This window comes from Amphibalanus amphitrite, unplaced genomic scaffold (genome assembly GCF_019059575.1).
Source record: "Amphibalanus amphitrite isolate SeventyFive unplaced genomic scaffold, NRLGWU_Aamphi_draft 000950F_arrow, whole genome shotgun sequence".
Classification (NCBI taxonomy): domain Eukaryota; kingdom Metazoa; phylum Arthropoda; class Thecostraca; order Balanomorpha; family Balanidae; genus Amphibalanus; species Amphibalanus amphitrite.
This window is the reverse complement of record NW_024882444.1, coordinates 53,311-125,127: the sequence shown is the minus strand read 5'-3', so window position 1 is coordinate 125,127 and position 71,817 is coordinate 53,311. Positions and strand designations below refer to the sequence as shown.

Genomic DNA, 71,817 nt, shown 5'->3' with positions numbered 1-71,817 from the left:
CACGCGTTCGGCGCAGACCGACGCGGCCAGCGCGCGTTCCGCGGGGACCGACGCGGCCGGCGTGAGTTCGGCGCAGAAAAACGCAGCCGGCGTGCGTTCGGCGCAGACCGACGCGGTCGGTGCGCGTTCCGCGGGGACCGACGCGACAGGCGCCGGTTCAACGCATCCCGCGCCGGTTCGACGCAGCCGGCGCGCGTTTGGCGCGGACCGACGCGGCCAGTGCGCGTTCCGCACGGATGGATGAAGCCGCCTGAAGTTCGGCGGGGACCGACATGTGTAGTTTGTAAAACCAATTGCGTGACAAAATGTGTAATACATGTACCTATGCATGTGACGCTCATGTTTCCTTTTGGGAAGTCGTTTAAGGGACGATTAAGGGTTAAGGGATGCGAGGCACGGGTGAAGTTAGTGGTGGTGCGGCTAGATATCGACCCGGGGAATCACATGGGACCATTATTTTCGCGATCGGAAGAACCCCTGAGGCACTTTTGGCGCGCCCCGTCATTTAAGGGACGATTAAGGGATAAGGGATGTGAGGCACGTGTGAAGTTAGTGGTGGTGCGGCTAGATATCGACCCGGGGAATCAACTGGGACCATTCTTTTCGCGATCGGAACAACCCCTGAGGCACTTTTGGCGCGCCCCGTCATTTAAGGGACGATTAAGGGATGAGGGATGTGAGGCACGTGTGTAGTTAGTGGTGGTGCGGCAAGATATCGACCCGGGGAAGCGGCTGGGACCATTATTTTCGCGATCGGAAGAACCCCTGAGACACTTTTGGCGCGCCCCGTCATTTAAGGGACGATTAAGGGATGAGGGATATGAGGCACGTGTGAAGTTAGTGGTGGTGCGGCTAGATATCGACCCGGGGAATCGCCTGGGACCATTATTTTCGCGATCAGAAGAACCCCTGAGACACTTTTGGCGCGCCCCGTCATTTAAGGGACGATTAAGGGATAAGGGATATGAGGCACGTGTGAAGTTAGTGGTGGTGCGGCTAGATATCGACCCGGGGAATCGCCTGGGACCATTCTTTTCGCGATCGGAAGAACCCCTGAGGCACTTTTGGCGCGCCCCGTCATTTAAGGGACGATTAAGGGATGAGGGATATGAGGCACGTGTGAAGTTAGTGGTGGTGCGGCTAGATATCGACCCGGGGAATCGCCTGGGACCATTATTTTCGCGATCAGAAGAACCCCTGAGACACTTTTGGCGCGCCCCGTCGTTTAAGGGACGATTAAGGGATGAGGGATGTGAGGCACGTGTGAAGTTAGTGGTGGTGCGGCTAGATATCGACCCGGGGAATTGCCTGGGACCATTATTTTCGCGATCGGAAGAACCCCTGAGGCACTTTTGGCGCGCCCCGTCGTTTAAGGGACGATTAAGGGATGAGGGATGTGAGGCACGTGTGAAGTTAGTGGTGGTGCGGCTAGATATCGACCCGGGGAATTGCCTGGGACCATTATTTTCGCGATCGGAAGAACCCCTGAGGCACTTTTGGCGCGCCCCGTCATTTAAGGGACGATTAAGGGATAAGGGATATGAGGCACGTGTGAAGTTAGTGGTGGTGCGGCTAGATATCGACCCGGGGAATCGCCTGGGACCATTCTTTTCGCGATCGGAAGAACCCCTGAGGCACTTTTGGCGCGCCCCGTCGTTTAAGGGACGATTAAGGGATGAGGGATATGAGGCACGTGTGAAGTTAGTGGTGGTGCGGCTAGATATCGACCCGGGGAATCGCCTGGGACCATTATTTTCGCGATCAGAAGAACCCCTGAGGCACTTTTGGCGCGCCCCGTCGTTTAAGGGACGATTAAGGGATGAGGGATGTGAGGCACGTGTGAAGTTAGTGGTGGTGCGGCTAGATATCGACCCGGGGAATCGCCTGGGACCATTATTTTCGCGATCAGAAGAACCCCTGAGGCACTTTTGGCGCGCCCCGTCGTTTAAGGGACGATTAAGGGATGAGGGATGTGAGGCACGTGTGAAGTTAGTGGTGGTGCGGCTAGATATCGACCCGGGGAATTGCCTGGGACCATTATTTTCGCGATCGGAAGAACCCCTGAGGCACTTTTGGCGCGCCCCGTCATTTAAGGGACGATTAAGGGATAAGGGATATGAGGCACGTGTGAAGTTAGTGGTGGTGCGGCTAGATATCGACCCGGGGAATCGCCTGGGACCATTATTTTCGTGATCGGAAGAGCCCCTGAGGCACTTTTGGCGCGCCCCGTCGTTTAAGGGACGATTAAGGGATAAGGGATACCTGCTAGGGCAAAATTAATGTCATATTCGTGCTCCCCGTCCCCGAATTGACCAGATATGACGTTTTCAAGTGATTCGGTACTCGACGCTGAATACGAATCCGAATCCGACGCCAACTTCACGCACATCACGGATCCCCCCAGCCTTATAATATCCCACATTTTGTTTCTAATTTTCCACTCTTATTGGCCTTTAAGGGTTCGAATTTTCCACTCTGACACCCAAATCAAATTGTAATTTTGGGACACTGGGCTTGCAAGGCGGCGTTGGAAAGCGGTCGAGTAGACAAGCCTAATTAGTAATGCAAACTATCATCGGGATACTGGGGGGGGGCGTAGGGGGGATTGCCCCCCTTGCCGATAGCTCGTTCCGGCAAGGGGGCAATCCCTCCCCCCTACGCCCCCCCCAGTATCCCGATGAAAGTTTGCATTACTAATTAGGCTTGTCTACTCGACCGCTTTCCAACGCCGCCTTGCAAGCCTGGCTCCGATCAGCCGTTCCCCAGCTATCGGCAAGGGGGGAAATCCCCCCGTACGCCCCCCCCCCAGTATCCCAATGATAGTTTGCATTACTAATTAGGCTTGTCTACTCGACCGCTTTCCAACGCCGCCTTGCAAGCCTGGCTCCGATCAGCCGTTCCCGAGCTATCGGCAAGGGGGCAATCCCCCCTACGCCCCCCCCCCAGCATCCCGATGATAGTTTGCATTACTGATTAGGCTTGTCTACTCGACCGCTTTCCAACGCCGCCTTGCAAGCCTGGCTCCGATCAGCCGTTCCCGAGCTATCGGCAAGGGGGCAATCCCCCTACGCCCCCCCCCCCCAGTATCCCGATGAAAGTTTGCATTACTAATTAGGCTTGTCTACTCGACCGCTTTCCAACGCCGCCTTGCAAGCCTGGCTCCGATCAGCCGTTCCCGAGCTATGGGCAAGGGGGGCGATCCCCCCCTACGCCCCCCCCCAGTATCCCGATGATAGTTTGCATTACTAATTAGGCTTGTCTACTCGACCGCTTTCCAACGCCGCCTTGCAAGCCTGGCTCCGATCAGCCGTTCCCGAGCTATCGGCAAGGGGGCAATCCCCCCTACGCCCCCCCCCCCAGTATCCCGATGATAGTTTGCATTACTAATTAGGCTTGTCTACTCGACCGCTTTCCAACGCCGCCTTGCAAGCCTGGATCCGATCAGCCGTTCCCGAGCTATCGGCAAGGGGGGGGGGGCAATCCCCCCTACGCCCCCCCAGTATCCCGATGATAGTTTGATTTACTTATTAGGCTTGTCTACTCGACCGCTTTCCAACGCCGCCTTGCAAGCCTGGCTCCGATCAGCCGTTCCCGAGCTATCCGCAAGGGGGGCAATCCCCCCCAAACGCCCCCCCCGCCAGCTCAGAAAAAAACTGACTCCGTTTTTGAAATCACCGCTATGTGATTACCCTATATAGCGACTTGGTAGAAATATCTCTAGACCTGACGAATCTAGCGACTTTTCCCAAACCGGTGGCAGCATGTGAGACGCCTGCTATAACAATACCCTTCACTCAATATACCCTGGGTGCATATATCACGTAACCGGACAAATCTTCGTATGGCAATTCTTCGTCGCGCAATTCCTCGTCCGCATTTCTTCGTCCGCAAATCTTCGTCGGCGCATTTATTCGTGTCGCATAACTTCGTCTCGCATTTCTTCGTAAGCGCAAATATTCGTAGCGCATTTTTTCGTATCCGCATTTCTTCGTACGCGCATTTCTTCGTCAAGCATTTTTTCGTCCACGCATTTCTTCGTCTACGCAAATCTTCGTCCGCATTTCTTCGTCCACGCAAATCTTCTTCTGCGCATATCTTCGTCCGCAAATCTTCGTCCCCGCAAATCTTCGTCCGCAAATCTTCGTCCGCATTTTTTCGTCCACGCATTTCTTCGTCTACGCAAATCTTCGTCCGCATTTCTTCGTCCGCGCAAATCTTCGTCCCGGCAAATCTTCGTCCGCAAATCTTCGTCCGCAAAACTTCGTCCGCAAATCTTCGTCCGCAAATCTTCGTCCGCATTTTTCGTCCATGCATTTCTTCGTCCACGCAAATCCTCGTCCGCAAACCTTTGTCTGCGCATATTTTCGTCCGCAAACCTTTGTCTCCGCTATCTTCGTCTCCGCAAACATTCGTCCACAAATGTGGTTCAATAAAACCATGAAGAAATATCAGACCATCAAGTGATTGACGAATTTAATGCATGGAATGGATGTTCGTCGTTCGAAACTTTTGAAGTCAGGTAGATGAGGTCTGTCAGGTGAAGCTATTGTATTTGGGAGCCGAGAATTGAAACATTCCATATCATTTGTGTCCCGGACATTCTTTTTTCGCGGTCGATGAATGACAATATAATCTCTTGTACCCTCGCCGGCATAGGCGGCGGAATGGGGAGGGCACCGGGGCACCGTTCCCCTCTTTAATTTTGGTAGGGGCGTTCCACGACAAATCGACAAATAAAAAATCAAATTTGCACCCTCATATTTTATTTTTCGTTGAAAACTGGTGTAAGGGGTTGTGATGGGCGGGGAAGCCAGCTGTGGCAAGGATTTTTTTCTTCGAACAACGGTTTCCGAGATATAGCCTCGGGCAATTCCAGCAGGTCGCGCTGCAGCCCTATGTTTGGCGGCCTATAACTCAGAAACTATTGGTTTTCTACGATAAAAACTTTACATGGTTCAACTCACAATCAGCCAACAAACATTTTGGCTATCTCAGATTTTCAATTTTTGAAAATTTTGATCACGTGACCTTTTGACCTATTTTTCGAAGAGTAACCTTGATATTTTCCCCACTGAAAGTTGCAATTTTGTCTGATGACGATTAAAGCCTTATCAATTGTCATTTATATGCGAAAATAAAAAAGTGGATATCACCCTGCGTTGACCTCAGGTCAGGTCATTTTTATGACCTGTCCATTATTACGAGCGGGAGCGACAGCGAGATCTCGAGAATAAAGCAAGATAGCGACAAGCGGTAAACGGTGCAGGGTACAAATAGATAAGGTCTATAATTTTTACTGAGGTCATTTTCAGGTCAGGTCAAAGATGACGTCACAGGAGCAAAAAGGAAGTCAAAATTGCGGCACTACATATATATGAAGTTTTTCTAGAATATCTTTCAAGGTATCCAAGCTAGGAACAAACTAATAGCACCATCGTGATCCTCTCGTCGATCCGCATCGAAATATATGTATGTTGACCTCGAAAAGTCGAAAGGTCAAAAGTTGACCTTAGGTCACGTGACGAGCGGGAGCGACAGCGAGATCTCGAGAATAAAGCAAGATAGCGACAAGCGGTAAACGGTGCAGGGAACACACGGATAAGGTCTATAATTTTTATTGAGGTCATTTTCAGGTCAGGTCAAAGATGACGTCACAGGAGCAAAAAGAAAGTCAAAATTGCGGCATTACATATATGAAGTTTTTCTCGAATAACTTTCAAGGTATCCCAGCTAGGAACAAACTAATAGCACCATCGTGATCCTCTCGTCGATCCGCATCGAAACATATGTATGTTGACCTCGAAAGGTCGAAAGGTCAAAAGTTGATCTTAGGTCACGTGACCTAAGGTCAACTTTTGACCTTTCGACCTTTCGAGGTCAACATACATATGTTTCGATGCGGATCGACGAGAGGATCACGATGGCGATATTAGTTTGTTCCTAGCTGGGATACCTTGAAAGTTATTCGAGAAAAACTTCATATATATGTAGTGCCGCAATTTTGACTTCCTTTTTGCTTCTGTGACGTCATCTTTGACCTGACCTGAAAATGACCTCAGTAAAAATTATAGACCTTATCCATTTGTACCCTGCACCGTTTACCGCTTGTCGCTATCTTGCTTTATTCTCGAGATCTCGCTGTCGCTCCCGCTGGTAATAATGGACAGGTCATAAAAATGACCTGACCTGAGGTCAACGCAGGGCGATATCCACTTTTTTATTTTCGCATATGAATGACAATTGATAAGGCTTTAATCGTCATCAGACAAAATTGCAACTTTCAGTGGGGAAAATATCAAGGTCACTCTTCGAAAAATAGGTCAAAAGGTCACGTGATCAAAATTTTCAAAAATTGAAAATCCGATATAGCCAAAATGTTTGTTGGTTGATTGTGAGTTGAATTAAAGTTTTTATCGTAGAAAACCAATAGTTTTTGAGTTATAGGCCGCCAAACATAGGGCTGCAGCGTGACATCCAGGAATTGCCCGAGGCTATATCTCGGAAACCGTTGTTCGAAGAAAAAAATCCTTGCCACAGCTGGCTTCCCCGCCCATCACAACCCATTAGACCAATTTTAAGCAAAAAATAAAATATGAGGGTGCAGGGCACTTGTCGATTTGTCGTGGAACGCCCCAGTAGCCCTATGGGCGTTGCATGGAAAGAATGGGACTAAAAGTCGGCAGTGCCGTGCCCCCCCTAATTGAAGGTGTTCCGCCGCTACTACTCGCCGGACGCCGGCGATGGGGGGGGGGGGTCGTACCCGCCCCCCCCCCCTCGGCCGGCGTATATGTAGAAAACAAATAGGTCCGGCGAGCAGTAGCGGCGGAACACTTTCAATTGGGGGGGGGGGGGGCACGGCACTGCCGACTTTTAGTCCCATTCTTTCCATGCAACGCCCATAGGGCTACTGTTAAAAGGCCAAAATTAAAGAGGGGAACGGTGCCCCGGTGCCCCTCCCCATTCCGCCGCCTTTGCCGGCGAGGGTACAAGAGATTATATTGTCATTCATCGACCGCGAAAAAAGAATGTCCGGGACACAAATGATATGGAACGTTTCAATTCTCGGCTCCCAAATACAATAGCTTCACCTGACAGACCTCATTAGTGGTGCCAATTTCATGAAATTTCAATTCCAATTCCGATCCAATTCCAAGAAATTGCCAAGTAAATTTCCAATTTTGTCCAAAGCGGGGGCTATTCCAATTTTTAACGATTTTTGCATTTTTTGCGTAAATTTTAAAAGTGTTTAAAAGCTTTTTAAAGGCCTCCGTTTTAAAATTTTAAATTTTAAAGGCCTTGTGTTCCGATTAATTTCCAAAAAATGTTAAGAATTCCGTCCAAATTCCAAATTGGAATTGGACAAAAATTGGAATTCCAAGAAAAGAAATTCCGATTGGCACCAATAGACCTCATCTACCTGACTTCAAAAGTTTCGATCAACCATTCCATGCATTAAATTCGTCAATCACTTGATGGTCTGATATTTCTTCATGGTTTTATTGAACCACATTTGTGGACGAATGTTTGCAGAGACGAAGATAGCGGAGACAAAGGTTTGCGGACGAAAATATGCGCAGACAAAGATTTGCGGACGAAGATTTGCGTGGACGAAGAAATGCGTGGACGAAAAATGCGGACGAAGATTTGCGGACGAAGATTTGCGGACGAAGTTTTGCGGACGAAGATTTGCGGACGAAGATTTGCCGGAACGAAGATTTGCGTGGACGAAGAAATGCGGACGAAGATTTGCGTAGACGAAGAAATGCGTGGACGAAAAAATGCGGACGAAGATTTGCGGACGAAGATTTGCGGAGACGAAGATTTGCGGACGAAGATATGCGCAGACGAAGATTTGCGTGGACGAAGAAATGCGGACGAAGATTTGCGTAGACGAAGAAATGCGTGGACGAAAAAATGCTTGACGAAGAAATGCGCGTACGAAGAAATGCGGATAGGAAAAAATGCGCTACGAATATTTGCGCTTACGAAGAAATGCGAGACGAAGTTATGCGACACGAATAAATGCGCCGACGAAGATTTGCGGACGAAGAAATGCGGACGAAGAATTGCGCGACGAAGAAATGCCATACGAAGATTTGTCCAGGGCCCTGTTCGCTCGCTGTTTTTATATCAGCGTGCTGTCGGTTTTCCCCATATAAGGAAGTTATTGCTGGCGCGGCTTGGCCTCTCATTGGTCTAGCGAATAGACCACTTGAATTCGACCAATGAGGAGCCAAGAAATAGCAGCATGGTCGCAGCCTGCTGATAAATAAACGGGGTGCGAACAGAGCTCTGAGCTCTGTTCGCACCCCGTTTATCTATCAGCCGGCTGCGACCATGCTGCTACTTCTTGGCTCCTCATTGGTCGAATTCAAGTGGTCTATTCGTTAGACCAATGAAAGGCCAAGCCGCGCCAGCAATAACTTCCTTATATGGTGAAAACCGACAGCACGCTGATATAAAAACAGCGAGCGAACAGGGCCCTGGAATCCATATATCAATATACGGCCTTGAGCGTATGTAACGGAAGTTAGCCCACATTCAGCCCACATTCGGCCCAGCCCAGATTGGGGCTACCAAATCTAGGGAAAAAATCTAGAAATCTAGGGAAAAATCTAAAAACCGTTTTACGCCTAAACGGCTGGACGAAACTGAAAAATAAGACCACCATTTGAAAGATCTCTTCACCCCGGACCTAATGATATGGTTAAATACCGGATCAATTTAACCAAAAGCATGATTTAACCAGGATGAAAATTTTCGGTCAATGGGGCGGCCCCTACGATTTTCTTCAAAATCGGCATGGTGATACTACAGGCCGAGATGATCAATCTGGCTGAAGAAACCCCTATGGGCATTGAAATCTATGGGGTAAAAACGCCCTTGGAAAGTTTTACCCACGCATTTCTGGCAAGTGTATCGCACGCATCCCCCCATTATGGGTATCATATGAAAGCCCCTGAAAACCCAAACAAAATGGTGGGGTAAAATTTACCCATTACCCCATCCAGGGTAAAGTTTACCCAAGATGAAAATTTTCGGTCAATGGGGCGGCCCCTACGATTTTCTTCAAAATCGGCATGGTGATACTACAGGCCGAGATGATCAATCTGGCTGAAGAAACCCCTATGGGCATTGAAATCTATGGGGTAAAAACGCCCTTGGAAAGTTTTACCCACGCATTTCTGGCAAGTGTATCGCACGAATCCCCCCATTATGGGTATCATATGAAAGCCCCTGAAAACCCAAACAAAATGGTGGGGTAAAATTTACCCATTACCCCATCCAGGGTAAAGTTTACCCAAGATGAAAATTTTCGGTCAATGGGGCGGCCCCTACGATTTCCTTCAAAATCGGCATGGTGATACTACAGGTCGAGATGATCAATCTGGCTGAAGAAACCCCTATGGGCATTAAAATCTATGGGGTAAAAACGGCCTTGGAAAGTTTTACCCACGCATTTCTGGCAAGTGTATCGCACGCATCCCCCAATATGGGTATCATATGAAAGCCCATGAAAACCCAAACAAAATGGTGGGGTAAAATTTACCCATTACCCCATCCAGGGTAAAGTTTACCCAAGATGAAAATTTTCGGTCAATGGGGCGGCCCCTACGATTTCCTTCAAAATCGGCATGGTGATACTACAGGCCGAGATGATCAATCTGGCTGAAGAAACCCCTATGGGCATTGAAATCTATGGGGTAAAAACGCCCTTGGAAAGTTTTACCCACGCATTTCTGGCAAGTGTATCGCACGCATCCCCCCAATATGGGTATCATATGAAAGCCCATGAAAACCCAAACAAAATGGTGGGGTAAAATTTACCCATTACCCCATTCAGGGTAAAGTTTACCCAAGATGAAAATTTTCGGTCAATGGGGCGGCCCCTACGATTTCCTTCAAAATCGGCATGGTGATACTACAGGCCGAGATGATCAATCTGGCTGAAGAAACCCCTATGGGCATTAAAATCTATGGGGTAAAAACGGCCTTGGAAAGTTTTACCCACGCATTTCTGGCAAGTGTATCGCACGCATCCCCCCAATATGGGTATCATATGAAAGCCCATGAAAACCCAAACAAAATGGTGGGGTAAAATTTACCCATTACCCCATCCAGGGTAAAGTTTACCCAAGATGAAAATTTTCGGTCAATGGGGCGGCCCCTACGATTTTCGTCAAAATCGGCATGGTGATACTACAGGCCGAGATGATCAATCTGGCTGAAGAAACCCCTATGGGCATTGAAATCTATGGGGTAAAAACGCCCTTTGAAAGTTTTACCCACGCATTTCTGGCAAGTGTATCGCACGCATCCCCCCAATATGGGTATCATATGAAAGCCCATGAAAACCCAAACAAAATGGTGGGGTAAAATTTACCAATTAACCCATCCAGGGTAAAGTTTACCCAAGATGAAAATTTTCGGTCAATGGGGCGGCCCCTACGATTTTCTTCAAAATCGGCATGGTGATACTACAGGCCGAGATGATCAATCTGGCTGAAGAAACCCCTATGGGCATTGAAATCTATGGGGTAAAAACGCCCTTGGAAAGTTTTACCCACGCATTTCTGGCAAGTGTATCGCACGCATCCCCAAATATGGGTATCATAAGAAAGCCCATGAAAACCCAAACAAAATGGTGGGATAAAATTTACCCATTACCCCATCCAGGGTAAAGTTTACCCAAGATGAAGATTTTCGGTCAATGGGGCGGCCCCTACGGTTTTCTTCAAAATCGGCATGGTGATACTACAGGCCGAGATGATCAATCTGGCTGAAGAAACCCCTATGGGCATTGAAATGTATGGGGTAAAAACGCCCTTGGAAAGTTTTACCCACGCATTTCTGGCAAGTGTATCGCACGCATCCCCCCAATATGGGTATCATATGAAAGCCCATGAAAACCCAAACAAAATGGTGGGGTAAAATTTACCCATTACCCCATCCAGGGTAAAGTTTACCCAAGATGAAAATTTTCGGTCAATGGGGCGGCCCTACGATTTTCTTCAAAATCGGCATGGTGATACTACAGGCCGAGATGATCAATCTGGCTGAAGAAACCCCTATGGGCATTGAAATCTATGGGGTAAAAACGCCCTTGGAAAGTTTTACCCACGCATTTCTGGCAAGTGTATCGCACGCATCCCCCCCAATATGGGTATCATAAGAAAGCCCATGAAAACCCAAACAAAATGGTGGGGTAAAATTTACCAATTAACCCATCCAGGGTAAAGTTTACCCAAGATGAAAATTTTCGGTCAATGGGGCGGCCCCTACGATTTTCTTCAAAATCGGCATGGTGATACTACAGGCCGAGATGATCAATCTGGCTGAAGAAACCCCTATGGGCATTGAAATCTATGGGGTAAAAACGCCCTTGGAAAGTTTTACCCACGCATTTCTGGCAAGTGTATCGCACGCATCCCCCAAATATGGGTATCATAAGAAAGCCTATGAAAACCCAAACAAAATGGTGGGGTAAAATTTACCCATTACCCCATCCAGGGTAAAGTTTACCCAAGATGAAGATTTTCGGTCAATGGGGCGGCCCCTACGGTTTTCTTCAAAATCGGCATGGTGATACTACAGGCCGAGATGATCAATCTGGCTGAAGAAACCCCTATGGGCATTGAAATCTATGGGGTAAAAACGCCCTTGGAAAGTTTTACCCACGCATTTCTGGCAAGTGTATCGCACGCATCCTCCCAATATGGGTATCATAAGAAAGCCCATGAAAACCCAAACAAAATGGTGGGGTAAAATTTACCAATTAACCCATCCAGGGTAAAGTTTACCCAAGATGAAAATTTTCGGTCAATGGGGCGGCCCCTACGATTTTCTTCAAAATCGGCATGGTGATACTACAGGCCGAGATGATCAATCTGGCTGAAGAAACCCCTATGGGCATTGAAATCTATGGGGTAAAAACGCCCTTGGAAAGTTTTACCCACGCATTTCTGGCAAGTGTATCGCACGCATCCCCCAAATATGGGTATCATAAGAAAGCCCATGAAAACCCAAACAAAATGGTGGGGTAAAATTTACCCATTACCCCATCCAGGGTAAAGTTTACCCAAGATGAAGATTTTCGGTCAATGGGGCGGCCCCTACGGTTTTCTTCAAAATCGGCATGGTGATACTACAGGCCGAGATGATCAATCTGGCTGAAGAAACCCCTATGGGCATTGAAATCTATGGGGTAAAAACGCCCTTGGAAAGTTTTACCCACGCATTTCTGGCAAGTGTATCGCACGTATCGCCCCAATATGGGTATCATATGAAAGCCCATGAAAACCCAAACAAAATGGTAGGGTAAAATTTACCTATTACCCCATCCAGGGTAAAGTTTACCCAAGATGAAAATTTTCGGTCAATGGGGCGGCCCCTACGATTTTCTTCAAAATCGGCATGGTGATACTACAGGCCGAGATGATCAATCTGGCTGAAGAAACCCCTATGGGCATTGAAATCTATGGGGTAAAAACGCCCTTGGAAAGTTTTACCCACGCATTTCTGGCAAGTGTATCGCACGCATCCCCCCAATATGGGTATCATATGAAAGCCCATGAAAACCCAAACTAAATGGTGGGGTAAAATTTACCCATTACCCCATCCAGGGTAAAGTTTACCCAAGATGAATCCCGGCCTGTAGTATCACCATGCCGATTTTGAAGAAAATCGTAGGGGCCGCCCCATTGACCGAAAATTTTCATCTTGGGTAAACTTTACCCTGGATGGGGTAATGGGTAAATTTTACCCCACCATTTTGTTTGGGTTTTCATGGGCTTTCATATGATACCCATATTGGGGGGATGCGTGCGATACACTTGCCAGAAATGCGTGGGTAAAACTTTCCAAGGGCGTTTTTACCCCATAGATTTCAATGCCCATAGGGGTTTCTTCAGCCAGATTGATCATCTCGGCCTGTAGTATCACCATGCCGATTTTGAAGAAAATCGTAGGGGCCGCCCCATTGACCGAAAATTTTCATCTTGGGTAAACTTTACCCTGGATGGGGTAATGGGTAAATTTAACCCAACCATTTTGTTTGGGTTTTCATGGGCTTTCATATGATACCCATATTGGGGGGATGCGTGCGATACACTTGCCAGAAATGCGTGGGTAAAACTTTCCAAGGGCGTTTTTACCCCATAGATTTCAATGCCCATAGGGGTTTCTTCAGCCAGATTGATCATCTCGGCCTGTAGTATCACCATGCCGATTTTGAAGAAAATCGTAGGGGCCGCCCCATTGACCGAAAATTTTCAACTTGGGTAAACTTTACCCTGGATGGGGTAATGGGTAAATTTTACCCCACCATTTTGTTTGGGTTTTCATGGGCTTTCATATGATACCCATATTTGGGGGATGCGTGCGATACACTTGCCAGAAATGCGTGGGTAAAACTTTCCAAGGGCGTTTTTACCCCATAGATTTCAATGCCCATAGGGGTTTCTTCAGCCAGATTGATCATCTCGGCCTGTAGTATCACCATGCCGATTTTGAAGAAAATCGTAGGGGCCGCCCCATTGACCGAAAATTTTCATCCTTGTTAAATCATGCTTTTGGTGAAATTGATCCGGTATTTAACCATATCATTAGGTCCGGGGTGAAGAGATCTTTCAAATGGTGGTCTTATTTTTCAGTTTCGTCCAGCCGTTTAGGCGTAAAACGGTTTTTAGATTTTTCCCTATATTTCTAGATTTTTTCCTAGATTTGGCAGCCCCAATCTGGGCTGGGCCGAATGTGGGCTGAATGTGGGCTAACTTCCGTTACATCTTGAGCGTAACTTTCTTTCGTTCTCAGTCAGGGGCCCTGTTCGCTCGCCGTTTTTATATCAGCGTGCTGTCGGTTTTCCCCATATAAGGAAGTTATTGCTGGCGCGGCTTGGCCTCTCATTGGTCTAACGAATACACCACTTGAATTCGACCAATGAGGAGCCAAGAAGCAGCAGCATGGTCGCAGCCTGCTGATAAATAAACGGGGTGCGAACAGAGCTCTGGTGCCGGTGAGTTGTTGGGTCTGTACCCTCATTTAGCATCTTTTTATTCATGAAAATTATGCAACAAACCTGTAACTGTCTATATGGCGCTCCCTTAAAGGGACTATCCCACCTTTAACATGGGGTTTGAGTTGAGATAGCCAAGTTTGCGGCGAGGTTCAGAAACCACTATCTATCTAGGTTGCAACCCCCGCGGCCTCTTGGTGTTGAAGAAATTTGTTCCCTTCATTTGAAAATGGGCCTTGTACAAGGCCCTATCTTCAACATGGAGCGACCGTTAGTGTGACGTCACCTCGTTTAGTCATTCTGATTTAAATGGGTTTGTTTGTTGAAAAATCTCTTAAAACTTGGTCTGAACTTTGTTGTGGTGCCTACAGAGTAAAAAGAATCAGCTTTATGACAGTAATGTGGCCTGGGGAAGGAGGTAATTTTGGGCTGTGACGTCACATATTTGAAAGTTTGTGTGCTTACCAAGTAGATGCTTACCAAGTAGATCTGTAAGAGGCAAAGGGAGCAGGATGCTCATAGGATGCTGCCTCTCCGTAGTCTTCTTGATGTGTTTGTCGTACTTGTTCTTGAAAATGTTAACATTCTTGCTCGTTACAACTTCTTCAGGCAACTTATTCCACCGTTCAATAATTCTTGATGAAAAGAACATATTACGTTTAAATGTGCGATGCCTCGGCTTCCGGAGTTTCAGAGTGTGCCCTCGTGTCCTTTCCCTGTGGCCGTCTGTTTCAAGTTTCAGGAAATCTTCTCCTGCACTGACCATATCAAATCCATGTATCAATTTAAATACTTCTATCATGTCTCCTCTTTGTCTCCTCTCTTCCAGAGTTGTCATGTTCAGTTCCGCCAGACGGACTTTGTATGGTTTGGCAGCTAGTCCAGGTATAAGTTTTGTGGCTCTCCTTTTTGAACTTTCTCCAACTTGTTAATATCCTTCTGGAGGTAAGGTGACCACGCCTGAATGGCATGCTCCATTCGAGGTCATACAAGGGCCTTGTAGATGGGCAGGAACATTTCCTTGTCCATACATGTAAAGGTTTTTCTTATCCTTCCCAGCGTGAAGTTTGCTGCTGCCGCGGCCCTGGACACTTGCTCGGATGCTTTGAGATCAGGAGTAACAATCACCCCCAGATCCTTTTCTTTGTCAGTCTCCATTAAAGTCATTCCTCTCAGAGAGTAGTTATAGCCAGGATTCTTGGGACCAAAATGCATCACCTTGCATTTGTCCTTGTTGAAATCCAGTAACCATATTTGACTCTACACTTCCAGTTTGCAAATGTCCTCTTGCAGAATGACTCCATCTCTGGGGCCTCCAATCCTTCTGCAGATTTTTGCGTCATCTGCAAAGAGTTTCCCTGGAGAGTCCAAATTCTTCATGAGGTCATCTATATATATCAGAAAGAGGGTCGGTCCTAAAACACTACCCTGGGGTACTCCGCTTCTGACAGCTCTCCACCCCGAGGCCCGAGCAGCAGCCCTTCACCACAACCCTCTGCTCACGTCCTCTCAGAAAGCCGGTGATCCATTTTGCTACCAGACCATCTATGCCCATTCCTTGTATCTTGACAATTAGATGCTCATGAGGAACCGTATCAAAGGCCTTGCGGCAGTCCAGGTAAAGGGCATCTACACTCTCTCCTTCATCCAGAGCATTTTCAAGGTCAAAGAAGTACTCCAATAGCTGTGTGAGGCAAGACATTTTTGAACGGAAGCCATGCTGATACTTGCTCAATAAATTGTTTGTCTCCAAGTGTTCAACCACCCTCTTTCTTATCAGTTTCTCAAGAGTCTTGCAATGCATGCGACAGATGTCAAACTGACTGGGCGGTAGTTCAAGGGATCAGTCCGCTTTCCTTTCTTGAAAATGGGCGTTACGTTTGCTTGTTTCCAGTCTCTTGGCAGCTCCCCAGACTCTAATAACTTGGTAAAGATGTAGTGTAGAGGCTTTGAAAGGCTGAGTGCACACTCTTTGAGCATGATGGGATGTACACCATCTGGTCCTGGTGCTGATGGTGTCTTAAGTCCTTGTAACACAGCAGCTACCTCTTCCAAGTCTATATCACATGTCTCGAGTTTGGGTCCAGTAAAATGAGTCACTGTTGGTGGCGCTATTCCCTCTGTATCGGTAAACACTTCCTGGAACTTCTGGTTCATTACATCACACGTGTCTTCTAATGATGTTGTTAAACTCCCATCTTCCTTGGTCACCGCCAGAACTTCTTCCTTGAGCGATGTCTTGCTCCTGGCGTATGCAAAGAAAGCTCTGGGATCAGACTTGATCTCATGAGCTAGTTTGTGCTCAAAGTTGTGTTTGGCCTCCCTCACCATCTTGGTGGTTTCATTGCGTATTTTGGTGTATATTTCCCTCAACCGTTTTGACTTACGGTTTTTCCTGAACCTGGTCCAAGCTTCTTCTTTTTTGTGTATTTGCTCTATTAACCTTCGCCCCAGTGGGGGGGGGGGGGCATATGTTACCACCCTGTCGCGTTTTTTTCGTATAAATAAAAAACCGCGGCGCGTATTGCCGCGCCGCTTGGGGTAGCTTTAGGTACATCAATTTTGGACAATGTGTGAAATTTTCGACCCCAGGTCATGTTAGGTCAGGTCACTAGGTCAAGTTACTGACCAAGCCTAAAAAAAGTTTGCAATCATGTCCAGCCTGCAGTGTTTGTCATAGAGGTTATCAAACTTGGTGGATTACATGATGTTATGGGTGCCTACAATTTGTATATCTCGGATTTTTTATATGCGTGACCTAAGGTCAGGTCAGTGGCGTGACCTTTCCATTATAAGTCAATGGGAGAAAAACGAAAATGCCTCTAGATCCGTGTGTACGCATAGGAACAGTCCAAATATTTCAGGATAACAATGATTTGGAACCACCCGTGACGACCAAGGTGTCTTTTTTGCTGATAGCCTCTTGAAAGGTCATCCGAGGTCATTTGAGGCTACAAACAGTTTTTTGCCAATAACTCTCGATTGGAAAAGATAGAACGCTGGGGTTGGCCTCATTGTGTTTGTCTTGCCGAGACGCATCGACTGATATGCAACATGACCTTTTCCGGTCAGGTCATGACCTTGACCTGAGGTCAAATTTTGAAGTTGACCTTTCAAGGTCAAATTATAGTTCATTCGACGCGTCTCGGCGAGAGGAACACGATTCTGGCATTAGAAATGACCTAGCGTTTTTTAGTCAAAAGTTATTGTCGAAAAACACTTTTCTTAAAAACAGCTATTTTTGGAGTTTTTGCCCTCTGGAGGCTAAACAGTTGACCTGAGGTCATTTTTGATGATGACCTTATCAAAAGAAGAGTTCAAAAGCTATCGATTGCTTTTCCCAGCGCTTTTCTAGCTATCATAGTTCCTGAGATAATGGCACGTTTTCCTGAAAAATAGTAATGACAATTCGCAAATTTTGACCTTTGATGACCTCTGGTGACCCAATATTGCTCTTAAGATGAAAAATGACCGAAATACTTTCAAACGTACGCATCAAGAGCTATCGACTGCTTTTTACCGCGTCTTTATAGCCCTCTTAGTTTTTGAGTTAGAGGTGGGTGGTAACATATGCCCCCCCCCCCCCCCACTAGGGCGAAGTTGGCGGAGACCGCCACTGGGGCGCGGGTTAAAGGTTTGTTGGTCCACTTCTTGTGATTACTCTTTGTTTTCTGGGGATGTAATGGTATTGTCTTATTCATAACACAGTTAAAGTGCTCCATAAAAGTACTCCATGCCTCTTCCACACCCTTATCTTGAAGCTCCTCCTCCCAGTTGATGGCATCAAACATTCTAATTGCTTCATTGTATGAGCCCTTATGATAGTTTCTCTTATGGTGGTTGTTTTCACTGTGAGCAATCCTCTCAGAACATTCAACATGAAAACTATGTTAGCACACAATGGTCACTAGAGCCAACTGGGGACTTGTACGGTCTGTTCCCGTCGCTCCTCCCAAAAAATCTCGGATGAGGTTGGATGAGCTTGGAGGAGAGCCGTTTCAGAGGAGCCACGGGAACATTTTCGCGAGGAAATCAGCTGTTTGCGGGCTGTAACGGTCGGCGATTTATGGCGCGCAAACATAAATCAAGAGATAATAATCGGTTTCTAATAAAATAACCTCAGATTAATATCAAACATTACTATTTAAAGATATCCAATCGTCATCAATCACTAAAATCATTTCCACTTCCCTCAAATCTCATTTATACCGGGGTTACATGAGCAAGTAAATACGTATCAGGAACGGATTTTCCTATTCGCTCACCATTGTAGTCCGTTTGTAATGCGTATTAACTCTGCTCATGTAACCCCGAGCTTATAAACAACTCACATTTGTATTACGTGCGCCAAATATGTCTACGCAAGAGCCTCCTCCAAAAAACCAACTTTCGTTTGGGATGAGGGAGGAGGCAAATAGTGGTGGTGAGATGTGAAATCAAGATGAGCTTGGAGGAGCTTGGAGGAGCGACGCCTTGGGAGCGACGGGAACGATTTTTTGAAACGAGAGGAGGTTAGAGGAGCTTGGAGGAGGTTAGAGGAGCGACGGGAACAAACCCGCACATCTTCAACTTCCATTACATCTTTTGTCAGCACCAGATCCAGTGTTGATGGTTCATCATCACCTCTTGATCTAGTGAAGTTTTTCACGTGTTGTGTTAGGTAGCAGCTTTCACACATGTCAAAAAATTTAGCTTGTTCGCTGTTCTCACCTCCAGTTACTTCTGCTCTTATCCAGTCTATTTAATATCAAACATTACTATTTAAAGATATCCAATCGTCATCAATCACTGAAATCATTTCCACTTCCCTCAAATCTCATTTATAAACAATTCACATTTGTATTACGTGCGCCAAATATGGCTACGCAAGAGCCTCCTCCAAAAAAAACAACTTTCGTTTGGGATGAGGGAGGAGGCAAATAGTGGTGGTGAGATGTGAAATCAAGATGAGCTTGGAGGAGCTTGGAGGAGCGACGGGAACGATTTTTTGAAACGAGAGGAGGTTAGAGGAGCTTGGAGGAGGTTAGAGGAGCGACGGGAACAAACCCTATTTCTCTGAAGTTGAAGTCCCCACATGTAATTGTTTGTTCATGTCTCTTGGCACTGATTATTTCTATTGTCTCCCGTACCATTGTATTATAGGCGCATGGGCTACCAGGCGGTCTGTATATGCATACAGCATTGACCAGCTTCTTTCCAACCCTGAGCTGGCAAACCACAGCCTCAATCTTGCTCCAGGACTCAGCAAACAATTCAGTAGCGGGCCAACCATTCTTAACCCGCGCCCCAGTGGCGGTCTCAGCCAACTTCGCCCTAGTGAGGGGGGGGGGGCATATGTTACCACCTACCTCTAACTCAAAAACTAAGAGGGCTAGAAAGACGCGGTAAAAAGCAGTCGATAGCTCTCAATACGTACGTTTGAAAGTATTTAAGTCATTTTTCACCTTAGAGCAATATTGGGGTCACCAGAGGTCATCAAAGGTCAAAATTTGCCAATTGTCATTATATTTTTCAGAAAACATGCCGCTATCTCAGGAACTATGGTAGCTAGAATAACGCAGGAAAGAGCAATCGATAGCTTTTGAACTCTTCTTTTGAAAAGGTCATTATCAATATTGACCTCGGGTCAACGGTTTGGCCTCCAGAGGGCAAAAAGTCCAAAAATAGCTGTTTTTACGAAAAGTGTTTTTCGACAATAACTTTCGACTACAAAAAGCCACGACATTTCTATTGCCAGAATCGTGTTCCTCTCGCCGAGACGCGTCGAATGAACTATAATTCGACCTTGAAAGGTCAAGTTGAAAACTTGACCTCAGGTCAAGGTCATGACCTTACCGGAAAAGGTCATGTTGCATATCAGTCGATGCGTCTCAACAAGGCAAACACAATGAGACCAACCCCAGCGTTCTATCTCTTTCCAATCGCGAGTTATTGGCAAAAAACTGTTTGTAGCCTCAAGTGACCTCGGATGAGCTGTCTAGAGGCTATCAGCAAAAATGACACCTTGGTCATCACGAGTGGACTAAATCATTGTGATTCAGAAATATTTGGACTGTTCCGATGCGCACACACGGATCTAGAGGCATTTTCATTTTTCTCCATTGACTTGTAATGGAAAGGTTTCGCCACTGACCTGACCTTAGGTCACGGATATAAAAAATCCGAGATATACAAATTGTAGGCGCCCATAACAGCATGCAATCCACCAAGTTTGAAACCTTTCTGACAAACACTGCAGGCTGGACATGATTGCAAACTTTTTTAGGCTTGGTCAGTTAACTTGACCTGGTGACCTGACCTGACATGACCTGGGGTCAAAAATTTCACACATTGTCCAAAATCGATGTACCAAAAGCTACCCCAAGCGGCGCGGCGCTACGCGCCGCGGTTTTTTATTCACACGCAAAAAACGCGACAGGGTGGTAACATATGCCCCCCCCACTGGGGCGAAGGTTAACCATGATCAATACACCGCCTCCCGGACCTGAGACTCTGTCTTTCCTGAATAGGTTGTAAGCAGTACAGTCAACATACTGGGAAACAACATAATCAGGTGTTAATTTTGTTTCAGTAATGAACTTTACATCTGGGTCTTGCTGCTGTAAAACTACATTCAGTTCTGCTCCTTTCACAGCATTCAGTCCATCAATGTTTGTATACATACATTTTAGTTTGTTGTTGCCCATGCCCCCTCCTAAACTTTGGTTTAGGAAGGTTTTGGAATATGGGAATTTTCCAAAACTTTGGTTTAGGAAGGTGTTTGGAATATGGGAAGCCTAAGATGTTTAATGAAAAATAAATGCCAGAACCGTGTTCCTGGTCATCCAATCTATAAAGTCGGACACAATTTAACTGGTTTTAACAACATTTTAGAAGGTGGGATAGTCCCTTTAAAGCTTTTGTGCTAGGCCATGTGCAGACAAGCATGTGTTTTTACTTTTTTGTGTTCATGGCCGTTTTTGACTGAATTTGTATTGTATTGTATTGTATTGTATTAAAAATAAGCCACACAGGCAACACCCATTTAAGGTGGTCCTCATTCACCCCTACTCACACATGTTGATGTGTCTATGTAAACAATACATGACAATAGCCTATAGGGGAGAGTGCCCAATCTGCGCTCGGTCTCGTAATTCAGTAGGTGGAACTATGGTCATGAGTACCCAAATATAGGAACGTTCCCATTTTTGGGAACGGAGTTCCCAAATATGGGAACGGGCGTTCCCATTTATGAGAACGGAAGGTAATTTTTCGGCCGTTCGCCCACTAAAATTCATTAGTGCATCACGTCTCAAAAAAGTGCACGCTAATTTAAGTATGTACTAAAACGCAGTTCACACTTGCCCGTAAGGTCTGCCGGTGACGGGCCCGACACCGTCAAAACGGCCGAAACCGACGGAGCGACGGCCGTCAGGTCGACGGGCATGTGTGAACCGGCAGCGTTTGACGGCCGGCAACAGCTGACTGCGCCGGCGCCGGACCTGACGGTCGTCGCTTTGGAAAGTTCAGCAATGTTCAACTTTTGACGGTGACGGGCCCGTCGGTTTGAATGTCTGCGTGTTGGATTACATACATACATACATACATACATTGGAGGAAGAGGAAAAGGAACGTAATCATGCAGCATGAAGCTTAAATGCATTTTAAAGATATTTTATATCATTTTCTATCCATTTGTTTAGATTGAAGTGTTTATTACGGCACGATATCTTGAGATTCGCTCTCTGATTTAAGTTAGCGAACCGATGTGTCTTTCATTAAAATAAAATTGCAGCATTATTTGACATAAAAATGTAAAAGCGTGGTATTTTATTTCTGTAATTCAAAGAATATTTTTAACTTCTCGGCCTCTACCCTCCCCCATCCCCTTCCCCCATCTGCGTCCATCTCGAAAATGGTGCGCCATTTCTGTCACAATATATCGCAGCCAATGGGAGCTACCAAATCCCAACTCTCGTTTGACGGGCTGCAGGCCGTCAGGTCGACGGTGACGGGCCCGACACCGACAGACTGACGGTCATGTGTGAACTGCGTTTTAGTCTCTATAAAATTATCTTTAATCTGACCGTTGAACAAGGAAATTGACCGTCGAATGATATTTTAATGATTTTTTGAAATGACGGAATGGTGAAAACATGGGTTATACTACATTTAACATGCAATTTTAAGGAAAATGAAGCGTTTTTTACATTTTGAGGTCAAGTATAATAATTGCCTAAGATGTTTAATGAAAAATAAATGCCAGAACCGTGTTCCTGGTCATCCAATCTATAAAGTCGGGCACAATTTAACTGGTTTTAACAACATTTTAGAAGGTGGGATAGCCCTTTAAGAAGGAAAAAACTAGATTGTCATTGGGACTAGGTATTTTATTTATTTATTTATTCAAGTGATCACCAACAGGGCGGACCCCCACTGACAGGCGAAGTCAAACTAACACTATACATGATAAACAATGACATACGGGCAAACAATGCAGAGTAAACAGTAGGTAAATATTACGATAAATATAGCTATAATAAAAAAATAAAAATATATTTTGAGGGTGTAACATATTCAGCGTTCCCATTTTGGGTAGGGGGTTCCTTCCTTGTGCTTGTGCTTCCTACTTCCTTGTGCTCGTCAACTATCGGTGATAAACAGACAGGTGCTTGACATGTCTCCACCCTCGGCGCGGACGGTGGATATAGGTATGGAAGACCAGGGGGCGTCGAAGTCTAGTAGGAAAAATCTGGAAATCCCCGGCGTGACGTCACGTCGGGGATGACCGACGGCACCTTGCACTGAAAGATACGGCAGAACGGCTATTTTTGAAAAATGATTAAAAATACTTTGTGCTGTTATGACACACAAAACGCTTATCAGCATGTTCCTCATCATGTGATAAAGGCATATCCGTGGTCGAAAATAGCCGAGACCCTCCCAATTTCCAACCATCGACCTGATAAGCAAAGGATGTAAGCGTAATCCTTAAGGGCGACTTTCCGTTACATATCCGTACATATGCATCCTTATGGAAATCGGTAGTTTGGCGATTGGCGACGCGCGCGACATCTGTGCTGCGACTGTAGCGACACCTGGTGGCTGCTTTTCTGCTGTATGTAGGTATTGGGGTTTTGCCAGATGTGGTTCCTACTGCTACACCACTATGTTGACCCAATACTAGAAAAGGTATTTTGCTAGTAAAAGGCAAGCAAATTGAATGTTCATTTATAAAATTGCTTACAAATGATAACGAGAATAATAAAGAAACTTTGATTGAATAATTATTTAAATAATCAACCGTGAAACTATGTTCTGATAGGTTTAGTAGAAATAAGTCCGTGCAACCTTGTATTTAGGGCCTTGTGGAAGACCTTGTTGAGCATCGCTGAGCGTTGTGAATTACATAATCCTGCAGAGGGGGGCGTACCCGCTGCGAGATCGACGGGAATAAAAGCGCAGAAGACCGGGCGAAACATGCGACGGTCTTGCCGGAAAGGTCATCTGATAATTGTTGCGTTAACAATAATTTGCGGCGTTGGACGTGATGTTTGTTAATGAAAAGAATGTCCGTGAACTAGCGACGTATACGTATACGTATTCAGCGACGAATTCCAAATCACTTCAGATTCATGGCATGGTTAAGTTGACCATGCTGAACACGAATATGACATTTATTTTAACTTTTGAGCTGATCTTCATGGTTAAAATCCGGTTTAAATGACGGGGAACCGCATAACGTCGCGAAAATAAAACCCACGAATTCCAAAGATTGTGCAAAATGTAGAGCTCATCGAGATCTAACGTCCGTGAAAGAATCCAAGCTCGTGGCTCTTTAACTTCATGGTTAAAATCCGGTTTAAATGACGGGGAACCGCATAACGTCACGAAAATAAAAACCCACGAATTCCAAAGTATGTGCAAAATGTAGAGCTCATCCAGATCTAACGTCCGTGGCAGAATCCAAGCTCGTGGCTCTTTAACTTCATGGTTAAAATCCGGTTTAAATGACGGGGAACCGCATAACGTCGCGAAAATAAAACCCACGAATTCCAAAGTATGTGCAAAATGTAGAGCTCATCCAGATCTAACGTCCGTGGAAGAATTCAAGTTCGTGGCTCTTTAACTTCATGGTTAATATCTGGTTTAAATGACGGGGAACCGCATAACGTCGCGAAAATAAAAACCCACGAATTCCAAAGTATGTGCAAAATGTAGAGCTCATCCAGATCTAACGTCCGTGGAAGAAACCAAGTTCGTGGCTCTTTAACTTCATGGTTAATATCTGGTTTAAATGACGGGGAACCGCATAACGTCGCGAAAATAAAAACCCACGAATTCCAAAGTATATGCAAAATGTAGAGCTCATCCAGATCTAACGTCCGTGGAAGAATCCAAGCTCGTGGCTCATCGCCTTCATGGTTAAAATCCGGTTTAAATGACGGGAACCGCATAACGTCGCGAAAATAAAAACCCACGAATTCCAAAGTATGTGCAAATGTAGAGCTCATCCAGATCTAACGTCCGTGGCAGAATCCAAGCTCGTGGCTCTTTAACTTCATGGTTAAAATCCGGCTTAAATGACGGGAACCGCATAACGTCGCGAAAATAAAAACCCACGAATTCCAAAGTATGTGCAAAATGTAGAGCTCATCCAGATCTAACGTCCGTGAAAGAATCCAAGTTCGTGGCTCTTTAACTTCATGGTTAATATCTGGTTTAAATGACGGGGAAACGCATAACGTCGCGAAAATAAAAACCCACGAATTCCAAAGTATGTGCAAAATGTAGAGCTCATCCAGTTCTAACGTCCGTGGAAGAAACCAAGTTCGTGGCTCTTTAACTTCATGGTAAATATCTGGTTTAAATGACGGGGAACCGCATAACGTCGCGAAAATAAAAACCCACGAATTCCAAAGTATGTGCAAAATGTAGAGCTCATCCAGATCTAACGTCCGTGGCAGAATCCAAGCTCTTGGCTCTTTAACTTCATGGTTAAAATCCGATTTAAATGACGGGGAACCGCATAACGTCGCGAAAATAAAAACCCACGAATTCCAAAGTATGTGCAAAATGTAGAGCTCATCCAGATCTAACGTCCGTGGCAGAATCCAAGCTCGTGGCTCTTTAACTTCATGGTTAAAATCCGGTTTAAATGACGGGGAACCGCATAACGTCGCGAAAATAAAACCCACGAATTCCAAAGTATGTGCAAAATGTAGAGCTCATCCAGATCTAACGTCCGTGGCAGAATCCAAGCTCGTGGCTCTTTAACTTCATGGTTAAAATCCGGCTTAAATGATGGGGAACCGCATAACGTCGCGAAAATAAAAACCAACGAATTCCAAAGTATGTGCAAAATGTAGAGCTCATTGAGATCTAACGTCCGTGGAAGAATCCAAGTTCGTGGCTCTTTAACTTCATGGTTAATACTGGTTTGAATGACGGGGAACCGCATAACGTCGCGAAAATAAAAACCCACGAATTCCCAAGTATGTGCAAAATGTAGAGCTCATCCAGATCTAACGTCCGTGGAAGAAACCAAGTTCGTGGCTGTTTAACTTCATGGTTAATATCTGGTTTAAATGACGGGAACCGCATAACGTCGCGAAAATAAAAACCCACGATTCCCAAGTATATGCAACATGTAGAGCTCATCCAGATCTAACGTCCGTGGAAGAATCCAAGCTCGTGGCTCATCGCCTTCATAGTTAAAATCCGTTTTAAATGACGGGGAACCGCATAACGTCGCGAAAATAAAAACCCACGAATTCCAAAGTATGTGAAAAATGTAGAGCTCATCCAGATCTAACGTCCGTGGCAGAATCCAAGCTCTTGGCTCTTTAACTTCATGGTTAAAATCCGATTTAAATGACGGGGAACCGCATAACGTCGCGAAAATAAAAACCCACGAATTCCAAAGTATGTGCAAAATGTAGAGCTCATCCAGATCTAACGTCCGTGGCAGAATCCAAGCTCGTGGCTCTTTAACTTCATGGTTAAAATCCGGTTTAAATTACGGGGAACCGCATAACGTCGCGAAAATAAAAACCCACGAATTCCAAAGTATGTGCAAAATGTAGAGCTCATCCAGATCTAACGTCCGTGGCAGAATCCAAGCTCGTGGCTCTTTAACTTCATGGTTAAAATCCGGCTTAATGATGGGGAACCGCATAACGTCGCGAAAATAAAAACCAACGAATTCCAAAGTATGTGCAAATGTAGAGCTCATTGAGATCTAACGTCCGTGGAAGAATCCAAGTTCGTGGCTCTTTAACTTCATGGTTAATATCTGGTTTGAATGACGGGGAACCGCATAACGTCGCGAAAATAAAAACCCACGAATTTCCAAAGTATGTGCAATGTAGCTCATCCAGATCTAACGTCCGTGGAAGAAACCAAGTTCGGGCTCTTAACTTCATGGTTAATATCTGGTTTAAATGACGGGGAACGCATAACGTCGCGAAAATAAGAACCCACGAATTCCCAAGTATATGCAACATGTAGAGCTCATCCGATCTAACGTCCGTGGAGAATCCAAGCTCTGTGGCTCATCGCCTTCATAGTTAAAATCCGGTTTAAATGACGGGGAACCGCATAACGTCGCGAAAATAAAACCCACGAATTCCAAAGTATGTGCAAAATGTAGAGCTTCCAGATCTAACGCGTGGCAGAATCCATCTTGGTTCTTTAATGTCATTTAAACCAGATATTAACCATGAAGTTAAATAGCCACGAACTTGGATTATTCCACGGACGTTAGATCTGGATGAGCTGGGTGAGACTAAATGCTACTTCAAAATAAGCGGTGTTGCGGGCTGCGGCATTGGGCGGTTATGTGCGGCGTGTATGCCTCATGATTAGTAAGCGGCGACCACTAAATTAAAAACTTAAACGCTCAACCTGTTTTCAAGAATAACACTGCATACCAAAATGCCAATCGCTCTCGTCATAAGATATTTAGATTTAATGATAAGTTATCTGCATCATCATTTTGAACCAAATTAATGCTTAAACTTAGTAGGTACTCACTCATTCCTTCCTTCGTTGGCTCCAAACAGTCTTTCAATTGTCTGGAAATCGTATGCCAAATCCCGCCTGTATACGACTCATGCATATAAAGGCCGATGTAAGAATTTCAATAGGCTCTCACATGCGATTTCCTGGCTACCCAAAAAGTCTGTTTCAGTCATGCTATCAAAACTGGTATGTCAGCCCTGTCACCAGCTTATGACTGCTCTGCTTGTAGTGCCCCTGACCGTCACCGACTCCCTTCCCTCCTTAAAAGCCTAGTTTTCCCTCCACCTCATACTCCACTAGATTTAGGTGATGCTCCGACAAATCACAAACAAGACCGAACTTGTCCGGAGTTCGGACTGTGAGTTAACCCTCGCCCTTTAGGGGGGGGGGGGGGGGGGTCGAACGGACTCCCTTCGGTTTTTCGCGAATAACTCGCGTAAAAGCGGCCGATCACGACGTAACTTTTAGTACCCTCGCGTTGATCAATTTTACACTACCCTGAAAATTTCATGACCCTGACGCAAATAACCTTTGACATGTGACCTACTTTTCGAGACCATGTTTGGCCGGATCCGCGATTCAGCGTATGTCGGCTCGCATTAGCAGCGCGTTTGCAGTCTTTCGTGGTTTCAAGCGTTCAAACATGTGATATGATGTTGCCCCCATGCATTAGGGGTGTCAAGGTCACCCTGAAGGTCAGGTCATGACCTTTGGTGACCTCGGTTCACTTTTTCGAGTTTGACATGTTTCTAGGCCAGTTTTTCGAGCTGAATTCGAATTAAGCAACATGAACGTTTAAAAAGTAGTTTTGGTGCCCGTAACATGTTACGAGGCTGTCAGAGGCGGGTTGACACCTAGGACTACATACCGGCAGGACCTCTACTGGTTGACCTGACTGACCTAACCCGACCTGGCCTAAATGAATGAATACATCATCTGTCATCAAAACTAGCATGATATTCGTGATCAGCACCCCGAAAACCCCCATAAGAGCCACACTACGACGTTCTAACAGGTCCCAACTTTCCCGCCTTTTGGGTCATTGACCTGACCTGGAAGGTCACCGATGACCTAGGACCTTAAAATTAGATATCATCGGCTTCCTCTCGTCACTGGCACACGCTCGTTTTTTCCGCGAAGCTCTAGCTTGATCAGGAGCGAAACGGCAAACGGCGAAACCTTATGCGTTACTGGCTGGAAAAACACCAATACGGGCGAGGGTCAAGTTGAAGTATTAATTTGGTTCAAAACAATGATATAGATAAGTTAGTTATTTAAATCTAATATCCCAGGACGAGAGCGATGGACACTTTTCGTATGCAGTGTTATCCATTGAAAACAGGTTAAAGCTTGAGCTTTTAATTTAGTGGTCGCCGCTTACTAATCATGCGGCATACACGCCGCACAGAACAGCCAATGCCGCAACGCAGCTTAGATTTCGAAGTAAGCATTTAGTCTCACCGATGAGCTCTACATTTTGCACATACTTGGAATTCGGGGTTTTTATTTTCGCGACGTTAGCGGTTCCCCGTATTTAAACCGGATTTTAACCATGAAGTTAAAGAGCCACGAGCTTGGATTCTGACACGGACGTTAGATCTGGATGAGCTCTACATTTTGCAAATACTTGGAATTCGTGGGTTTTTATTTTCGCGACGTTATGCGGTTCCCCGTCATTTAAACCGGATTTTAACCATGAAGGCGATGAGCCACGAGCTTGGATTCTTCCACGGACGTTAGATCTGGATGAGCTCTACATTTTGCATATACTTTGGAATTCGTGGGTTTTTATTTTCGCGACGTTATGCGGTTCCCCGTCATTTAAACCAGATATTAACCATGAAGTTAAAGAGCCACGAACTTGGTTTCTTCCACGGACGTTAGATCTGGATGAGCTCTACATTTTGCACATACTTTGGAATTCGTGGGTTTTATTTTCGCGACGTTATGCGGTTCCCCGTCATTCAAACCAGATATTAACCATGAAGTTAAAGAGCCACGAACTTGGATTCTTCCACGGACGTTAGATCTCGATGAGCTCTACATTTTGCACATACTTTGGAATTCGTGGGTTTTTATTTTCGCGACGTCATGCGGTTCCCCGTCATTTAAGCCGGATTTTAACCATGAAGTTAAAGAGCCACGAGCTTGGATTCTGCCACGGACGTTAGATCTGGATGAGTTCTACATTTTGCACATACTTTGGAATTCGTGGGTTTTTATTTTCGCGACGTTATGCGGTTCCCCGTCATTTAAACCGGATTTTAACCATAAAGTTAAAGAGCCACGAGCTTGGATTCTTCCACGGACGTTAGATCTCGATGAGCTCTACATTTTGCACATACTTTGGAATTCGTGGGTTTTTATTTTCGCGACGTTATGCGGTTCCCCGTCATTTAAACCGGATTTTAACCATGAAGGCGTTGAGCCACGAGCTTGGATTCTTCCACGGACGTTAGATCTGGATGAGCTCTACATTATGGATATACTTTGGAATTCGTGGGTTTTTATTTTCGCGACGTTATGCGGTTCCCCGTCATTTAAACCAGATATTAACCATGAAGTTAAAGAGCCACGAACTTGGTTTCTTCCACGGACGTTAGATCTGGATGAGCTCTACATTTTGCACATACTTGGGAATTCGTGGGTTTTTATTTTCGCGACGTTATGCGGTTCCCCGTCATTCAAACCAGATATTAACCATGAAGTTAAAGAGCCACGAACTTGGATTCTTCCACGGACGTTAGATCTCGATGAGCTCTACATTTTGCACATATTTTGGAATTCGTGGGTTTTTATTTTCGCGACGTTATGCGGTTCCCCATCATTTAAGCCGGATTTTAACCATGAAGTTAAAGAGCCACGAGCTTGGATTCTGCCACGGACGTTAGATCTGGATGAGCTCTACATTTTGCACATACTTTGGAATTCGTGGGTTTTTATTTTCGCGACGTTATGCGGTTCCCCGTCATTTAAACCGGATTTTAACCATGAAGTTAAAGAGCCACGAGCTTGGATTCTTCCACGGACGTTAGATCTCGATGAGCTCTACATTTTGCACATACTTTGGAATTCGTGGGTTTTTATTTTCGCGACGTTTTGCGGTTCCCCGTCATTTAAACCGGATTTTAACCATGAAGGCGTTGAGCCACTAGCTTGGATTCTTCCACGGACGTTAGATCTAGATGAGCTCTACATTTTGCACATAATTTGGAATTCGTGGGTTTTTATTTTCGCGACGTTATGCGGTTCCCCGTTATTTAAACCAGATATTAACCATGAAGTTAAAGAGCCACGAACTTGAATTCTTCCACGGAAGTTAGATCTCGATGAGCTCTACATTTTGCACATACTTTGGAATTCGTGGGTTTTTATTTTCGCGACGTTATGCGGTTCCCCGTCATTTAAGCCGGATTTTAACCATGAAGTTAAAGAGCCACGAGCTTGGATTCTGCCACGGACGTTAGATCTGGATGAGCTCTACATTTTGCACATACTTTGGAATTCGTGGGTTTTTATTTTCGCGACGTTATGCGGTTCCCCGTCATTTAAACCGGATTTTAACCATGAAGTTAAAGAGCCACGAGCTTGGATTCTTCCACGGACGTTAGATCTCGATGAGCTCTACATTTTGCACATACTTTGGAATTCGTGGGTTTTTATTTTCGCGACGTTATGCGGTTCCCCGTCATTTAAACCGGATTTTAACCATGAAGGCGTTGAGCCACGAGCTTGGATTCTTCCACGGACGTTAGATCTGGATGAGCTCTACATTTTGGATATACTTTGGAATTCGTGGGTTTTTATTTTCGCGACGTTATGCGGTTCCCCGTCATTTAAACCAGATATTAACCATGAAGTTAAAGAGCCACGAACTTGGTTTCTTCCACGGACGTTAGAACTGGATGAGCTCTACATTTTGCACATACTTTGGAATTCGTGGGTTTTTATTTTCGCGACGTTATGCGGTTCCCCGTCATTTAAACCAGATATTAACCATGAAGTTAAAGAGCCACGAACTTGGATTCTTCCACGGACGTTAGATCTGGATGAGCTCTACATTTTGCACATACTTTGGAATTCGTGGGTTTTTATTTTCGCGACGTTATGCGGTTCCCCGTCATTTAAACCGGATTTTAACCATGAAGTTAAAGAGCCACGAACTTGGTTTCTTCCACGGACGTTAGATATCGATGAGCTCTACATTTTGCACATACTTTGGAATTCGTGGGTTTTTATTTTCGCGACGTTATGCGGTTCCCCGTCATTTAAATCGGATTTTAACCATGAAGTTAAAGCGCCAAGAGCTTGGATTCTGCCACGGACGTTAGATCTGGATGAGCTCTACATTTTGCACATACTTTGGAATTCGTGGGTTTTTATTTTCGCGACGTTATGCGGTTCCCCGTCATTTAAACCGGATTTTAACCATGAAGTTAAAGAGCCACGAGCTTGGATTCTTCCACGGACGTTAGATCTGGATTAGCTCTACATTTTGGATATACTTTAGAATTCGTGGGTTTTTATTTTCGCGACGTTATGCGGTTCCCCGTCATTTAAACCAGATATTAACCATGAAGTTAAAGAGCCACGAACTTGGTTTCTTCCACGGACGTTAGAACTGGATGAGCTCTACATTTTGCACATACTTTGGAATTTTTGGGTTTTTATTTTCGCGACGTTATGCGGTTCCCCGTCATTTAAACCAGATATTAACCATGAAGTTAAAGAGCCACGAACTTGGATTCTTCCACGGACGTTAGATCTGGATGAGCTCTACATTTTGCACATACTTTGGAATTCGTGGGTTTTTATTTTCGCGACGTTATGCGGTTCCCCGTTATTTAAACCAGATATTAACCATGAAGTTAAAGAGCCACGAACTTGAATTCTTCCACGGACGTTAGATCTCGATGAGCTCTACATTTTGCACATACTTTGGAATTCGTGGGTTTTTATTTTCGCGACGTTATGCGGTTCCCCGTCATTTAAGCCGGATTTTAACCATGAAGTTAAAGAGCCACGAGCTTGGATTCTGCCACGGACGTTAGATCTGGATGAGCTCTACATTTTGCACATACTTTGGAATTCGTGGGTTTTTATTTTCGCGACGTTATGCGGTTCCCCGTCATTTAAACCGGATTTTAACCATGAAGTTAAAGAGCCACGAGCTTGGATTCTTCCACGGACGTTAGATCTGGATGAGCTCTACATTTTGCACATACTTTGGAATTCGTGGGTTTTTATTTTCGCGACGTTATGCGGTTCCCCGTCATTTAAACCGGATTTTAACCATGAAGGCGATGAGCCACGAGCTTGGATTCTTCCACGGACGTTAGATCTGGATGAGCTCTACATTTTGCATATACTTTGGAATTCGTGGGTTTTTATGTTCGCGACGTTATGCGGTTCCCCGTCATTTAAACCAGATATTAACCATGAAGTTAAAGAGCCACGAACTTGGTTTCTTCCACGGACGTTAGATCTAGATGAGCTCTACATTTTGCACATACTTTGGAATTCGTGGGTTTTTATTTTCGCGGCGTTATGCGGTTCCCCGTCATTCAAACCAGATATTAACCATGAAGTTAAAGAGCCACGAACTTGAATTCTTCCACGGACGTTAGATCTCGATGAGCTCTACATTTTGCACATACTTTGGAATTCGTGGGTTTTTATTTTCGCGACGTTATGCGGTTCCCCGTCATTTAAACCGGATTTTAACCATGAAGTTAAAGAGCCACGAGCTTGGATTCTACCACGGACGTTAGATCTGGATGATCTCTACATTTTGCACATACTTTGGAATTCGTGGGTTTTTATTTTCGCGACGTTATGCGGTTCCCCGTCATTTAAACCGGATTTTAACCATGAAGTTAAAGAGCCACGAGCTTGGATTCTTCCACGGACGTTAGATCTCGATGAGCTCTACATTTTGCACATACTTTGGAATTCGTGGGTTTTTATTTTCGCGACGTTATGCGGTTCCCCGTCATTTAAACCGGATTTTAACCATGAAGTTAAAGAGCCACGAGCTTGGATTCTTCCACGGACGTTAGATCTGGATGAGCTCTACATTTTGCATACACTTTGGAATTCGTGGGTTTTTATTTTCGCGACGTTATGCGGTTCCCCGTCATTTAAACCGGATTTTAACCATGAAGATCAGCTCAAAAGTTAAAATAAATGTCATATTCGTGTTCAGCATGGTCAACTTAACCCATGCCATGAATCTGAAGTGATTTGGAATTCGTCGCTGAATACGTATACGTATACGTCGCTAAGTTCACGGACATGTTTGCCCAACTGTTTTGTGCTAGGCCATGTGCAGACAAGCAAGCATGTGTTTTTACTTTTTTGTGTTCATGGCCGTTTTTGACTGGAATTTGTATTGTATTGTATTGTATTGTATTAAAAATAGGCCACACAGGCAACACCCATTTAAGGTGGTCCTCATTCACCCCCACTCACACATGTTGATGTGTCTATGTAAACAATACATGGCAATAGCCTATAGGGGAGAGTGCCCAATCTGCGCTCGGTCTCGTAATTGCGCCCTCGTCAGTTTCTGTGAACCTAATAGGTAGATTGGTGTTTAGAAAACAATTTATTATAACAATTATCAAAACAATATTTTGCGACCTACCGCTACCAGCGTGAGTTTGCAAGCTGTGTAGGTACTTTGAGTGTTTTTTGTAAAATGTATAGGTAGTGTTTTCTGGTAAAAGTATACATTGAGTCCGCTGTCCGAGTGACTGTTAAAAGATAAAGTTTTCATATTCTTACATTATTTGACATCCTGAATCCAAAAATGAGGCTTATATGTCTTGGAAATAAAAGAAAAAACATAATCAAACCTGACCTAACCTTACCTATTTACCTACAACCTACAACCTACAAACCTACAACCTAACCTAACCTAACCTACAAACCTACAACCTAAAACCTAAAACCTACAAACCTACAACCTAACCTAACCTAAAACCTGATTTTTTTGCTGTTACATATTTGTATCAACAGCGTCACAACTGCTCACTCGGACCTAATATATACTAATACCGTGTTTTTTATCCTGATTCCTGAGCCTGCTTACTTGAACTGTTACTGCTGTTCGTGAGGAAGGGTGGTTAAAAAGTGATTTTAGTAGTATTATGGTATATGTGCTTGGTATGGAGAGACAAAAAACAGGACGGTAAATGCCTGTTGTGCAGCATTATCAATATTTTGCTGCCATATGACACATTCGGAATTCCGCCCATACAAAATGCGCCATGGCATGGGCGCATTTAGGGCTATGTCAAGAGATCGAGGCTTTCAATGTTATCGTATAATGTTATAAAAAGTGGTCTTTCAATAATTGGCGTTAGAAGCCGAAGTTTGACCTCAGAAGGTCTGAGGGGCCCGTACTGACCAATAAGGATATTCAGGGGAACATTATCGCCCTTGCCAGTAAAAGGGCTAACATTGCATGTTTTTTAAATGCATTATATCACATAGCGCAATTAGGGCATGCTGTGCCTAAATGTGCCTTTTGCAGGGGTTAGGAAAACTGTAATTTGTTCCAATAAAATGTACTTTAATTATAAGAGTGGAGGTATATTTAACTAGAAGAATGTTCATCAATCGGTATTAAGCAGAGACCGCATTAACCAGACACATTGCTTAATCACAGGTTGAGTTTCTGCTTAACCCTCGCCCTGGCAGGGGGTCGATGCGACCCCCCCCCCCCCTAAGGTTTTCGAAGATAGCGTAAAAACGGCGGCGCGCAGCGCCGCCAAATTTGGCACAGCCTATGAGGCAACCTTTTTACATATGACCTGGAAATTTCAGGTCCGGGTGACCTTGGGTCAGGTCACCAGGTCAGAAAAACCGGTACAAGGTCATGGTCAAATTTCAATTTTCTTTTTGCACCTGTCCAACTCACAGTTTTGGACTGATTTCCTTCAAACTTTCAGGATACGCTAAGTTCACCGAGTTGTATAACATATAGTTCGGGTTTTTTTGAGGCCACTGACCAGTGACCTGAGGTCAGCTAGAGGTCATTACGTCGTAATGTTAAGTCTATGGGAAAATACTTAATTCGGAAATTACTGGAGATATTCGCTTCGTTCTATCACTTTTGTGCTTTGAAACCACTACCTAATAGCAGGTCACTTGGTGCTTCTTTTTTTGGTGTATTTATCCATGGGTCAGGTCAAATGAGGTCAACTGAGGTCAAATGACGTTTTTGCCAATAACTTGGCAGATAATGACGCTAGAGCTTAAAAATGATATCATTGTGTTCCTGGTGATCAGCCGAATCGAATGATATGCAATATGATGCAATTTGGTTAGCTTGAACTTAATTTATTAATTTAAGTTTACTTAAAATTTAAGAAAAAACTTTTAAGTACACTTAAGCAAGCTAAAAAGTATATCATTCGACGCGTCTTGACGTGCTGAGTTCACTGGTGCTTTTCTTTTTGCTCTATGTTAATTAGATCAAAAGTTATAAGCGAAAAACTTTTGACCTGTTTTAAGCAAAATTTTTACATTAATACCCCCCAAAACCCCCCTAAATATGGACCTAGAGCAACCAATTTTGCACACCTAGAACTCCAGGGGGCCCACCTACCTACCAAATTTGGTGTTTCTAGGTGCCATAGGAGCCAATCGCGAGGGGGAGTCCCATCGACCGGGGGGGCCCCCCCGGCCAGGCCGTGTTATGAAAAATGCCCTGCCAGGACGAGGGTTAAGCGGGCGCGTAATGGTAACGCTCCCTTACTGTCTAAAATAAAGGAAAATCCGGGTATGCCCTAAAATGTGAACAATCAAAAATAGAAACACTAAAGATAAAGGCAGTCTAGGCTAAAAATCATGATAAAAAGACGGAGTAAAGTGGCCTTAGAATCATTAAATATGTCGTAAGAAGAGTGTTTGAGTAAGAGTGCGTTTAAAACACGAGGGAGCTGACAGAATTTGCAATGCTTCAAAAACTAGTATCAGATGTCATAATCTAAGATTGAACTGGGCCCAGTTCCTGAAGTAATCACATGGACTCTGGACAATATTCACTCATTTGTCAATGATGTATTTTATCATTCATAATGGCATGCATCATTACATATTACATATTGATATTGAAACATTGCATGGCAGGTATCAAGTATCCTCTTGCACTTCTCAATACAATGTCACACTTTTCATCATATTCAATCCCTTTTAAAGAACAGTGGCTCATGTGCTCAGTGAAGGATTGATTGATCAGGAATCAGGGTTTCTTGTTAGGATCTTAATCTTGACAGCGGGCCTGTTCCAGCGCCTCCAGAAACCTCCAGAAACCTCCAGAAAGCTCTAGAATCCTCCAGAGAGCGTTCCAGCGCCTCCAGAAAGCTCCAGAAAGCTCTCACCAAAGCTCCAGAAACCTCCAGTAGCAGGGTAACTTTTAAAGGGGGGAACAGGGGAATTTCCCCCCTTCGAAAATTCCGCTCCCCCTTTCAAATTGTGAGTGAACGGCTAGGGAGGGAAGGGGGAATTTCCCCCTTTCAAATTTATTTTTGAGCCCATTTTCAATCAATTCGCTACTACATAGTACTCAGATTCTATAATCATCGTTGATCAGACTCTAGTCATCAATCAACGTTACTGGCGCTTAGATAATTTTCAATTTGAGGTTCCATCCAACCATTTTACGTTCAGTGCAGAGGGAACTCCAGATTTGACCTGATACCGATCGGATGGTCGGTGGGACCGTCTCTTGTCTTGTCTCTTCCGACTGAAAGCTACAGCGGATGCGTCTAAGCGCGTTGAAGAGGTTGCAATGCATGCATCTGCTTCTCCTGGACAGGCTCGCGATCTGGCTGAGCACTCTTCGCACGTGTTGAGTGACAAGACGTATGCCGAAGTCGCTCAAGGTGCAGCCTCTCGCCCTCAGGGGGGTGAATGGACAGTTGTGAATGGACAGGTCAAGGGTACAAAATTCAAGTTTCTACAGTATCGGCCTTGCACCGTAGTTGCCGAAGAATGGACTGAGACTGATTGCCCAAAACGTGTTCTTAGACTACCAAGACAATATTCGTTGCATAGGTACAATGTCATTCAAAGGTCAAGGTCAAGGTCAGGTCAGGTCACCAAAAATAAATTCTAGAAAAGGGCATGTGCGACACATGTTTTATGGGTCATTCACTTATATAATTCTATAGGCACACTCAATAAGTGATATGGACCACCTCTGGATGAATTTCAGGTCGAGGTCAGGTCAAGGTCAGGTCAAGTGAGGTCAAATTTTGAAGTTGGTTGTTAAGGCCTAAAAAGGTGTCTATCTGATGCAGTTTTTCACGGCAAATCGAATGGTGCTATTTTTGTTTCTGTACGAGGTCTAGACCTTCTAAAAAAAATCATTTTTCAAAATTTTGTTGTGTCGTGACGTCATAAAATTTTGAATAGATACCTCCCACATTTTTGAACCGATTATTCTAAAAATTGGTATGTAGGTGCACACTGCACATAGACCACTTCTCTAAAATATATTCCGGTTTTTTCGATACACTCAAAATTTTGGATTTTATAATCATTTTCCCAAAAAAGTCAGTTTTTTAAGAAAAAATTTGGCCCAAAATCCAAATTTAAAAAAACCGAGATAGCCATTTGATAGACAAAGTAGAATCACGTATAACCTTTTTTTGTTACGTCTTGATTCCTTTAAAAATGAAGATGTTAGGGGCGTTTGAAATTTTGCCGTTTTTGAGGCGAAAATGGCGAACATTGACGTCAATAAAACGTCAATTTCTCAAAAAAATTCCGACGGATTTCGCTCAAATTTTCAGGAAACGTGTCAAATTGATGTATGATAAGGTACCGAAAGTTTGACGTCGCTGGCGTAACGCGTTTAGAAGTTATTGGCGAAAAACGGGAGGGGGGCCCAGCGGGGCGCGGGTTAACTCTCGCCCGTATTGGTGTTTTTCCAGCCGCAAACGTATAAGGAGGGGGTCCGTTGGACCGCCCCCCTTGCTGTTTTGCCCCTGATCGAGCTAGAGCTTCGCGGAAAAAAACGAGCGTGTTGGCCGTGACTAGAGGAAGCCGATGATACCCAATTTTAAGATCCTAGGTCATCGGTTGACCTTCCAGGTCAGGTCAATGACCCAAAAGTCGGGAAAATCGGGACGTGTTAGAAAGTCGTAAAGCGTGGCTGCTATGGGGTTTTCGGGGTGCTGATCACGAATATCATGTTAGTTTTGATCACAGATGATGTCTTCATTCATTTAGGCCAGGTCGGGTCAGGTCAGGTCAGGTCAACCAGTAAGGGTATTCGTAGTAGGTGGCAACCGCCTTTGACAGCTTCGCAACATGTTACGAGGGCACCAAAACTACTTCATAAATGTTTATATGGCTGCTAAATTCGAATTCAGCTCCTAAAACTTGCCTAGAAACATGTAAAACTCGAAAAAGTGATCTGAGGTCATCAAAGGTCAATGACCTGACCTGACTTTCCGGTGACCTTGACACCCACCCTAATGCATGGAAGCAACATCATATCCCATTTTTGAACGCTTAAAACGCTTAGAAAAAAATTATCTTAGAAAAAAAAACACGAAAAGACTGCAAACGCGCCGCTAATGCGAGCCGACATACGCCGAATCGCGATTCCGGCCAAACATGGTCTCGAAAAGTAGGTCACAGGTCAAAGGTCATTAAGGTCAGGGTCATGATAATTTCAGGGTGGGTGTAAAATTAATTAACGCGAGGGTACTGAAAGTTTCGTCGCGATCGGCCGCTTTTTACGCGAGTTATTCGCGAAAAACTGAGGGAGGGGGGTCCGTTCGACCCCCCTATACGGGCGAGTGTTAAGTTGATCTCACCCGAAGAAAAAATATACCATTCGACACGCCTGAGCTAGACAAACACGATGCTGCTAAAATCGCGGATCTGCGATCATTTTTAGCGAAGTTATTTACCAAAAACCGAACCTGTGCCTTGGGCCACTTGACCTGACCTCCGAAGTCATCGGCTGACCCTGGTCCTTAAAGCGGAGACCAATCGCTGCGTTTCGTAACGACGCACACGATCGTTTCTTTCGTGAGGCTCTAGCTCAATTAGGGGCGAATCGGCGAAGGGGGTTGTTTCCTCACTTCCAACCCCCAACGTCCCCTCGGTATTCAGAAAACCTGAAGGTCCGGTGAGGGTTAAAACGTTGCTCCTGAACGAGGAAGAAATGTAAGCCAAAACTCTATAGACGTCCTGTAAAAGTGGCCATAATAATAAATTCGTTAGAAATAAGGTGCTTTTTAAACGACTTCCTCATATAAAATCGGGTGCTGGGACCAATCTTATAAACGCTTTATGTAGCATCTGGCCCACCTCTGGCCAGCTCCCACTCCACAAAAATTTCAAATCAGCTTGTCCTTGTTCGCGGCACCGGCGGCGATGTGACTCACCGCTCGGCACCGCTGAACGTAAACAATTTATACAATTGTCACCGAGACACACCCGTTCCGAGAAGTGGCTTATTATGATGGGACTGTTTATCAAATCGTAACATCTGTACAAGGAAGAGCGAGGTCACTACATCTGGTTATTGTCAAACGGTGGCAAGTGTATGGGCGTATCCGAGGATGACTAATGGTGCGCGCTGTGCAACGGCGGGCAAGATCCGCCCCTTGCACGATTTATGACGTTGTGTGTTTATGTTAAGTGGCGGTGCGCGCTGCGCAACGGCCGGCAAGATCCGCCTCTTGCACGATTTATGACGTTGTGTGTTTATGTCAAGTGGCGGTGCGCGCTGCGCAACGGCGGGCAAGACCCGCACCCTTGCACGATTAATGGCGTTGTTTTTGTGTTAAGTAAATACTGTGTTGCATCAGCATTATACGCACAAAGGAGTTACGAGGCCAGCAACGTGACCCGCGCGTATAAAAGCTGACTGTCGCGAGGTAGGTTAGTTCAGTTCGGACCAAGGCACTGTACCATCAAGACCTCTGTCCTAGGGCGGCGCAAGATCCACCGGGTCGTAATGCTAGCGTGTCCCCTGCTCGGCAAATAGAACTGAAGAAACAAACGACACCTGAGTTTTCTTCTGAGCCGAGTCTGCTTCGCCAACACCGAGAAGCACGAGGGGCGCCACGTTACATTTAGAATGGACAGGGCGTCACTGGCCCCCGCAGGGGGCTGACCGTGGTCAGAGCTGCTGCTTAGCCGGGGTCATCTGGCTCCGGCTGTGCGGCGGCTGTGACTTCGGCCAGTAAGGGGAGTAGCGCCCCCTCGGCCCCAGCTTGACGCGCGTTTTGACCTGGACTTGCCTTGCTTACTGGATGGATTGTCTGCAGGATTGGCCCCGCAGGGGGTTGGCAGTGGCCGGGGTCGCTGTTGGACTGGGTTCCTTGGGCCTTTGCCCCGCGGCGGCCTTGGCCCCGGCCAGCAAGGGGAGTAGCGCCCCCTCGGCCCCAGCTTGACCCATGCTTGCTTACGACTTGCTTTGATCGCTGGTTGGACAGATGGTACGGCCCGACTTTTCTTGGTTTTCGTGGTTTTGTTTCTCTTGAGCGGTCTCTGTTTGCTTTTGCTTTGCTTCTCACCGGATGTCCGCGTTTCGTTCGAGCACAGCTTTCTGATTCTTTTCCTACCTTTTTCGTTGTTTTTGCACCCGCAGGAACACAGCCGAGTTGGGCTAGTGTAAGGGGAGTGGCGTCCCCTCGGGTACCAGCCGGTTTTACTAGGCTAGGCGAGCCGACCCGTACCCCAGGACAACGGGATCCTGGAGGTTGAGCCCCCCACCGTGCGGAGCCAGTCGCGGTGGCTGGGCAACACGCCTCTTTGGCCCTGAGTTCTGTAAGGGCGGGACACTCAGTGGGGCGCCGCACTTGAGGAGCCATTCCCAGTCGTGACGCCGCCGGGGGTGGTGTCTGAGAGGTGTCGCCGGCGGGGTTCGGGCACTTGTGCTCGTCCTCCGTCGGTGGAGCTGATCTGTCGCTGCCCCTGGCGGTGACTCGGCGAGGCGTCAAGGGAGGAGGCGGTATCCGACCGTGGGGGGTGGTGAGTCTCTCTCTCCCCCGCGGAAGGTGCCGCCAAGTCCCGTACAGTCAGCTCGGCCGTCCTAGGCCTTGTAGCGGCGCCGTTGCGGAGCGTCGGCGGCCGAGCTGGCGGAGACCAACAGACTCACATGGATAACCGGACCAACCCCCCTTCCCCTCAATCCAATCCCTCGGCTCCGGCCGACTCTCGCCCGTTGGCCTCGGCCGGCGGGCGAACGTCACACGAGAAGGTCCCCCCTTTACGGACCACGGCTTCGGCCGATGCTCGCCCTCAGGCACGATCCGAGGGCCAAGGCTCACCGAATAGAGTAGACCAGACCCATGACCCGAGACCCTCGGCCGTGACTGAAACCAACCCCACTACCTTACACGATGCTGACTTCAACCAGTCTGACGGACTCGCATTGTCTGGAGGGACGAGTGTGCCCCCAGACGTCTGCCAGAGTTCCTGGTAGTTCGCTCCGCCGAGACCGACGAATCGGGCAGGCAGCGTCCCTTAAAGTTGAATCCCTTTCAACGCGTGCAGGCCCTCTCAAAGTACGGGAACCCAAAGCAGGTAATCTTGCGAGCGGACGGATCACTCGAACTACAGATGACCGGTGACGATGCGATCCGGAAGCTGCTCAAAGCGAGAGAGCTGTCCTTCCATATTCGTGGCAAGGGTCTATGCCGCGTCGCAGTCAAGGTTGATGCGCACCCCACGAAAAAACAGTGTAAGGGGTGTCATCTCGTGCCCTGACCTGAGAGGAGTAACAGAGGACGAGATAGTCGAGGGAATGGCGGCAGATGGTGTGACTGAAGCTCGACGCATTCGGAAGAGGGAGCGTGGCCTACTGGTCGACACCGATGCCGTCATTCTCACCATGAACCGCCCTTCTCTGCCGGATGGGGTCAAGGTGGGATACCTCTCGGTCCCCATCAGGGCGTACGTACCAGACCCCATTCGCTGTTTCAAATGCCAAGCTTTCGGACATGTTTCCCAGAAGTGTCGTGGAGACCTCCGCTGTGGATCTTGTTCCACCAAAGGTCACGAGGCGAAGGATTGCACCTCCGAGACTCTGAAGTGCCCGAACTGTGGCGGCCCTCACAAGGCGTGGGATAGAAAATGTCCTAAGTATATCTGCGAGAGGGAAATCCGAGCCCTCATGGTGAAGGAGAGGATTCCCTTCCGCGACGCCCAAGCTAAGGTTCGCGCCCAAACCCCTGCACCTGTTCTCTCGTACAGAGATGCTGCCGCCCGAAAACCAACGCCCACCCAACGAGAGAAGTCAGGGACAGAGACTTGCTCCACCAGTGATCTCGACGCCCTCCTTAAAGGTCTACACGACCTGCGCCACATGTCTGTGGCCGACCTGATCGAGATCCTCAAAAGAATTTCGGCAGGTTCGGTGCCTTTGGCCCCGCCCCCTGCAGTGGAGGCGCCCCAACAGCCCGATGAGTCCAACTCCGAAGGAGAGCCGGCTAGCTGGGGGATAGCTGGGCGGAAGGGAGGGAGCACTGGGCGGCGCTCGTCGCCCCCCACTGCGAACAACTCACAGACGGAAACCGCTGATCATCCCAAACCGGGACATCCCTTGGGAGGCGCCCAAACGAAGCGACCCCAAGTGAAGGAGACCGCAGTGGCGGCAGCTCTCCGCCGCAACCAGGAACTGGCCCGTGAGCACAAGGAACGACGTGCATCGATCTTGGCGAAGGCCCAGGAGTCTCTGCTACCTGCAGATGCAGGATCGACCAACTATCCGATCGAAGACACTCGCGAACCGTCAGGGCCAAAGGAAGCTCCGGTCGCCGGTTCGTCGAAACCAGCACCGGTTGGTTCAACCGTCAGAACACCTCCGATGGCTTTGCGACCAGCGGAAGTGGCGAGCCCCGCCGATGGCACGATTCTGATGGGCCCCCCTTCCTATCCCCCTCCTCCTCCCCCGCGTCTGCGAGCTCCATCTCCACCATCGGGGCTGACCGCCCGCACCTCTGGAAGAGCTGACCACCCATCCCAAACCCCACCACCCTCACCATCACGAGACGTGCTTTCTGCCACCCCAGGTCGCCCTGGGAAGAGGAGCCTTCCTTGGACCGACTCTGCCACGGAGGGTAGCCCCCGTTCCAGAGTCAGATCCTTGGACTCCCGCGAGGGTAGGTCGAGCTCCGCGGACGGGCGTCTTAGCCGCGGCAGAGGAGTGCACCCTCGCGTGCACTTCGGGCCCCCTCGTACCGAGACTAGCGAAGACCAGAACTTTTAAACCACCTAGTCGGCTATCTCTAGCCACCCCTTTTAGTTCCACTTTAGCGTTCCGCCTCTTAGGTAACACTTCATATGCAGTCTTTTTTACAGTGGAACTGTAGGGGTATTCGCTCGAGCGTCCCTGAGCTTCAAGCTCTGGTCAGCCAGCAGCGGCCCCTCGTCGTCTGCCTCCAGGAGACGAAGCTGCGTCCCGACACCTGCTTCAAAATGAAAGGCTATTCGGTATATCGGAAAGACCTGGCATCAGACACCATAGCTCATGGCGGCGTCATGATAGCTGCCCATCACAGTGTGCCTTCTAGGCAAGTGCCTGTGAGATCGTCTCTCCAAGCTGTGGCTACCCGAGTCACACTGGACCATCGGGAGATTACAGTGTGCTCTATCTATTGCCCTCCAGGAGCTGTCCTTCCACTCGTGGAGCTCCAGTTGTTAATGACAGAGCTTACTTCTCCTGTGATGTTGTTAGGTGATTTTAACGCTCACCACTCTGCATGGGGGTGTGATTCGGTGTGCCCGCGTGGCCGACAGTTGGCATCATTTCTAAACGACGAAGAGCTTTGCGTTTTAAACACAGGGTCTGCCACTCATGTTACATTGCCCTCTGGGCATACCTCGGTTTTAGACCTCTGTCTTGTCAGCCCCCAGCTGGCTACACTATTTACGTGTCGCGTCGATCCGGACTCCTGGGGCAGTGACCACTTCCCTATCTGGAACGACTATTCCGGTCGCGGCACGGCTGGTACCCGCCCCCAACGGTGGAACACCAGGAAAGCCGACTGGAGCGAGTTTCGGAATCGCCTCGAGGCAGCTTTCGACACAGCTGGTCCACATTCAGTGCCCAGCTTCACTTCCACCCTCGTGGAGACCGCAAAGACATGTGTTCCTCGCACCACTGGTTCACCCAAGCGCGTCCCAGTCCCATGGTGGACTGCTGATTGTGGCGACGCCATAGCAGCACGCAAGCGAGCGTTGCGTGCCTTTAGACGCAATAGCAGCACAACCAACTTGGTGTATTTCAAAAGAGCCAAAGCGCTGGCTAGGCGCACGGTAAGGGAAGCGAAGCGCTCCTTTTGGCGTGCATACGTGAGTCAGCTTAACCGATTCACACCGCTCTCAGAGGTGTGGTCCCGCGTGAAGCGGATTGATGGTCGGTCTTGCTCGGTCCCTCTCCCAGTGCTGAGAGTGGGTGATCGAGAGGTCTCAGACCCAGCCGAGGTTGCGACCGTGATGGGTGAAGCGTTTAGGGATCGTTATCTTGGCAGCATTGTTGACTCACGTTTCACTCGCCACCGTGCTCGCTGTGAACAGATCGGCGTAAGCTTTAATTCCACTGACCATTACACCTACAACGACCCTTTTACGCTGCCCGAACTGATGTCAGCCATCAGCTCATTGAGATGTGTGTCCGAGGGGCCAGACGCCGTCCACAACGAGATGCTCCGCCATCTCCCTTCACCAGCTCTTGACTCACTGCTAGCCCTTTTCAATTCCCTGTGGGAAAGAGGCTCCTATCCCGACACCTGGCGTGAGTCGATTATCATACCTATTCTGAAGGCAGGGAAGAGTGGCCTCGAGCCCCTTCACTACCGACCTATTGCTCTCACCTCGTGTCTTGGAAAGCTGATGGAGAAGATGGTGAACACTCGTCTGATGTGGTTCTTGGAACACCATGACGCCTTTACCGCGTCTCAGTGCGGCTTTAGACGGCACCGCTCCACTGTCGACCATATTCTAACACTTGATACCGATATTCGCGTCAGTTTTAAGCGAGGTAGACATGTGGGTGCCATATTTTTTGACATAGAGGCAGCCTATCACACCACGTGGCGTCTTGGCATCCTCATGAAGCTACACAAGTGCGGGATCCGTGGACAAATGGGGCACTTCCTGTCAAGCTTCCTCGCCGATCGATACTTCAGAGTACGCATAGGCAATAGCTTATCTGAAAGATACCCTCAAGTGAACGGAGTTCCCCAGGGCGGCGTTCTCAGTGTCTCCCTGTTCGGAGTCATGATTAACGACATCGTGGACTACATCTCTCCGTCCATTGGGCGCGCATTATTCGTTGATGACTTCGCCATTTGGACAAACGCAGCTAGCACTCGAGCCTTGGAGAGGCAGCTTCAGCTAGCCGTCTCACGCTTGGAGACATGGAGCATGTTTAATGGATTTAAATTTTCGACAGCGAAAACGGTGGCTGTGCACTTTTGCCGTTTCCGACGCCCATGCCCCGACCCTACGGTTAGGTTGTATGGCGAGCTGATCCCAGTGAAGTCTGAGACCAAGTTCCTTGGCATGCTGATGGACAGCCGTCTCACGTACAAGCCCCACCTTAGGGAACTCCGTGATAAGTGCTTGAAAGCCCTCAACGTCATGAAGTGTGTGTCTCGTACGGTTCTCCAGGGTATTAGTCGTTGGTCGCTCGGCGAGCGGGAGGGCAACCAGTTCCGCCCCTGTATCGCGTGACCCCTTGCTCCGCCCAGTTACGCACGAGCGTACTCCACGCCGCGTAGTAGCGTGGGGAGGGGAGGGTTAGAATGGTGGCATGTGTAGAGGCTAGAACCGGTTTCCACCGCCATGCCACCGCCCAGCGACATGGAGCGGGGTCAGTGACCAGGGCGCAGGGAAAGGTCAGAGGTCAGCTATAACGTAGAGCTTTGTGTCTCCCTCCCCTCCGTGTGTAACGACCGCACGACAGCGGCCGGCTGCCGATCAGGCTTGACATGTCAAGGTCACCCGCAGTCAACGGGCTCGGAGGGTTGGTCGAGTGCGCGTCCGTGGCTGACGACAGTCTCGACCATGTGCTATGGTGCCGATAGACTAGGGTGGGTAATAAGCTTTTGTTCAGTGCATATGGCTACTCGGGTGCGTCATCTGATATGATGCTTTGTAATCTTTATGATACGTTTAAAACCTCGCTGGTAGTGGCCGAGAGGAGAAGAGGGGGACGGGGAGACGGGTGCCGCCTCCACATGTCTAATTTGCTGCGAGAGCTGAAATTTTGCAAACCTGACCTTTGATTCCAGCCGAATTTGTATGACAGCAGCTGTATTTTAACCCTCGCTCATATTAGTGTTTTGCCAGCGTCTAGCGTAAAGGGGAGGGGGTCCGTTGGACTGGACCCCTTTGCCGTTCAGCCCCTGATCGAGCTAGAGCTTCGCGGAAAAAGAGCGTGTTGCCCGTGACGAGAGGAGGCCGTTGATACCCAATTTTAAGGTCCTAGGTCATTTTTTGATTGGTCAATATATTCTCAAAACTCAAAAGTCGGGAAAATCGGGACCTGTTAGAGCTTCTTAAAGTGAGGCTATTATAAGGTTTTGCGGGGGTGCTGATCACGAATTTCAAGTTAACTTTTATTACAGATGATGTTTTCGTGCATTTAGTCCAGGTCGGGTCAGGTCAGGTCACATGTTAAGAGGGAACCAAAACTACTTCGTAAATGTTCAAACGGTTTCTAAATGCGAAATCAACTCCAAAATCTACCCTAGAAACATGTAGAACTCGAAGCAGTGAACTAAGGTCATCAAAGGTCAGTGACCTGACTGACCTTCACGTGACCTTGACACCCACTAGAATCCATGGGATCAACATCCTTTCACATGTTTGATCGCTTAAAGCCACAAAAAAAAAGACAATAAACGCGCTCATAATGTGAGCCGAAATACGCTAAATTGCGATTCCGGCCAAACATGGTCTCGGAAAACAGGTTACAAGTCAAAGGACTTTTGGGTCAGGGTCATAAAAATTTAAGAGTAGGCGTAATATTGATTAACTCGAGGGTACTGAAATTTTCGTCGTAATCAGCCGCTTTTTGCGAGAGTTATTTGCGAAAAACTGAGGGCGGGAGGTCTGTTCGACACCCACCTAGTGTCGAACATCGTTAGTGCGAAGCTTAAGGTCAGGCCGTTGACCGTCCAATGACGTCAAAAGTGAACCTCTGTAAGTTCCCAAAATGTCGCGACGTCGCGGCGTCCTTCGTGCCAGGGGACTTTTCAACTGGGAATACGTTCTACGCAGTACGCACTAACCTAACCACCATCCCACCATCCACCACTAACCGCCATCCCATTCTGTGCTCCCTTCCACCCCACAAGAAACAGCCGAGATACTAGTCAGTCGGGCTAATCCTATCCTCCCTTCCTGACTGCATAGCGCTAAAACCCAGAGCCGAGACTTCCCGAGCGCGACCTCTGACCCCACGCGGTCCGAAGGGTCGGCCGATGCCTAAGGGCGCGCCGCGCGCCGGCCACCCGGATAGCCTCTACCGAGTCTCCCTTTCATACACCGTTTACTACGCGCTCGATTCATTCATGATTCTGTGTTTCCTCGTTCCTCTCGTTAGATGGCTCTACTGATGTCATAGGCGATCCCAGGAAGATTGCGGCCAGAATACCCCAAACGGCAGAAAATGAGGTTGTTGGTGAATATCTCGGAAAGTATTTGGCATACAACGATGCAATTTCACAGTCTCGTGGTAAATGTGCATACACATAATTCGGGTTGATACTTATGCATTTGAACATTATATAGGACCAGATATGTCGGAAAAAGCAAAACCAACAAGACTTTTACTTGAGAACCGTACATGCTACGGTGCAGACCGTAGAACACTTCTTCTTATGTACAGAGTACTGATCCGCTCTAAACTTGACTATGGATGTTTTATCTACGATAACACGTCTCACTCGATCAAGCGAACGCTGGATACTGTCCACCACTCCGCTATCCGGATAGCAACGGGCGCGTTCCGCACCACGCCGGTGGACAGTCTTCTCGCCGACGCCCATGAGCCTCCACTCGGTCTTCGCAGGGAGGCGCTGGGAATGCGCTACGCTCTGAAGCTTCGGCAGTTTCCGTTTCACCCGTCATACGGGGCCGTTTACTCCAGCGGCTTTCGATCTATTTTTGGGCACCCAACCGACACTAGACGTTCTAAGCCAGCTCCATTTTGCCTCCGTATGCAGACGCTCTTCGCAGAGAGTGGTATCCGACCCAGAGATGTCATCCGCATGGACTCCCACGTGGTCGGAACTCCTCCATGGAGGCTGGTGACCCCGGAAGTTGATGTCTCTTTGGCGGCTACCAGGAAGCGCGACGTTCCGGGACCCGTGCTGAAGGCAGGAGCACTGGAGCACATCGCTTCGTATGGCGACTGCGTGGCGTGCTACACGGATGGCTCCAAGACGGACGTAGGTGTAGGGTGTGCTTTTGTTTGCGATGGTTCGGTCCGATCGTTTACACTTCCTCGACAGACATCAGTCTTCACTTCGGAGCTCGTTGCCATCCAGAAGCTCCTATGCTACATCGAAGTAGACAGCGGGAACTCCTATCTGATAATGTCTGACTCACTGAGTTCCCTGATGGCTCTCCGCTCTTTTAACCCTACTGGCCCCATTGTACAGGACATTTTACAGAAGCTTACTGGTCTTGCCCGAGAGGGAAAACGTGTGCGGCTCTGCTGGATCCCGAGCCACGTAGGCATCCAAGGTAACGAGACTGCCGACTTGGCGGCGAGGAGGGCCTCGGAGAGGCCTCATCTCCACCGATTCCCACTCCCAGCTAGGGACTTTTTCCCTACGATCAAAGCCTTTTTGCACAGCAAATGGCAAAGCAGGTGGGATGGCTGCTTGGGCAACAAGCTTCTATCCCTCAAGCCCACACTAGCACCGTGGGCCTCCTCAATGCGCAAAAACAGGCGGGACGAGGTAGTCCTGTGCAGGCTCACGGTCATTGAATACTAAGGTAACACGGAGCCGAAGCTTCAAGCCAGGGGACGCGGGAGGCATGCCGTCAGCTGATTGTGTACAAGAGTTTACCCAGGGCCCTATGGGAGAGAGTTAACACGTGCTTCTATGGGGCGAATTCGATGCAACAATGGCGCAGTAGCGACATTACTCTTGTTCGCTGTCTTTCGGACGACAAAGATTCTACGCCGTTTGGCCCGGTTTGGCCAATCACATTCCATAATTGCAGCCGAGCCCCCGTTGACCTAGAAGAGGATTGGCCGGACGACGTACGTACAATCTTCGTCGTCTGAGAGACATCGAACGAGGGGTACATCGACTGAATATACATTGCGATTCAATATTCAGTAATATGGCCTTGATTCAGTATTTTATGACCGTGATTGCAATTTGCATTTGAGCTCAGCAGTCGAGTAAGTTGTGCCAAAAATACCAGAAGCGATATCCTATATACGGCCTTGACCAGAAGTGTTGCATGCCCTGGATGCAGAAAAACAAGATTGAGATGAGTGGATCAAGATCAAGATGTATCTTTCGTGCAGATGTATCAAGATGTACCTTTCACTTAAGATCCATGCAGGTGAGGTTCCAGTGAAATTTGAATTCGATAGGTAGCTATTTTTGTTTTTGCTTTGATACTTGTGGTAAGGAAACATGATTATGGTTGCATGAACCGCCCACTGCTCATTGCTGTCTTGTCTCGGGTTTGATATCCGATCACCATTCTTTCTTAAATAGCTCACCCCATATGGAAATCAGGTTTCAGGAGGCCACTAGGCCTGTGGGGCCTGGTCTCAATGAGCTCCCAGTGCTAAGGACAGTCAGGCTCATATGTTGGGTAAGGTCAGGTTCAGGTAGGCCAGTATGCACTCTGCAAAGCATGGCAATTTCGACAAGATCTCGTCTGTGCTGGCTTGTCCGGCTGGTGAGGCTTTGGTGTGGCGTGGATTTAGCTTGGTGCAGTGCGGATTTTATGTAGCACGGTGCAGATTTGGCCTGGTGTGGTCAGGTGGTGGGGGATGTAGTGTAGTGCATTTTAAATGTGGCTTGGTGATGGACATGATGGACCCAACAAAATGGATGGCCAAAATTGAAAAAAGCATTAATGGAGCTTTAACATGCAATTTAGTGTGCTCTCGGGCTGATAGGTGTGCGGTGGTCAGAACGGACTGTGCCAGTGCTGGTGCCTGGTGGTCCCACCAATCACGGGGGTCATCTCCTGTTGTGACCCAGGGGTCTAGTCAAAACCTTACCTATAAGTCTTCATTTCACTCATATATTAAACCTGGCCCTTTTTCAGGCACAAGCTTTGGATGAACTTCTGCTTCTGCGGTCAGCATTCTTACAGGAGAACCCAAGATTCACTGTACCTGTATGCATTTCAAAACTGAATAATTGATAGCAACAAGTCAATATTTGAAGTTGCAGCCAAATGCTGTGCCTTCTCTGCTGCAAGAGCTACATGTCACCATTGAAGCAAGGTAAGTGTTAAAAGAAATAGTTCACCTTCTGTGAGTAATTTGATTAATAAAATTCAAAAAGATGTGTTAAAAATGTGATGAATAAAATTTAAATGTATTCTAACTTGGAATTACACACTTCTTCTAAAGGGATTTCATTATTTTAATGATTAGAGTTATGAACACTAACTGCTGAACAACCTATCAGCTGTAAGGGATTCTGCTCCTGTAAGTGCTCTCATCGCTGATTGGCCACTGTGTGTGTTGAAGAGGTTTCTGCTTGCTGTAAATGAGCACTAGAACATGAATTTAAGCACCAATATTCACTGATAAATGGTGAATATCTCAAACGGTTCAAATATAGGGCATACACAAATCTGCTCTATCAGACTGCTATCTCAGTTTAAAATCCCATGTTAAAGGTGAACTATTTCCTCGACAGGACCAGCTCGACTCCTGCAGTAGGAGTCCAGCCTCGTCCAGTCGTCGCCGCTCGCCAAGACCAGCCGGACTCCTGCAATAGGGGTCCAGGCTGACCCGTTCGTCCAGTAACCGCCGCTCGTCAGCACCAGCTGGGCTCCTGTAGTAGGGGTCCAGCCTCGTCCAGTCGCCGCCGCTCGCCAAGACCAGCTGGGCTCCTGTAGTATGGGGCTAGGATGGCCCGTTCATCAACCGGTCCTGAAGTCACATCGCTGTCAGTCAGCCGAACTCAGTACCTACATAAGTCACCAACCCTGAATGTTGCCAGCCAAAGTCGGCAGTTTCCTTCGGACAGTCATCTCACCAGTGTTGTACAGTGTACGAGGTTAGTGACGCAGTTAAATGCGTCAATTAAATGCGAGGACGTGCGCTTGTATGCAGCGTTTTGTCATGTTGAGCTGCATGGGTGTCGATTTTCACCGAATTGAGGGTGCCCACTGCCCGGGCGCAGCAAATCCGCCGCCGCCTCAGCGGTGACCTTGACCCGCACCGTCTGTTGGGGCCAAGGCTCTATAGAAGTTGGGGCTCCAAAGCCAAGCCAGCCGAGCCGGCGGGGAATTTAAAGAGCTTGAGCACCCCCAACCCGGCGGAAATTGACACCTATGTTGAGCTGTATGGATGCGTTTTAGCCTTCCGCCGTGGTGGTAAATAGCAGCCTACATGCAGAATTAGGCAGGCTTATTGGCGGGCTCATTATTGGATTCATTGTGTCACGTTTGTCGGCACGTGTAAGATGTGCTTAACTGCCATTGGCTCTCGGCCTGGCGACTTCTGGGGACCACGTTATGGGGATGACAATTGGGATCCTGTGCCTTAAGCCGGCCATTTACGTCCATGGCTATATACCCCCGTACTAGGGCTAGTTATGACGTATATAGGGATCCACGAGATCTTTTTTGATGAATGGGCTGTGCAGTGTTGAGATCCGCGTGTAACGTCACTGTTTGGCCAGTCTGCCCTCAAACGGGTCATCTTTACTCATATTTTATTTACATGAACGCTTTGCATGGTCCAGTGGTTTATATAGACATCTTCCTTGCACTAGCTAGTTTTATGTGGCCAGGTTGATTGCCTGTCAGCGCGGTCACGCTGTCGTCTTTCGATTGGTGCGCTTAAATGCGGCGAGATGAATATAGGATTTCCTTTGATGCTATTTAGTACCTGCGCCCAGCTCAACTGGGGAAGGGGGGGGGGGCACTGCCGACTTTTGGTCCCATTCTTTCCATGTAACGCCCATAGAGCCCATGTTAAAATGCCAAAATCAAAGGGGGGCACGGTGCCCCGGTGCCCTCCCCGTTCCGCCGCCTATGCGCGAAAGTACCAACTACCATCAGTTTCCAGTTGTTTGTGTCCCAATGTTTTTTATGAGTTGGACGATTGGGCTTTTCCTATCGCTCATAGGTTATGCAATTATTTTGTTAAACGCTCTAAAATTGTTTCTCTACAATACAAGTCATTAGAACTTAGAACTGAAGCAAATAGATATTGATGGATACGATCTCAAGGGGGCCGATAAGAAGGAAGAGCGCGCGGCGCAATGATTGTGGAGCACAGCACACGATTAATGTGAGGCGCATTTGAGCGAGAAATAACTTTATTGAGCAGAAATGAGCAGAGTACCAGCATTGAAACTGCACCAGTACCAGCATTGAAACTAAATATAAGATATCTCAGAAGGTTGCGCTTTTGGGGTGAGTTGTGGTGCTTTACGCCGTACATCATGCTTAATGAATGTGACCGTCGTGTTTGTGGGATCCCCGTCGGTACTAGTCAGCCCCACAAATCGTGGTATCATAAAGATAATCTTCGCCTCCGGTTATCATTTTGATATATCTACGAAACGGGTGCTGGGTGGTACACGAAAGCAGCTTTTTCAGGTGAGTTGAAAGGGGAAGAGGTTCTTTGAATTACCATTTCGGACCATGGTTCTAAAAAGCGCTAGTTTAAAACTATTGTTATAATTCCTATCGTAAACCATCGGACGCTCGACGCTGCATTGGCATCCTCGGCGAGCGATTACCGGCACATCGTACCAATTGGTACGATGTGCCGGTAATCGCTCGACGAGAATGATAACGTGGCAGGAATTTACTGATATGTAGGATTATCAAATAAATGTAATAGAAACGATATTAAATCCACTACCTCTTTAGAAGCTCTTGGAATAAACCTGGCTATCTGGTTGGCGAAGCCAGGCAAACTATATGCTTGGAATGGCTAAATGTCCATTGTACATGACATTAAATTGAATTATTTTCCTTCTTAGCACTTAAAATACATTTCAGCGACACAAAACTCCCAAAAGTCTGATATCTTGCCCGTGGTATCGTGGTACGATCGGCGAGTACCTTCCTACGCAATGTCCATGGCTATGCGAAGTCTAAGGTTGGCCTACATAGCCTTGGGTTGGCCTGTTTATACTACTTCATATCGTATCTATGAAAATAAAGTGTTCACGATCGCATAGCCAAACTGAGAATAAAATATTTATTTGCAAAACTCCAGCAATACCCCTCGCTTGATACTATAAAAAAATATTGCACACAATCATGCAAAGCCGTGAATCCCACCGCCTTTATTTAGCGCCGGCGTTCCCGCGTTAATAATTTCTCCTGAATCGGAGGACCAATAATCAGCTGACGCACCGTTGTTTTGATGTCGGCGGACCGTGCCAGCCTGTGCAGGCTGAGGACTGGGCACACGTACGGCACCCACGGCTTTCTCCTCTGTGGAGGAGACAGACCTACGTGTCCTAGATGCACTGTCCCCCTATCGGTGAGGCATGTTCTACTGGACTGTCCTCAGCTTAATCGTGAAAGGGAAGCGCATTTCGGGGCTACGCATCAGCTGACCATCCAAAACCTGCTAGGTAACGACTCGCACCTCCTAGACAGGGAAGCCCTCTTTGCGTTCGTCAGAACATCGGGACTCCGAGTAGTCTACTCTCACAAAGTCTCGTAAAACTCTCTCTTTACCGGAACTCTTGCCTCGCTGTCCTGCGAGGGTTGGCTTTTATCTTCGAGCACGATAGTTTCTAAACCCAGACCTAGTATATTGGACGTTAGCCCGAGCAACGCTTCTTGAGGGACTGTTGTCCCGTTTTTTACATCATTTTACTCGTGCTTTGAGAGGAAACTGCACATTGCTCACCATTGTTTAGCACGCTTACCTGCGCTTTAAGACTGTTGTTAACTCGCTGTTCAGTTCTTGCCCCGCACCTCACGCAAAAAGATAAGTTACTGGCGTCATATAACCCTCAGAGGTTGGGCACGCCATCAAACCCAATCATCATCATCAGGGCGTCACTGGCTAAAGTTTGGGTGCAGAAAACGGCTATTACCTAAATGCAAAATTGTTTTCATGCATTTCAGTCAATTGTATATTGTCGGTCCCAGTGGCCGAGCTAAAAAAAAAAAATCGGTAGTGTTTTGCATCTTTTACGCTCTAAGAAACTACACCATCTATCGAAGTGGGCGGGCTTATTTGAATGGGAGGGCGCATTATGTACGAATCGTGTGCTTTCGTTTGTTTTGGACTGTATTTTACCACATCCACTGCTGGTATCACTATTAATATTATCTAATGCCGTGGATACGACAGCATTCCATTTATAAGAGTGGGCCAATGGAGTCGCGCCCCGCGAGCTCGGTTTTCCGCTGGGCCGCTTCAGGCCAGGAAGTCGGTCTTCGCCTGACTCCTGAGGGCAGGACAAAGGTCAGCGAGGGAGCGCGGGGTCAGCCAGGTATCGCCCAGTGCCGAGCGGATGCCGCTCCCTCCCCTCTCTTCCCCTCTTCTCCCCTCCCCACCTCGGTATAGATGGGGAGGGACCGAACTGCCAATGACATGCGAGCGGTCAAGGCCGCTCGCGCGGCAGCGACCCTGGCGGCCGGGTGCCGCAACTGGGATTCAGCCAAGTTACCGATTCGTCTCCTGTGGGAGAGCCAAACCAGGGGACATAGTTTTTAGGTTACAAGCAATGTTTGGCAAATATGACCAGGGTATATTGAATTAGGGGGTAGGACCAAGTTTAGTAGGCATGATCTCAGCAATTTTCTTGTTTTATACGGCGCTCTTCATTATCACAATATTATTTTTGATATCATGAAGTTTGTATATCTCGGTTTTACGAAAAATAGTAGGGCAACAAAGATAAATTTCGCGAAAAAATAATTTTAGTTGGAAACACCCATTCTGGTATGCAAAATTCAGTATGAAGCCCAGTATGGTGAACTTTTAGTGTGCTTCCAAGGCTGAGTACCTGATACCAACAGAAGTTGTTTACTATTTTGCCTTACGTTGCTAGGTGGTTGCTAGGGAGCTAAGGATACTCTCTTGCGCGATCATTTGCACTTATTTTTCCTCATTATATCGACATGTTGCTGTTTCTGAGACCTAACTCATGCTAAGAAAAAAAGCAGTTTTCTTAAAATGTGTATTTAAGTGCCGTAGTATTAACACAACTCTGCAATTCTGCTTAAATATCTGCAAAATCCTGACTTCCCGGAAAATTGCTGGTGGTAACGGGGATCGAGCCCGTCGATGAAAAGTAAGTCAATATTCAGAGGCTTCAAAACGTTATTTTTTGTTGTTCTGTGAAATAGCAATACATAGACCGATGATAGTGGCAGTGTTGAGCTTTCCAATGAAGCATTGCAATTAGTAGTAAGGTTATTATCACCTAAGATATCTTCCATCAAATATTAGAATTCTGCCATTGTCTTGCTGTAGAACAGGGTTACTTTCAGTCTCTTGGGAACACGATTTGCCGGTCTCAGATCGAAAAACACTTCAAAAAGCGGTAATAGACAATGAAATTTCCCACCTGATAGCATCTCGGGTTTTTATATATCCTGTCTATAATTTTCATAAATCAGACGTAAAAATGGCCAATTTCGTCAGATTCCGAATTTTTGCCATTGGGTCTAATGTAAAGCATGGCTACTTTCAGTCTCTTGGGAACACGATTTCCGTACCTCAGATTAAAAAACACTTCAAAAGTCGCAGATAGTCGACGATTTAATCTACAAGATAGCATCTCGCTTTTTTTCTGTATCTGGTCATTTATCATCATAAAACCCTCTCAAATATAGTCAATTTAGCATTAAAGTCTATGGATTTGGAATAATTTTCATATCCGACTAGATTTGGGCTACCATGTCTGTTGACCGGGGGCCGAATATGACAGCGTTATTAATACATTTTTAGCTGTGACAGCTCACGTGCTTTGCCCGGTGGGGTAATCCTGCAGCGGTTGAGAGAGGCAAGTTATCCCGGAGATATAAATTAAACGAGTAGACCGCGTGAGGCCCCCAACTGCGCGCAGCCAGCAGTCGTTGCTGCTGCGCGCAAAAGCTGCTGACCAAATCTTACCGTTGCAAGTTTTGTCTAGAAGTTGAATTAGACAAAAACGTCTGCAAGTGGTGCTTATAAACTCATGAAATGTGTGAAGGAAGAACTATTGTGCCAACGCACATTTAAGTTACTTTTATATCGAAGTCGATTTCTGAAGGAACCGCCGGCCGGAACACGATGTAAGTCGCTGATACCAGCCGCGGGCCGGACGTCAGATGGTCGCGGGCCGAAGCCCTAGCCCTAGCTTAAGTCGTTCTCCGTCGAGAGCAAAAAAAAAACTACAGGTGGGGCCGATTGGCCCCCCCCCCCCCCCACCACCACCACCACCACCAGTAAAAGGGTTAAAACTATTTACACACGGGAAGCCATATATATATTAACGTGGCGCACATTACCTCCGGGGTGCGCGTTGCCCCGGTCTACCCTACTCTTATCCATCGCTGAAAGTTTAAAAGCAACCGTTTCATTGGTGTAGCTATGACGAGCATTCCAACTTTTTCTTAGATGAGGTCACTCGACGTGACCTGGTGACCTGACCTTGAGCGACCTGGGTCTAAAATTTACATAACGTGTGCGGGAAAGGACTGGCCGTTTTTTTTTAGATAAATGCGAAAAACCACAGGGGTTGTCCAAACACCCCCCCCCCCCCGACCTGGCGCGGGTTAAGAACCTCCAATGTGACCAGTTGTGTAGTCTGAACAGTGAACCGGCCATAGCCACCAACTCTCAGATAGTCCCCTGAGGGTTGATATTGCTGTGTAACGTCTCGTCGAATAACAAGTGGCATTGGAAGCCCAAGTGGCATTGAAAGCCCAATGCCCTTTTCACAGCCACACCATGCCTTGGGCTTGGGAGTGTCACATGTATTGCGTCTTACTGTATGTTCTTTTCGTCCAGCAGCCATGTCCCGTCTCTCTGAGCTGGCGCGCCTGTGGCGTGGCCTGGAGCTTGTGGTCTGGGCGACCGTCAGGCAAGCGCGCCTGGACCTCGGCCGGCTGGCGGCCACCTCCAGCGTGGTGCGTCGAATGCCGGGTGCTGTCAGCTCAGCATCTGTCGACCGACCAGCTGTGCCGCCTCAGACACACTCGAAGTCCACCGCGCGCAGTCAGATGAAGCCGGCCCAGCGGGCCGGCGACCGGCTGTCGGCGGAGGGCGGCCGTCTGGAGCATGCGCCCGAGACGACGACGACAAACGGCTCTGAACTGGATGTCAACGATCAGACTCTCGTCACGGCCGGCCCGCCTGAGGCCTCATTGTCGCAGACAGGACCTGACCCGACTCCGGTCGTCCCGGCATCCTCGAAACCGGCACTAGCCAGCGTCGGTGCCACCTCGGCCACGCAGATGTCCCCTTCGGCCCGAGAGCGGCCCGTTCCTGCGTCTCGGTTGTCTCGGCTGGCGACGTTCGGCGGCCTGGCGGCTGGTCTGGGCGCCGGCGCCATCGCCGAGATGACACGGCGCACCCTCGGCCTGCGCAGCCGTGGAGGGCCCGCGGCTGCCTCCGCCCTGCTGGACGCCAGCCCGCTGCTCACAGAGGCCAACGCCGAGAGGATTGTGTCAACGTTGTGTCGTGTGCGTGGTGCGGCGCTGAAGCTCGGACAGATTCTAAGCATCCAGGATAACGCGCTTATCAGCCCGCAGCTGCAGAACATCTTCGAACGTGTGCGTCAGTCGGCAGACTTCATGCCGCGTTGGCAGATGGAACGCGTGATGCGCCAACAGCTCGGTGACGACTGGCGCGCACGGCTGGAAACATTCGAGGAGCGACCGTTCGCGGCGGCCTCCATCGGTCAGGTGCACAAGGCCACGCTGCCGGACGGCCGGCGGGTGGCCATCAAAGTGCAGTATCCGGGCGTGGCACAGGGCATTGACAGCGACATCAACAACCTGATGGCCGTCCTGAACGTAGCCAGCATACTGCCCGAGGGCCTCTTTATCGATAACCTTGTGGCCGTGGCTAAACGCGAGCTCGACTGGGAGTGCGACTACCAGCGTGAGGCCGAGTGTGCTGTGCGCATGCGCCGTCTAGTGGAACCGCATTCGGATAAGTTTTACGTGCCGGAGGTGGTGGGTGAGCTAACCACTGGACAGGTGCTCGGCATGGAGCTAGTGGAGGGTGTGCCGCTGGACCAGTGCGTCGGCGCCGACCAGCGGACGCGTAACCATATATGTTCGCGCCTCGTGGAACTGTGCATGCGCGAGGTATTTGAGTGGCGTTTTATGCAGACCGACCCCAACTGGTCTAACTTCTTCTATGAGCCAGACACGGGGCGCATTACGCTTCTTGACTTCGGAGCGTGTCGTGAATTTAGCAAGGAGTTTATCGATACATACATCGAGATCATCCACGGCGCGGCGCGCCACGATCGTCAGAAAGTGCTCGACCAATCAGTCCAGCTCGGGTTCCTCACCGGCTATGAGTCACGCGCCATGCAGGACGCCCACGTCGAGGCGGTGATGATCCTCGGCGAGGCATTTCAGAGCGAGGCGCCTTTCGACTTCGGCCAGCAGTCGACGACGCGGCGGATTCAGCAGCTGGTGCCGGTGATGCTGACGCAGCGTCTCTGCCCGCCGCCAGAGGAGACCTACTCACTGCACAGAAAGATGTCGGGCGTTTTCCTGCTCTGCGCCCGGCTCGGAGCCAGGATCTCTTGCAAACAGTACTTTGAGGAAGTGTACGCGCGCTACCGGCAGGGTTCCGAGCAATGCGGCGATGACAAAGATAGAAACCTAGAGTAAGAGGCGGCTTGAATTTCCCAATGTTTGCAATTACTGAATGAAGCCTAGAGAACAGTTTCTTTTAAACAGTGTATTGTATAGTATTGTATTGACGGAGGAGACAACTCCACAGTACACCGTCGCTATTCTGTGTCTTAAGTCATGGCGAGTAAAAACGCGTACGTCGGGGTTAAATGGGAATAAAAAATGTCAGAAATCACACACCTATAGGTATCCATACTAGACACACGACACGCACACAGACACACACGCGCCATACGCAACCACACCATCGTCAATCACAGCCACTCGTCACTCCATCAGAAAAAAACGTCTTCACTGCTCTCTTGAAACTGCCCGGGCCGAGATCTAAAAAGGCAGTAGGCAGCTGGTTTAAAAGCGCGGTCGCTTGGTACGAGAAGGCGCGCTGCCCAGCCGCAGTGCGCGTTACCGTTGGCCGTAGGCGACGATCATTCCGGGTGGTGCGGTCACCACTGGCCCGCGACCCCGCGTTCGTGGTGAACGCGAGGCGAGGACGGTCGGCTCACCGCGCGCAATGGCACCGCTGCGACCCGGTACATATCAGACACGGTTCGTCGGAAGGTCATCTCAGGCTCAAAAGAAACGATATATACCATTCGAAAGCTGACGGTGAGCTGAATCCAAAAATGTAATTTTTATCAAAATCGATCGATGGCCTTTTTTGAAAATTGCGTTTTTGTAAAAACTTAATTATCTTTTATTCAACGGGCTGTCCCGGACGTTCTTGAAAACATAAACATGTATTTTTTAGTTCCAGTGAAAGCTGAACGCCAAAAGAACAATATTTAGGAAAGGAAGCAATATTTCCAAACATTAATATGCGTCTCCCACAGCCGACAATAAGGCGCAATCACACAGCTCAGTGTCACGATGGACCAAAGTCATCCACACAGAAGCGTGAAATGACCCTTATCGACTCGCAGACCCGGCGCTCTCGGCCCGCCTGACCGGCCACGGAAAGAACGTTCGGCTCTCGTTCTACTAAACACATGACATATTTGTCAGTTTAACTGTCCACATCGCTATTAACCCGCGCCCTGCTGGGGGGTGTTTGAACACCCCCCTTGTGGTTTTTCGCGAATATCTCAAAAACGGCGGCGCGGAGCGCCGCCGTTTTTGGTACACCTTATCATACATCAATTCTACACAGGTTGTGAAAATTTCAGACCAAGGTCATTCAAGGTCAGGTCACCAGGTCACTTGAAGTGACCTCACCTCATAAAAAGTTTCAATGTCTGTCATAGCTACACCGAGTGACCGATCGCTTTGAAACTTTCAGCGATTGCTAAGAGCAATAGCATGTACAAAATGTATATCTCAGAATTTTGATATCGATGACCTAAGGTCAGGTCAATTTTGCGACCTCCCCATTATAAGTCAATGGGAGAAAATTGAAATGCGCCTCTTTTGGACATAAGACATTATAAACACTCCCAAACACTGAATTACAAGTGGTTTAGACACACTGAACATGAAAATGGTGTCCGTGACCCCTGTTTATGCCCTGAGGTCATCTTAGGTCACGAATGATATCTAACAGTTTTTCGCAAATAACTTTTGATAGAGGCATGCTAGAGCGATGAAAACGCCTTAGATGTGTTCAGCTCGACGATACGGATCGACTGATATGCAACATGACCCTTTCCGGTCAGGTCATGACCTTGACCTGAGGTCAAATTTTCAAGTTGACCTTTCAAGGTCAAGTTATAGTTCATTCGATGCGTCTTGACGAGAGGAACACGATGCCGGTGAAAGTAAGCTCGTACAAGGCTTGGGTCAAAAGTTATTGCAGAAAAACTGTTTCCGAAAAAAATCGGCTATTTTGGCAGTTTTTGCCCCCTGCAGGCAAAACCGTTGACGTTAGGTCAAATCTGAGAAAATTACTCAGAAAGGGCGTTAATAGGGCTATCGAATGCGCTTTTCCGCGGCGCTGTAGCTCTATTGGTTCCCGAGTTATGCGTTGGCTTCTTGGAAATTGTCGACATTCGACCTGGAAATCGGCGAAATTTTGCCTTCAATGACCTCTGGTGACCTGACCTTTGACCTGACCAAAAAATTAACCGAAGTGATTTCGTCGTTATTTTTGACGCTCTTTCGAACGCCGCCTTCCGCGTATCGCTACGTGGCCCAGGAGCCGAGTTGGCAGGGGGGGTGTTCAAACACCCCCCCCCCCCAGCAGGGCGTGGAAATCCAGGACCCCCAGCCGGGCGCGGGTTAAAGTTATTCAGGATACCTGTGAAGAAAATTCATTGTTCTGTCATCTTCACATCAAGCATTAATTTGCATTTGTTCATGTCTACTTTGCTCAATTGAGCTTGGTATCATGCCCATATAAGGAAAATTGGCCAAGCTGAAATGTCAGAGGTTGCACCGGCCTCAGTTCGGGTGGAGTGGGGGCAGCGTCCGGCGGGGCAGGGTAACCTTTGACCGGTCGCACGGCCGAGCAGCTGTCACCAGTACAGCCTCTGACAGTGAAACCCCGCTCACGTCCCCTGCGCGGGCACTGATCGCAGCTGGATGGAACAAAACATGTGTAAGAAAAATGTAAATTAAAGCATGTTGTAAATCAAGCAGAACAATGAATTTTCTTCACAGGTATCCTGAATAACTTTTAATAGCGATGTGGACAGTTAAACTGACAAATATGACATACGTTCAAATATGACGTTAATATAACAAATATGACGAGCGTTCTTTCCGTGGCCGGTCAGGCGGGCCTAGAGCGCCGGGTCTGCGAGTCGATAAGGGTCATTTCACGCTTCTGTGTGGCTAACTTTGGTCCATCGTGACACTGAGCTGTGAGATTGCGCCTTATTGTCGGCTGTGGGAGACGCATATTAATGTTTGGAAATATTGCTTCGCTAAATATTGTTCTTTTGGCGTTCAGCTTTCACTGGAACTCAAAAATACATGTTTATGTTTTCAAGAATGTCCGGGACAGCCCGTTGAATAAAAGATTATTAAGTTTTTACAAAAACGCAATTTTCAAAAAAGGCCATCGATCGTTTTTGATAAAAATTACATTTTTTGATTCAGCTCACCGTCAGCTTTCGAATGGTATGTATCGTTTCTTTTGAGCCTGAGATGACCTTCCGACGAACCGTGCAGAGGCCGATGTGAGGTGCAGGTCATCCCGCGCGCGAGACACGTGGTCGTACTTTTTGAGGCCGGTAATAACTCTTGTAGCGATTAGCGAAGTTAATAATTTTGAGAAGTCTGGTGCATTTTTCTGCAGAACCGTTTCCGTAAACGAATATGCAGTATCTCACACGCGAGATGACCAGCCCCTCAACAATAGTTTTCAGTACCTACGTGCTGCGGGAGGAAATGTCTCAGGTGGCGGAGACCGATCAGGAGGCCGGTACAGTGGCGAACCACATCACTGACGTGTGCGTCCCAACTCAAGTGACGGTCAAACAGCACGCCTAGGTTGTTGACTGTCCGGCTCTCCCGAACAGTCCCACCACCGACCCGTACGCTGACAGGGGGCAGGTTACGGGTGTTCTGACGGGTGCCGAGGAGGAGGACTTCAGTTTAGGATGCGTTGAGTAAACCATGGGCATGGAACCAAGCAGACAAGGCGGAGAGGGTAGATTCCATGCGTTGGATGAGGTCAGGAAGATTGCCTTTGACATCGGACAGTGGTTTCCGCATGCGATAGGATGAGCGATAAACGATAAACGATAATTATCGCTGTTAACCCGCGCCCGGCTGGGGGTCCTGGATTTCCACGCCCTGCTGGGGGGGGGGGTGTGTTTGAACACCCCCCCCCCCCCCCCCTTGTAACTCGGCTCCTGGGCCACGTAGCGATACACGGAAGGCGGCGTTCGAAAGAGCGTAAAAAATGATGACGAAATCACTTCGGTCAATTTTTTGGTCAGGTCAAAGTTCAGGTCACCAGAGGTCATTGAAGGCAAAATTTCGCCGATTTCCAGGTCGAATATCGAAAATTTCCAAGAAGCCAACGCATAACTCGGGAACCAATAGAGCTACAGCGCCGCGGAAAAGCGCATTCGATAGCCCTATTAACGCCCTTTCTGAGTAATTCTCTCAGATTTGACCTAACGTCAACGGTTTTGCCTGCAGGGGGCAAAAACTGCAAAAATAGCCGATATTTTCGGAAACAGTTTTTCTGCAATAATTTTTGACCCAAGCCTTGTACGAGCTTACTTTTACCAGCATCGTGTTCCTCTCGTCAAGACGCATCGAATGAACTATAACTTGACCTTGAAAGGTCAACTTGAAAATTTGACCTCGGGTCAAGGTCATGACCTGACCGGAAAGGGTCATGTTGCACATCAGTCGATCCGTATCTTCGAGCTGAACACAGCTAAGGCGTTTTCATCGCTCTAGCATGCCTCTATCAAAAGTTATTTGCGAAAAACTGTTAGATACCATTCGTGACCTAAGATGACCTCAGGGCATAAACAAGGGTCACGGACACCATTTTCATGTTCAGTGTGTCTAAACCACTTGTAATTCGGTGTTTGGGAGTGTTTATAATGTCTTTCGTCCAAAAGAAGCGCATTTCAATTTTCTCCCATTGACTTATAATGGGGAGGTCGCAAAATTGACCTGACCTTAGGTCATCGATATCAAAATTCTGAGATATACATTTTGTACATGCTCTTGCTCTTAGCAATCGCTGAAAGTTTCAAAGCGATCGGTCACTCGGTGTAGCTATGACAGACATTGAAACTTTTTTATGAGGTGAGATCACTTCAAGTGACCTGGTGGCCTGACCTTGAATGACCTTGGTCTGAAATTTTCACAACATGTGTAGAATTGATGTATGATAAGGTGTACCAAAAACGGCGGAGCTCCGCGCCGCCGTTTTTGAGATATTCACGAAAAACCACAAGGGGGGTGTTCAAACACCCCCCCCCCCCGCAGGGCGCGGGTTAAAGGTATAGCCAGCTTTCTTGGACCATATGGAGTTAATGACCCAGGTAGGGGAAGGTGGGGTAAGACGGACCAGCTAAGGTTTGAGGCCGCATATCTTGCTACACTGCTCTCGTAATTCATATTATTTAACGTCTTCGGAGTGCTCAATCCTTCCTCTGTTGATTTGTGTAAAGACTAAATTTCAAATTGAAGACATTTAGGTGGTGGATGCTCTTAAAGAGGGACATGTCAAAAATTCAGACAAGGAAAAACGTGGGGTAAGACGGACCACCCAGCAGTGCCTGCTATCCGTTCATGTGTGTTACACTTCTGCTCTGTACTCTTGTAAGAAAAAGTAACCAGAATGGTAAAATAACAAAATGAGCCTTTATTCTTTAGGTACTCATGTGTGATGGAAGTGCAGCTAAAAGCTGGGAACATGTGTGTTGATTGTCGTTTGGCATGAATGCATGCTAACTGAGGACTTGCATGCATGGCTCACATGCAACAAAGACTCCTTCCTGAAAAATTAGCTTACTTAAACTTGTGTCAATGTTTTGGAAAAGAACTTTCCATATGCAGGGTCACAAACTTCTCTATACATGGACTGTGCACTGATCTGGCCGAAGTAGCATAAGGGGCCCAAAAGTGAACCTAGTTTTAACTTATTAAGAACCCTGCAAACCTGGCAAAATTTAACATGGATATTGTTTGAAGTTTTATCTGTCTAGTACCTAAGTAAAAAAAAATGTTTTGATTTTGATATAAACAAAAAAATCGTTAAAAACAATAACAGTTTTCATGAAAATAGTAGTGGTAAATGATATCTGAGAATATCGGAGGTATCTCCCGCAAATAAGCACCAATGAGTTGCACGCAAATTCTTTATTTTCTGGAAATCCTGCCACAATCAAGCCAAGGCCCTAAAATTAAGCAAGGCTTCGCCACATTTAGGATATTTAGCCTATGATTTTATTTGTCTATTTTCCATCTTTTCTATTTTCCTTTGAAAGGGTTTTTGATGACACGGAAGTGTACGGTACGTAATTGTTATTCTGGATATAGAATCACACGGCATCGGAGAGGAAGTGACAAGAGAAAGGGAAAGGTATCGGTATTTAGCTTTCCACGCGAATGTGCATTGCGAAAGAAGTGGCTGGAAGCAATCAGACGAGGTGTAAAAGAATCATACCCTAAAATTGGTGGGGTTTGTGAGCTCCACTTTTCCAGTGATGACTTTTGTGTCACTGCCACGACAAGAAGAACCGACCGTCAGCGACGGCGCCTCAAGCCAACCGCAGTTCCAACAGTGCTCCCACCCCGGGACAAGTAAGTTGATATGTTTATACCTCATCAAAGCAATATGGGCATTAGTAAGGTATTAAGGACATCTTAGGTGTTGAGGATGGTCTTTACATTTTGACACCTGTGAAAATTTGGGAACTCTACCTCAAATGACCTTTGATCTGTTACGTCATTAATGTGATCATGTCAGACGTTAACCCGCGCCGGGCCGGTGCCCCATCAGCGGGCCGGGGGGGGGGGCGTCGTAGAGACAAGCGGTAGGCGGCGTTCGAAAGAACGGTAAAAAAAACAGTAAGAAAGTACTTCGGTCATTTTTCGGTCAGGTCAAAAACTGGGTCACCAACCAGAGGTAACCGAAGAAAAATGTTCGTTTTTACTTCTGATGGTTTCTTGAATAACTTTTGATCCAGACAACTCTGACGGCCCGGAGTTGGAGTCGGTTTCAGCACATTTTAATCTTTTCCTTTTCTGACCCGACCCGACCTTACAAGCTGACCTTACATGACCTCCGTAGGCCGAACTGTTAACCTGCATGCATACATAGCGGTTAAAAAGGGTCGCACATGCTGCTGAATTGTTCTTTTTGTGTATATAACTGTATACAACTTCTTTTTGTGTATATAAGTTCCGAGCTACATTTATCAATTTATAGCATTTATCCGGCAATGTCCAAAATCCAAATTACCCATGTATGCTAATTTGTTTCCCATATATTTTGCAACCGTTGCTAAATGCAGTTGTTAAGTGAAATATTTCTCTCCTTTTGCAGGAATGAGAGCGGACAGGAGACTCCACGACCCACTATACGCGCGACTCCAACAGCACGAAGGCTGCTGCAAAGAGAACTGTGGGAGGAACAGGCCGCATCCATGTTTCGTTCCGAGAACGTGGCATCTCTTACCGACATGGTGAGAAAGCTCTCTACGGTGGACCTGCCGACTGGGTACCGGCTCGTACAGATGCATGTTCCTGAACTTCAGGAGGACATTGTGACGATCAGAATGGAGGCATTTGACACAGATCAAGGTATTCCAGTCATCGTACGAAACCTGACGATCTACAGTGATCTTCGTTTCCGTTTGTACGCAGCCGGGAGCGAGTTGCCTACTCTCAGGGCAGCTGATCTGACAAGCGTTCCCGGGAGCTTCGAAACGACGACTGAGGTCCTGAACGTGCTGGCGTTCCTCAAGGCACAGTCTTTGAAAGATGGCAACGTGATGACTGCACTGCATTTTCTGCAGAAAATCAGCACGGACGATGCAGCTGGATCATGCGGTACTTTTGGGGAGTTCGCCGCTGAACAGCTGCAACTCCGACTCAGTCCAGCAAAAAGGAGGAGGTACAGCACGACACTCATGTCCACTGCAGTGGTGTGGAGCCGAACGAGTCCCCGACTGTATGAAGACATGCGCAGCTCGGGTCTTCTGGTCCTGCCACACAGAGTCACTCTCCGGAGACTTACGTCAGCACTAAGCGTGCAAGAGGGACTGGAGATCGGGACCATCAAGTATTTGGAGATGCGGGTCGCCAAGTTGTCTCCAAGAGAACGGCTGGTAAATCTGGCCATGGACGAGGTTTACTGTGCCACAGCACTCGATCTGGCGGGAGGAAGACTGCATGGGGAGAGCAGCGGAGAAGCAACAGCTGTCGCCAGTACCTTGTTCTGCACCCACATTTCGTCGGTTGCCGGGAACTACGAGGACTTGGTAACCACGTCGCCAGTCACCCACGTCACAACCCAAGAAATGAAGAGAATCTTCCAAGTCCTGCGATATCTCACCCATCTTGGGTACCGTGTAGTGTCCGTTACAACTGACGGACACAGAACAAACCAAGCCTTCCATCGAGCGCTTGGAGAAGATGGGAGGCATCAGGAGTATATCCTGAATCCCTGGAGTCCACACAGTGATGACAGGATATACACCATGTACGGTTCTCCAGGGCATTAGTCGTTGGTCGCTCGGCGAGCGGGAGGGCAACCAGTTCCGCCCCTGTATCGCGTGATCCCTTGCTCCGCCCAGTTACGCACGAGCGTACTCCACGCCGCGTAGTAGCGTGGGGAGGGGAGGGTTAGAATGTTGGCATGTGTAGAGGCTAAAACCGGTTTCCACTGCCATGCCACCGCCCAGCGACATGGAGCGGGGTCAGTGACCAGGGCGCAGGGAAAGGTCAGAGGTCAGCTATAACGGAGAGCTTTGTGTCTCCCTCCCCTCCGTGTGTAACGACCGCACGACAGCGGCCGGCCGCCGATCAGGCTTGACATGTCAAGGTCACCCGCAGTCAACGGGCTCAGAGGGTTGGTCGAGTGCGAGTCCGTGGCTGAGGACAGGCTCGACCATGTGCTATGGTGCCGATACACTAGCGTGGGTAATAAGTTTGTGTTCAGTGCATATGACTGGTGGGGCGTGTCCTCTTGATATGATGCTTTGTAACGTGTATGATACGCTTAAAACCTCGCTGGCAGTGGCCGAGAGGAGAGGGGGGGCGGGGAGGCGGGTGCCGCCTCCACATGTTTATTTTTGTTGATAGCTGCGATAGCTGAAATTTTGCAAGCCTGACCTTTGATTCAAGCTGAATTTTTATGACAGCAGCTGTATTTTCACCCTCGCCCATATTGGTGTTTTGCCAGCGTCTATCGTAAAGGGGAAGGAGGGTCCGTTGGACCCCTTTGCCGTTCAGCCCCTGATCGAGCTAGAGCTTCGCGGAAAAAGAGCGTGTTGCCCGTGACGAGAGGAGGCCGATGATACCCAATTTTAAGGTCCTAGGTCATTGGTTGACAGGTCGATGTAGCTCAAAAGTAGGGGAATCGGGACCTGTTAGAGCTTCGTAAAGTGAAGCTGTTATAGGGTTTTGCGGGGTGCTGATCACGAAATTCAAGTTAGTTTTGATCACAGATGATGTTTTCGTGCATTTAGGCCAGGTCGGGTCATGTCAGGTCAGGTCACATGTTACGAGGGAACCAAAACTACTTCTTAAATGTTCAAACGGTTTCTAAATGCGAAATCAACTCCAAAATCTACCCTTGAAACATGTAAAACTCGAAAGAGTGAACGAAGTTCATCAAAGGTCAGTGACCTGACTGACCTTCACGTGACCTTGATACCCACTAGAATCCATGGGATCAACATCCTTTCACATGTTTGATCGCTTAAAGTCACAAAAAGATAATAAAACGCGCTCTACTCGAAATACGCCAAAACGCGATTCCGGCCAAACATGGTCTCGGAAAACAGGTGACAAGTCAAAGGTCAAAGGTCTCAAAGGTCAGGGTCATACAAATTATAGGGTAGGCGTAATATTGATTGACTCGAGGGTACTGAAAGTTTCGTCGTAATCAGCGCTTTTTGCGAGAGTTATTTGCGAAAAACTGAGGGTAGGAGGCCTGTTCGACACCCTCCTGGGCCCAATCTCACCAAGTGCGGTAAACTCGTTTGGGGTAGCGGTAAGTTACCGCACCGAAATAACCCCAAGCAAATAATCCAGTCTCACCAACCCAAACGACCCCATGCTGTAATTTACCGCATTTTGTGCAAATCCTGCAAAAGAACCCCATTTGTCGACGCTTCGGATTGGTGGAAAAGCTGCTGATCACGCCGGCGCGATATAAAGAACGCAAATGTTTTGTCGCCATGGCAACGATAGCGTGTTTCTTCTTTCCAAGCGGCACCTCAGTTTCCAAGACTCACGGGCGACATCTACCGGGTGGCCCAGAAATAACGTTCCGAACTTTGGGGGCCTTTATATCAAATACGAGTACAAATAACGAGCCAAAATTTTCATCAAGTTTGCGTCATTTCTTTGCGCATTGGTATGCTAAATTATAACACTATACCATCATTTTCAAGCTGGGAATCTTGAATATAATTAGATAAATAAAAGAAGTTGACCTTTTCCTCGACATCAAAAATCTGTAAAGCCGAATAATATATTTTAAAAAACGGTGAGCTTTCGGCCACTGGCCTTTATCAAACCAACGTGATAACAATGTTAAAAGACGATCCTGTGAATAATCTGTCTGCCATTTTTCAAAAACCGAAGATCGTGATATTTTAGGAAAGGCGCTACTCATAAGGGCAAACTATTAGATCGATTGTCTACATAGTGTCCGATGTACGTAACATACATAATATACAATTGTACACGTAGCTGTCAAACACACATCGTATGGAAGGTATGTACACTAACGCCGATGTACATCACACACATAACAAAATAATATACACATACACATATTAATCGATAGAGTTGAAAAGGCTACACGCTCACAAGATACACATGATACAGGCGCTTACATGATTGGCCACGACGAAAGATTTGAGTTTATGTGCGGGCGGTTTGCTTTTATAAGTAGGGATTCTGCGATTTTTCTGTCCGGGTGGTCTTTGGAGCGATAAAGGACGCGAACCTGAAGAGGAAGGGATGATTTGTTTAGCGGCGCGCCGGGGTGGTGCTCACGGAAGTGGTCTCCCATCGGGGTCCCTTCGGATGCGCTCAAGGCGTCTCGTAAATGTTCGTTAAATCTTAGTCGAACAGGTCGTTTTGTCTCGCCAATATATGTGCCGTCGTCACCCTTTCCTTCACACAACTTACAATTTAGCCTGTAGACGACGTTCTTCTGTGTACAATCACCTGAAAAATCTGATTTACACATGTTGCATCGTGGGCCTCCAGGGCAGATAGGTTTAGATAGTGATGATCTAACCAGTTTGTTTCGTAGCTTTTGGGGGTTCCTCCATGCTATCCTGACAGCTAAGCCAGATTTCCTAACTTTACTTTGAATTTTGCATAGCAGTTCTTCATCTATGTACGGTAAACATAAGAAGCCATCTTCGCCCTTGTCTCGACTAACTTTACCCATCCTGGATCTGGACCCTTGCTGTTTGACCTCCCACAAGAGCCTTCTAAGAACTTTCTCTGGGTACCCATTTTGAACCAACAATGTCCAAATCTTGTCTATACTCGCCCTCTCTTTAGCACTGCTCGAAGAGTTCCTGATCGCTCGCCGAAACTGACTACGGACTATGTTTTGTTTAGTAGACTTCGGGTGGGCTGATTTATAGTGCAGGATGATCCCTGAGTTCGTAGGTTTTATGTAAAGTTCCGTTTCAATCTTCGTAACCTGGCCCTGGGTCACTACTGTCACTAAGGTATCTAAGAAGGCCTAAGAAGGCCTAAGGTATTACGCAGGCGTGTGGACCTATGGAGAGCAGGCTTTAGTAGATTTTCTGTCGCATTTAAACTCGCTTCATCCGACACTCCGCTTTACCATGGAGCATTCCGGTACAAAGTCGGGTGTGGCCTTCTTAGATACCTTAGTGACAGTAGTGACCCAGGGCCAGGTTACGAAGATTGAAACGGAACTTTACATAAAACCTACGAACTCAGGGATCATCCTGCACTATAAATCAGCCCACCCGAAGTCTACTAAACAAAACATAGTCCGTAGTCAGTTTCGGCGAGCGATCAGGAACTCTTCGAGCAGTGCTAAAGAGAGGGCGAGTATAGACAAGATTTGGACATTGTTGGTTCAAAATGGGTACCCAGAGAAAGTTCTTAGAAGGCTCTTGTGGGAGGTCAAACAGCAAGGGTCCAGATCCAGGATGGGTAAAGTTAGTCGAGACAAGGGCGAAGATGGCTTCTTATGTTTACCGTACATAGATGAAGAACTGCTATGCAAAATTCAAAGTAAAGTTAGGAAATCTGGCTTAGCTGTCAGGATAGCATGGAGGAACCCCCAAAAGCTACGAAACAAACTGGTTAGATCATCACTATCTAAACCTATCTGCCCTGGAGGCCCACGATGCAACATGTGTAAATCAGATTTTTCAGGTGATTGTACACAGAAGAACGTCGTCTACAGGCTAAATTGTAAGTTGTGTGAAGGAAAGGGTGACGACGGCACATATATTGGCGAGACAAAACGACCTGTTCGACTAAGATTTAACGAACATTTACGAGACGCCTTGAGCGCATCCGAAGGGACCCCGATGGGAGACCACTTCCGTGAGCACCACCCCGGCGCGCCGCTAAACAAATCATCCCTTCCTCTTCAGGTTCGCGTCCTTTATCGCTCCAAAGACCACCCGGACAGAAAAATCGCAGAATCCCTACTTATAAAAGCAAACCGCCCGCACATAAACTCAAATCTTTCGTCGTGGCCAATCATGTAAGCGCCTGTATCATGTGTATCTTGTGAGCGTGTAGCCTTTTCAACTCTATCGATTAATATGTGTATGTGTATATTATTTTGTTATGTGTGTGATGTACATCGGCGTTAGTGTACATACCTTCCATACGATGTGTGTTTGACAGCTACGTGTACAATTGTATATTATGTATGTTACGTACATCGGACACTATGTAGACAATCGATCTAATAGTTTGCCCTTATGAGTAGCGCCTTTCCTAAAATATCACGATCTTCGGTTTTTGAAAAATGGCAGACAGATTATTCACAGGATCGTCTTTTAACATTGTTATCACGTTGGTTTGATAAAGGCCAGTGGCCGAAAGCTCACCGTTTTTTAAAATATATTATTCGGCTTTACAAATTTTTGATGTCGAGGAAA

At 47.3% G+C, this 71,817-nt stretch overlaps 3 protein-coding genes across 5 annotated transcripts; all 3 read left to right on the top strand.

Moving 5' to 3' along the window:
• The first annotated feature begins 14,045 nt into the window (after window positions 1-14,045).
• Window positions 14,046-59,239, top strand: LOC122368479 (atypical kinase COQ8B, mitochondrial-like). Of its 3 annotated transcripts, none has more exons than XM_043342435.1 (2): window positions 14,046-14,079; window positions 57,198-59,239. In XM_043342435.1, the coding sequence occupies exons 1-2, from the start codon at window positions 14,058-14,060 to the stop codon at window positions 59,036-59,038; spliced, it is 1,863 nt and encodes a 620-aa protein (XP_043198370.1). In that variant the 5' UTR covers window positions 14,046-14,057; the 3' UTR covers window positions 59,039-59,239. The 3 variants fall into 3 exon arrangements, with proteins under 3 accessions (XP_043198370.1, XP_043198371.1, XP_043198369.1); XM_043342436.1 differs by lacking the exon at window positions 14,046-14,079 and adding an exon at window positions 56,332-56,479 and having other exon boundaries at window positions 57,201-59,239; XM_043342434.1 differs by lacking the exon at window positions 14,046-14,079 and adding an exon at window positions 56,401-56,479.
• Window positions 47,854-52,624, top strand: LOC122368480. The gene is made up of 2 exons (XM_043342437.1): window positions 47,854-50,489; window positions 50,911-52,624. Exon 1 carries the CDS (start codon window positions 47,884-47,886, stop codon window positions 49,003-49,005), a length of 1,122 nt encoding a protein of 373 aa, XP_043198372.1. The 5' UTR covers window positions 47,854-47,883; the 3' UTR covers window positions 49,006-50,489; window positions 50,911-52,624.
• A 5,690-nt stretch (window positions 59,240-64,929) lies between the features above and the next one.
• Window positions 64,930-67,208, top strand: LOC122368483. The gene is made up of 2 exons (XM_043342441.1): window positions 64,930-65,272; window positions 66,018-67,208. Exons 1-2 carry the CDS (start codon window positions 64,965-64,967, stop codon window positions 67,195-67,197), a joined length of 1,488 nt encoding a protein of 495 aa, XP_043198376.1. The 5' UTR covers window positions 64,930-64,964; the 3' UTR covers window positions 67,198-67,208.
• The last annotated feature ends 4,609 nt before the right edge of the window (window positions 67,209-71,817 follow it).

What these genes read in the sequence shown, in the direction of transcription:
- LOC122368480 (XM_043342437.1), top strand. Translation starts at nt 47,884, where the DNA reads ATGTACAGAGTACTGATCCGCTCTAAACTTGACTATGGATGTTTTATC.
- LOC122368479 (XM_043342436.1), top strand. Translation starts at nt 56,383, where the DNA reads ATGAAATGTGTGAAGGAAGAACTATTGTGCCAACGCACATTTAAGTTA. An exon ending in ACCGCCGGCCGGAACACGAT is followed by an intron (nt 56,480 to 57,200) that starts GTAAGTCGCTGA and finishes TTCGTCCAGCAG; the next exon opens with CCATGTCCCGTCTCTCTGAG.
- LOC122368483 (XM_043342441.1), top strand. Translation starts at nt 64,965, where the DNA reads ATGACACGGAAGTGTACGGTACGTAATTGTTATTCTGGATATAGAATC. An exon ending in GTGCTCCCACCCCGGGACAA is followed by an intron (nt 65,273 to 66,017) that starts GTAAGTTGATAT and finishes CTCCTTTTGCAG; the next exon opens with GAATGAGAGCGGACAGGAGA.